Here is a 72,089-nt window from a genome sequence, read left to right on the forward strand (position 1 = left end):
TTGAGCTTGAGTCAGGGGCTAGCTCAGCAGCCCAGATAGCCTTGATTTCGGAAGTTCAGCCAGTTCCTTTACCACCCTGTAGTAAGAGAGAGCGCAAACGCCAGCGTAAAAACAGAAATAAAACAAGGTCTAAAACAACAGCAGCCATGACAAACTTTTTTCCTCTTTTCGCAATAGCTTCTAACAAAAAAGTTCTTAGTGAATGTGACATACCATCACCCTTAGCAAACCCAAACATAATTGATCAAAAAGGGGACCTATCTGAAACCGTCATTCAACGGACTTTGAGCAGTAACCATGATTCAACTAAGTCAGCCATGGGAATAGCGATTGACGACTTCAGTACTGCTAAAGAAAAGCCAAGAGTGAAATTTAACGATCTAAGCGCATCAGAGCCCACATCTGTGGGAATAACAACAGAAGTTTTTAGTATAGCCAAAGAAAAGCCAAGGGCGAACAGTAATGATCTAAGCCTGTTAGAACTTACAGCGACCGCAACTAACCCTAAACCAGTACCTGCTTCAATTTTACCCCGGTCAGACCATGCCATGACTAGTTCAAACCTAACAAAAACAATTTACAATCACAATCCACTTTTGCCTACTAATAGACAGTCCTTGAGGAAGGACCATCAACACCAGCCTCTACAGGAGCAGGATCTTGACGCAGGCCTGACCCTTAATAACATCAACAAGTTAACTCAAAGCTTATGCAGTAAAAAGGACAAATGCGACTCTAATCTTTCTCATATTATACTAGCCCCAGACTATAAATCAAAAGGTAGGCAAGACATTCTCAACAGATCTAATATAATTAAATTAGTGGATGGTACTCCGGGGTTTGCAGGCTTGGTTACGGACGACATAGATTACATCGTATTCCTTCCCCCAAGAGGCACACAACCATCTGAGGTAACACTGGTAGCATTCAAGTCGGCCTATTGGGCAAGGGTATTTCTGGACCACAAGGCTATCCTGCGGGATTGGGGCATTCGAGTTTATCCATATTCCACCCCAGGGTACCCCCCATCTTTATTAAACCAGCAAACGCCACCCAAAAGAGCCGGAACCCTACAATTCGAGCCCCGCCCCAGACCTTTCTCGATTCTAAAAAATGCGTCAGGATCTGAAGCATGTGACAACCCGACTTCAAATGTGGTCTTTAACGATGACTCTCATCAAGGCTGGAGTTGGCTCCCAGCTATCTTATCATCAAAAAGAACAGAATGACCTCAAGGTACAGAGCCTATTGGTCAAACTCTTACACCTTCGGAAAACACAAGCACTCAAGCATTCCCATCGGCAAAGGGGCACATCCCACAAGTAGATTCCATCTTCTTAATTTGCTCCTGGAACATCAGCGGTCTTCAACAGAAAGTTAGGAACCCAGAAACTTATTCTTTTATTTGTAAGCATGCTGTAATAGCTCTGCAGGAAACTTGGGCTTCACAAGGCCACCCCGTCACTGGTTATATCGATCTATGGAAACCAGCACTGAGGGACAGCAGGTATGGTCACTCAAAAGGTGGCATGTCAATATATATATCAATTAACCTAAAAGGCCCAATAACACAATTAAAATTGGATGAAGACTGGCTGCTTGGGGTTAAAATCAATTCTTGGCGGGAACAACGCTCACTCATTCTTCTAAACGTGTATATCAACCCAAATACACGCACAAAAAAATCACATCTGGTACGACTAACGGAAATTATGAGCGACTTAGCCGTGGAGCACCCACACTCGGACTGTATTGTTACTGGGGATTTCAATACCAATCTATTTCAGGGGCAACTAACAGAAATTGAGGGGCCCTTTCTATTCTCCTTAAATGAGGCAGAGGCACAAACTAAACCGGCGAATCAAGCCTACAGTGCTCTGGGACACCTCTGTGCGATGCGTTTTTATAGCGCAGGCTACTTGGTCATAAATGGAAGATCGGAGAGTGATACGCCCCCCAATTGGACTTGGACAAATGGAAACAAACGTTCCTATCTGGACTATTCCATCTGTAATTCAGCTCTGCTCCAATGCTTGTTCAGCTTTTGCATTCACCCACGAACAGAAAGTGATCATCGGCCTCAGGTCATAGCTTTCAAAACAAACCCGGTGAAGCATAAACCTGTACCTTCAACCAGTAGGGGAATATACTCCGAAAACCTCAAACGCCTCAGATGGAGCGATGACATTAGTCCGCAGATCCTTCAAGTAAGCATGGAGCTGATAAGAGGTGGATTTGACCAGAAAGCTTCCCCGATAGTGACATGGACGATGCTCTGCGCTCACCTGATTAACCTTTTTCCAAAAAAACACCAACTCTCAAGTAGATCTCTCCTGCGCCAGTTCACGCTTTCACACCAGTCGAAGCAACTTAAGAAAGCTAGAAACAATGCCTTACGACTGCTGGTAAAAACTCCAGGGAACAGCGAATGCTTAAAACGGTACCAAGTAGCCCAAAGTCATTCAGGTTGGCAACCACTAAAGATAAACGGACACATGATAACCAATTTTGGTGTAAGTTAGTGTGTGAGAGTAAGAGCCGAAACTCACGAAAATTCTGGGCCCTAATCAATCAGTCAAATTCAAGCACACTGAGCCTTGGATCTGCTAACATCCAAGAAACAGACTGGGTCACCTTCCTTACTGACCATTTTAGTCACTCGGAATGCTTGGGAGCAACAGGAGAGAATCCCGTAAGTGAGAAAGTATCAGATCATAACAACAAGCAGAACAATCTTATAGAGTGCTCATACACCGATAACGACGATCTCCAGATGTCACAAGAAAGGGTCGCCACGGCTGTGTCAAAAGCTAGATCAGATGGAGCTCCAGGTCCAAATGGCCTCCCACAGAACTTGTTTAAATCTGACGTGGCCCTCTGGTCAGGCCCATTGTCAAATCTCTTTAACTTTGCTCTGAGAACTGCAACAATCCCAGACTCATGGCGGGGTGCAATAATTCAACCTATCTATAAATCTGGTTCCCGTGCCTCCCCCAAAAATTATAGACTTATTGCACTCCTGGACATTGAGGCGAAACATTATGCGGGTCTCCTGCTGGAGGAGTTGAGGGCATGGGCAAAGGCACACAAATTGATACCAATTAACCAAACAGGTTTCATTGCAAATTCCGGGACAATGACCAATCTATTAGCATTGTCAACTATCGTCGATAAAGCACTCTCTACATCCAGATCGGTGTTTTGTTGCTTTGTTGACTTCAAAGCAGCGTTTGATAGGGTTCCGAGGGCCGCTCTATGGGAAAAGCTGATGAAATGGGGGATCCCTGACAAACTTTTGGAGGCAATTGTACAACTCTACTCCAGAACTTGGGTTAGGGTGAAGTTGGGGTCCGGCACGCATCTCTCCCGGAAAATTTCGACATCAAGAGGTGTGAAGCAGGGATGCGTGCTGGCCCCCATGCTTTTCAATCTGTTTATAGCGGATTTGTCAACCTCATTGGACGATACTAATAGTCACGCCCCAAAGGTAGGAGGAATGGCTTTAAGCAACCTCTTATATGCCAACGACCTGGTTCTTTTTAGCCTCACTAGGGTCGGGCTGCAAAGGCTTCTTGATAAACTGTACACCTACACGTCCATGAACCAACTAGAGGTTAATTTAAAGAAAACACAAGTAGTCCCATTTGGTCGGAAACGGCGCATTGTTGGAGGTTGGTCATATAATAACACAAGCCTCGTTGTAGGTCACTCGTACAAGTACCTAGGTGTCCATTTGGACTCTAGAGGTAACCTTACTAAACATCGTAACGAGCTCACAGTCAAAGCCATAACCCTTGCTGTATCACTAGCTAAAGTCTCGAAAAATATCTCTGGCCCAACTCTTTTACCACTCTTAGAAGTTCTGAGAGCAAAAATCGGCCCTTCTCTATCATATGGTATAGAGATATTCAGGGGCAAGCTGACTACTGCCTTAAACCAACATACAAGCAAAATCTATAAAAAGGTACTCCACTTGCCAAACTCCGCATCTCCAGCTCAGGTAAGACCTGAGCTGGGGATATTGAATTATGATGCTTCTAACATTGGTACATATCTGAATCTCTGCCACAAACTGCGACAAGCAGACTTAGGCACACTAGAATCTTTGGTCTGGTTGGAAATTACCCAGAAAAACCCTGGCGGTACGTTTGGTTGTCTTTTCAAGGATTACATTTGTCAAATGTCGGCGAGCGAGCTATGGGTCCTCAACCCCAGCCGGGCAGCATTCAAAACTGCCATCAAAAAATTTGTGAGGATGAGTTCTCTCATAATGGATAAGGCCCTCTTCACCAAACGCAGTCATGCTTGGGCTCTTGTAAATTCTTACAGACGGCTAGCCCCTGCATCTTATCTGTCTTGCACATATTCACTGTACTTAAAATGCAGCTTTATGGCAATCAGGATGGGTGACTGGCGCTTTTTGCAAGATCTGCCCCCCTGGCGACGTATGGCTGAAAATGTTATCTGCAGAGGGTGCGGCAAGACAGCCGAAACCCTGCTACATGTAGTTTGTCTCTGCCCAGCTTTTAACTCGCAACACAGGTGTAAACTTAAAGTAGAGTGGAATAGGATGGGTGTTCGGACATGCAGGCAAGCCATTATTGTGGCTCTGAACCCTGAAAACAAAGACTTAAACCTGGGTTTAATAACTTTTATTCAACAAGTATATCGTAACTTTACGCAAAACAGGATTTGTTAACAAAAATTTTAGAGAAGAAGAAATGAAACGTTTATCATGCTCTGCAAAGTGATAGATCAATACATCTAATCCTATTCCACAGAACACTGCCTTGTTTTAATACTTATGTTGTATTTTTATAGCCAGTGTAACATATAACAGTGTATTGTATTTTAAAACAGTTGGTTTCTTTTTAACTGTGAATCTTGTAAACTCTTTTAAAGATATGTGTTATATCTAAATAAAGATTATTATTATTATAAATTAAACTAATGCATAGAGACTAATCGTTTTAATTACAAGAATTACAGATGCTGGTGTTATCCTAGTATAACAGGCCACTGAGGATGAAATCTATATTTGTATCTTAAAACACAAATGGAAATTTTGCATGTGATGAGTGATATTGAAAACTTCCAAACTTCTATGTCCTAATATTGAATATTTGATACAAAGTTTGCTTGTGTTCCCATTCAAATTAAACTTTAAAAGAAACCATAAATGGGAACATTATCTCTTAGTTTTCTTCCAGCTTTTTCTCACCTGTGATGAGGTTGTCCACTAGTGTGGTTGGCATGCAGAAGATGCCCACCAGTAGGTCACTGACGGCAAGGTTGAGGATAAACATGTTGGTGACTGTTCTCATCTGTCTGTTCTTTAGCACGATGAAGCACACCAGCATGTTCCCGATCATGCACATGAGAAAGATGAAGATGTAGGCAAGGATAAACATGGCTGCCACAGGTGTGGCATGCTGGTAGTAGAAGGAATAGGTAAAGTTCTTAAATATGGCATGGCTCACATTCTTGGTACCAGGAAAGCTGAGATTGTAGAAAGATTTTGCGGAACCTGGAGAATGAAAGAGAAACCACATATTTGCTCTGAGTATCCTTTTCAATGCTAATTCAGTATGGAGAAGAAGAAGCTGATGTTTTTTAGTAACACAATACATTAACAATACAGTTTTTTGTTGTTTTAATTTCATCTTTAATTTTCTTTCAATTTTCCAAAAACCATGGAAAATAATCAATATACTTTATTGTAAAGTAAAAGAAATTCAATAGTATACTACAACAAAAACATCACAAAATAAAAAATCAAAGAACTCTAGATTATGATATTTAGTACAAGATAGCAAACAGAATCATAGCATAATTAGTTACATTGAGAGATCTCATATAATTCTTAAGCATAGCTTTACAATAAAACAACAAAATGCCACAATTGCTCAACACACAATTGACCATTATGAACTAATGGGGTAACCCAAAATACGTCAAAGGACCATGGGTACAGTTTATCAAGAAAAACAAGAGGTCCCAACATAGCCCCTTCAGTTGCTCTTGTGGGTAGCGACAAAAGGGGACTTGACTCTAGAAATTAATTGGCTGAGTCACTACCAAAATCTTTCACAAAATTATTCACACGGGAGAGAACAAGACATCCATAAAATGACACCAGGGAAAAAGACACAGTTAGCTGTATTTTAAAGGCAAAATCTTTTTTATGTAAATTATTTTTATGGAAAAGCATAATCAATAGGATATTCCCAATTACATCAGTATGCGGTTGCTCTAGAAAAGGGTGTAAGGAGAAAGTGCTTGTATGCAAAGTGAGTGAGAGAAAATCAAAGAGAAAAAGTAGGAAAACATAGTATTATCATTTCATATATTAGACACTGACTGGACAATGAAAAAAAAGTGTGCTTCGGCCTGTCTACACAGTAATTAGTGATCTATTCTTCCTTATTTGTTACACAGACTGATGCTGGAAAAACACAATGCATCATTGAAATACTGAGAAGACCAGTACAGGCTATGAGATGAGTGTCTCTCTTGTGAGAATAATTTTGTGAAAGATTTTGGTAGTGACTGAGCCAATTATTTTCAAGTGTCATGTCCCCTTTTGTCTCTACCCACAAGAGCAACTGAAGGGGCTACGTCCGGACCTCTTGTTTTTCACATCACATAATTGAAGCATTCAAAAGATGGTTCGTAAGTGCACCAATTGCAATTGATATTTTCCCTGTAGGTCTTTTCTAAAGTTAAGATATGCCCAATTTCTAAGTTTATGCTATAATGGAAGCAGATTACAGCAATAGACTCACATATTAAAGAATAGGATAAAAATAAGATTTTAGTTGCTTGCTTATGTAGTCAGTCAAACGAAAGAACTGCATAATGTGGGGCGCTAGGTGGCGCACGAGCGTAATGGCCACCACTCTGTGAGGCTCCCGCAGTCCGGTTCCATAATCCGTCAATAATCCTATTCCCAATGCAGTGAAATACTGGAAAACACAGGTGGTATGCCACTTAACCATCCAGGCATTCAGCGGTGAGAGGATCGATGACGGGGGAGCCGTCTGGCACTCGGAATCGTGGAGAGAAGGTGAGCCTGGGGTGGCGGCTGCGGCTCCTGGAACTGTTGAGCGGCCCACGAGGGCTGACGAGATCCCACGAGACGGACAGGCCTACATGTGGCGGTGGTGAAGGGGATCGCACAGTGACAGTCTCCCGCGGCAAGACATCTGTTACTGGCTGCCACCGCTAACCGCCATATCACTCAAGTAAGAGCAGCGAGCCACTGTGGGGCCGGGCTTCAGGCAGTAGACATAAATGTGACTGGGAGGGGGAGCTGTGGAGACGCGCACTGCACGGAAGGACGCGGTGCGCCCTCCTCGTATAACACTGAGGACCGAGCGCGGGAGCGGCTAAGGGGCCCACGCACGAACACTCCCCATACTAAATCACCCGGCGCTCGATCATCTATACAGCTACACAGATCTTCAGCGAAGCCAGCGCGAGACATGAGCTAGGGGAGGAGATCACTGGTACGAAGTGCAGCAAAAATTAGACAGGACGGGGCAACGATCCCGTTGTGGAAGAGCTTTTAGGTACTGCCCCAGGCTGCCCACATGTGCACCATACTTGAAAACAAACTCAAACTGTACTTCAAGGTTGTCGGCAGAGGGCATAAATAAATAAGTTGGAAGCGTGCACTGTAATAAGCGCATTGTGGGGCTGCTGGTAAATACCACTCCTTGGCCAATAGCAAGTGGGAAACAGGCCTGTAAAACATGGACTGAAAGGCGACAATTTTGCTAAGTGCCCGAACTGTGCCATAGCAAGCAATCGCTTCCTCCCCTCATCCTCCCCCCTGCAAACACATACATTCAATTTGCGCAATCTGGGAATACGTCCTCAGCAAGGCCCTCATATCACAGCTACGGAACAAGGGTGAGCAGATCTGCACATTGCTGAAGGGGAGTGGAAGTTGAGGTGCTGGGCACAACCTAATTACTTCATAACGCAGGCATAGTGCCCAACCCAGTGCAGATAGACACCAATAAAGACAGAGCCACAATGGGGGAACCAGATGCCCGCCAACCGCGCTTGACATTCGAAGGTAAGAAGTCCAGGAGACAGCAGTTAACGGAACTGGACAATGCAGCAGAAATACCGCAGCAGGAACACCAACAATCATCGGGAGAGGACTTACGCTCCATTCTATTGGAAGTGCGGCAAGGGTTTGCAACCATCGCGGACACAATGGACACGATGAGCACCCTAATGGATGCGATAGCCCGCAAGATAGAAGGGCACGAAACGCGCCTAAAGGAAGCAGAACAATGCATTTCAGATGTTGAGGATACCACAGCCCAGGTACAAAAAACAATGGCGCAAATGGATACGTTGCTCAAGGTCATAGCGGCCAAGAATGAGGACATAGAAACGTGAAGCAGATGAAACAACATACGCGTTTTGGGTATACCAGAGAGTACAAATACGGGCAAGATGGAAGAATATATTGAGAAGTTGCTGGTGGCAGTGGTGGGGGCTGAACAACTGTCTCCCCATTTAAGAGTGGAAAGGGCCCATCGTTCCCTCGGGGTGCGGCCGCCCCCTGGTAGCACACCCAGACCCATAATTGCCCATCTGTTAAATTATAGAGACAGGGATACTGCACTAAGCGTGGTCAGGGAGAAAAAACAGCTGACCTATGATGGACTATGATTCAACATGTATCCTGACTTCACGCTGCTTGTGCAGGAAGAACGCCACAAGTTCCTGGCAGTGAAACAAAAACTAAGGCAAGCCCAGATCGACTATGCCCTATTATACCCAGCTCGCCTTCACATCACCCATCAGGGAACCCAAACTTTTTTAACAAAGCCTCAACAAGTCGAAGATTTTCTGAAGCAACTTAAAAAACCAAGAAGGCATACAGGGACGCCGGACGGATACCCCCGATCTCATTCACCGGAAATAAATAGAATGCCGCAGATGACCGCCAGCAGTCACTGACAAGACATGTCTCATGCCTGACTGACACGGTCACGATCGATGGATACTTCAACATGACCATGAGATGAGATATAGTACACAGGAGAAAGGACACTCGAGTGACTTAGCATATTCTGAAGGGAGTACACAATCACTCAGAAGCCGGACACCCTCGAAATCCACCCAGGGACTAGCAACTCGCTATACCACACCTGGACTGATAAGAGGTATTCGTGGGTCACCCAGATGCATCCCCCAGTTGGGAGATCCCCCCTATTGCTTTTCGTAATGTTTTTGCTTCTTCCAAGTCACTTCTCAAGTTCAAAATGGGAAGATATGGACCTAGTTGTTATGATGAAGGAGCAAATGGGTGTTTGGGAGGGGGGAGGGTTAGCTATGACTGACATGTTTGGGATGTTTCAGTGGGAGATTAACATTCACAGTGAAACAATTGCACAATTTGCTGGTGGTAATCCTGTCTCTTTTTGTACAAGAATGTCAATGTATGCGTATACTCACTTAACTAGTCAGATGGTAACACATTGGAGCAATGACACAGGAGGATAGAACCATACTGAGAGTGATGTCGTGGAATGTCAGGGGTCTCGGAGACCCAAGGAAGCGTAGACAAGTCCTGGCCTATCTGGATCGACAGCAGATACACGTAGCTTTGCTGCAAGAAACACATATTAATCCAAAAGCTTTAAACACCTTCGCCAGCAAATGGGCCAGCTGCCGTCTGTTTTCATCCTATTCATCTTATGCTCGTGGCACTGCAATTCTGTTTAAAAAACAAACTCCTTTTGAAATGGCGGGGGTGATAGTGGATCCACAGGGTCGCTTTGTCATTACATGGGGGCGGCTTGGCAGGGAATCAGTTATGTTTGCGAATTGTTATGGGCCTAATACGGACAGCCCTGAATTCTTCACTAATATATGGGGAAAAATACTGAACATCGGCTCCACTCATATTATTTGGGGCGGTGACTTCAATGTCGCCTTGAACCCACCCCAGGACAGATCTAATGTGGCTACACATCATTACACCAACGCACAGGAAGCGCTGCGAGGTATCATTGAAGAAGGTGGACTGATAGATAGCTGGAGGTACACGAACCCACAGAAACAGGAAGGCACACACTTTACGTCCCATAGAGGGACATGGGCACGGATAGACTATTGCCTGCTTTCTAAGGGATTAGGTCCAGCCATATGCAATGTGTCGCACTTAGCTCGGACGTTTTCAGATCATTGTCCTCTGGGCTATGATAGACCCAGGTCGAGCTGGAGACTGCAGCCCACAGCCTTGTTGGATGTAGTCTTTCAGGAAGAACTAGGAGAGGAAATCAAGGACTTTTTTATCAGGAACAAAGGGACAGTGGATAGCGTTGAAGTGATATGGGAGGCTTTTAAAGTAACGATAAGAGGCTTTTGTATGTCTTAAAGTTTTGGGGTGTTGAAAGACTTACAGAACACATTACACAAATTAGAATGAGAATTACAAGAGCTGGAGAGGCAAATGGAGAGAGGAGAAACAGGGCAAGTGCAAACAGAGTTCCGGGAGAAATTATCTGACTATGAAGACATGGCACTCAGAGAATCAAAATTCAGGGGCCGGTACTGGGTAGCCCGCAGATACGGGGAAGGAGAGAGGCCGGGTAGGGCGCTTGCTGAAGTGACACGATGCCTACTCTTTAACGCTTACATTTTAGAGATACAAGGAACTGGGGAATCACCGCAGCGGGACACACTGACCATCTTAGACACGTTCATCGTACATTACAGGACATTATATACATCCCAGAGACAAGGAGCTACAGAATTAGATGATTTTATGGGAGATATAGCGCTTGGATGGCTCAGTGATGCATAAAGGGAATTCCGATTAAATTAGAGATGCCATTATGCAATTAAAGAACGGCAAGGCTCCAGGCTCTGATGGCCTACCGGCAGAATTTTATAAAAGCTACATCGACATCATGGCACCGGTGTTAAAAGAGGTATACGAAGAATCCCTAGAGGTAGGCATACCTACCCCCTCGATGAGGGAAGCAATAGTTACATCACTGTTGAAGCCCAGAAAACCCCCTGAGTCCTGCGACTCATATCATCTGTTATAACTGATAACTTGCGACACAAAAATCTTAGCAAAAACATTGGCTAATCGATTAACTCTATTAATGGACAAGCTAATACTTCCCGACCAATCAGGGTTTGTACCGGGCAGGAACACGTCCCACAACCTCAGAACCTTATTCTCCCTAATTCAGACAGTAGCCCCTGAGTTCCCACTCGCCGCAGTATTTCTAGATGCCACCAAGGCGTTTGATTGAGTGGAATGGGATTATCTGTTTGGGGTCTTACAGAGAATGGGCTTCCCGTTTCTGTATCTGTCCTGGATTAAATTGCTGTACCACCACCCTACCGCTAAGATTTTGATTAATGGGCACCTATCCCAGCCGATAACAATCTCGAGTGGCACCCGTCAGGGGTGTCCATTATTCCCACTATTGTTTGCCATAGCTGTAGAACCTTTAGCTTCCAGATTACGTCAGGTCCGCAAAGACAAGGCATTCCGCTGTTGCCTGCGCCAAATATTAATCTCACTATATGCGGATGATATGACGCTATACATCAGAGACCCCATACAAAACATGAACCCTATTCTGCGAGAATATATTAGATTCTGCAGGTTGTCAGGCATTAATATTAACTGTGGGGAAATCACAAGTTTTTCCTCTTACACCGGCAGTACCTAGATTTCCACTTGATTTCCCACTGGACTGGTGCGACACCGACCTACGATATCTCAGAATACAGATCAGTAGAGACAAATAATAAAAACAAAAATGCAAAATTATGGTACGGCTATCACACGGCTTACCGCCAACATTACACGCTGGATCTCATTACCGCTTTCGTTAGCGGGGAGGGCTTCCCTCATAAAGATGATTATACTTCCGCAATTTCTTTATCTGTTTCTTAATATCCCATACCATCCCGGACGGCATTTTTTTCAGACATTACGTTCTGAATTGATCAGATTATTTTGGGGAGGGAAACAACCAAGACTTAAATGGTCAACTTTAACGCGACCATATGATCAAGGGGGCTTTGATGTTCCTGACTTCGAACTTTATTTGTTAAGCGCACAGGCGCACTACGCCTACTATTGGATACATCCCCCTCGGTACATGCCACAAATAGCTGTAGAGGACTGGCTGGCAGACCCAATACCACTGAATGGCTTGATATATGGACCTATGCGCATACGCACGAAACCACCCACTGCTATCACAGGCACGGTTGATGCGTGGAACCAGATAACGTCTTTGTTGGCCTTGCCTGTCCTTTACTCCCCTCGACTCCCACTGACATATCACCCTAATCTATCTTTGCTGCAAGAAAAGGGATTTTTGGGGCTATGCCAACAAGCTCACATTCACACGTGGGGAGATCTGTTTAACACTGGGAAGTTCCGCACTCTAGAGCAATTTTTACAGAATATACAATATACACCATTGGACGTATTCCTTTATGTACGTCTAAGACAGGGAATACGATCAATTCTTCCGTATTTCCTGCAAGAACCATTAAGTCTCATCCCGTTGCACCACATGCTGGGATCCACTGATGGAAAACATCTAGTATCAGCATTATACACCAATATACGATCATACAGGGAAGGAATCAATAGCCCGTCTCGTGTGCAATGGGGGGAAAATCGAGGGCGAGAGGTAACCGACGACCAGTGGAAATACTGCTGTCTACAAATAGCACAGATCTCAGCAAGTTGTAGGCTGCGAGTGATACATTATAAATACCTGCATCGCTTATACTATACACCGATAAAGAAATTCTAATTCAAGTTAGCAGAAACTGATAGATGTGAGCGATGCAAACAATCAGGAGCGCAGTTCTTACATCTAGCGTGGGAATGCCCGAAAATACAAGAGTACTGGGAACAGGTGTTAGTGGCACTCGAAAAGATGACTGACAGAGTAATAGAAAGAGACCCTTTGCTTACACTCCTAGGATACACGGCACAGATTCCCAACGCTCATAGGAAATTCCTTGCGATATCATTGTTATTAGCCAAACGGAGAGTGGCATGTCGATGGGGAAGGGGCCGAGCCCCGAAATTCAAAGAATGGTTGACAGACCTAACACATTGACAAGAACAGACTACCATCTATGCTGAGACAGTACCACATACCTCCAAGCCCAAAGATATATGGAAACCTCTCCAGGGGTACCTACTATCACAAAACTCCGCAGACACCCCTTCTACTCCAATTACAACTACATAAACAACGTCGGGTGCGCTTCATTAGTTGCTCTGTCATCAATAATACCGGCCCACCAAGACTGCCAGATCTGACGGCCGCATATGTACCGAATGTTGTCAACAGAAGATCAGACTGCCTATCCCTAGTCTTTCATAACTGGCAAATCCCTCCTGGTCCACGTATAACACTACATTTCTCTGTATCCTGTATACTCTCTGTCATTACTGTATGATTAGAAGGATTGTTTCATCAAATATGTTGTAATTATGGTACTTGGCTGAAGAGACTATTGTGGCTATATTGTGATACACTGTACACTGCATTGTTACACATTGTCATGCTATATGTTAAAACTCCAAATAAAGTTTAAAAAAAAAAGAACTGCATAATGTTGTTTTAGGTGACTTTTAAATTTGCATCGTAGACGAGTGGAAAAATAAATCAGTAACTTTCTTCATTGATGGGTGTAAATTAATATTCCGTTCTTATGAAAGACTTCAGTAAAAGAACAATCTTGGAAAATGTAACAAATTACATCATACATGATAAATTCCAACATTACTGTTTAGATCAATTCCCTAGGTTGTCTAAATTGTATATTATTCTAATGAGTAAGGCACTATTGGAAGTAGTTATCAATGCCAGCTTCTTCCAATAATAGAACTACCTTTCAATGTGACCTCAAGCTCCACTATCGAGCATTGTCACTTTTTTAACAATTTCCAAAGAAGTTGTTTTCTTATATCCTTAAACACTGAATCCCCCATGTGTATAGTTAGGTCTATACTGTGCCACCTGGGTTTTATTTACTTTACCGCCCCATGAATTATTTGAGACTGTAATATTCCTTCTGTCGAGTTCCCATAAAGTCTGCATTGTACCACGCTTAGTTTGGATTTTACAATCATTTAGGGATCTTTTGGCTCAGAACTCAAAATACGATGATGTCCGGATGTTAAGTATGGTCAAGTGAACCTCCACCCAGGTAAAATTTCATGGATCTTCTTCAGTCTCTTCTTTTGTAACTGCTTCCCCATGACATCAGAGCATTATTTGTGTGCTCTGTAATACTGGCTCAGTGGAGGGAATAAAATTGTGGACTTGCATTCTAAGAACATTAGCACAAGTAATGTTTTAGGGAAAACTGTTTTACCAAGATTTCAACACACCATTGATAATCCTATAACACAAGAGTACACCCTCTTTGATAGGTCAGAAATCGAAGGATAGTGAAGGCACTCACCATTTTATATAATGAATATTTGTCTCTTAAAGAGAGCAACCATTCCTTATATGACTGAGCAGCTAGTAGGGGTTTAAAGTCTCCATCACTCTCGGAGTTGAATCAGTGTGACATTTTCACGGCAGACAACTGTCAAGAGAAAGTGTTCTTTTTCACAGTCCACTTTCTAGATTTAGCTATCTTGGAGCACCTTACGTAATGGCTACATGCACATTCTAGGAAAACCATGTGCCTCCACCTCAACTGATCTACTAGAGACCAAACAAGTGGAAACTGCTATTCTTTACTTCGGATGGAGCGTGTTGCCTACTTTTTGTTAGAATTAGCAGGATGCATTTTATTTTCAGTGCTCTGTGTAATTGGCTTCCAAACCAAAGATGATAACTCCTATTATTTTGTTATGCATGAGGGCAAGTATTGCTGTACATAGTGATTATATTCCGGTACATTGTGGTTAGAGATGCCTGAGCAGACCCTAGATAGATGAGTGGAGGTAGAAGATGTTTACATATTTACACATACACTAGAATATGGCACTTAGAGAAGAATAGAAGCTAGGGTTCAACCCAGGCAGGCGACGTTGGTTCATTATCAGTATAATATATGTTTTTTTGTCTGAGGCATATGAGGGAGAGGACTAGTCTCAGTTCAAGACGGTGCTTAATTTGAGCTGGTGGTTGCCGGTGGGACCCACCAGCATACATCTTTGGGGACCAGCACTTAATTTTCCTCACCAGACATTTACAGAGGGAAAACACACACAATGTGGGAAGAAGGAGAAAAGAAAAACAGAAACTGTCACAATCAAACCATCATAGATAAAGAACAAACTCACTAGAATGTTGTTCACGGACATTGACAAAGTGGTTTCTGCTGTACAATAAACAAGAACAACATTGTAACGGAATCCTGCAGCAAAGGTCTGATTTCACCCATATTGAATAATAGAAGCTTGATGAGCCACCTTCAAGTGGGAGGAGAAGGGTATGCTCTGTAAGGGTGGCAAAAAAACTCTAAATGCAGCTGATCCTCCCTGATATTTATTATACTTAACGCTGAAGGTAACCTTAGCTTTTGTGGGGAATTTAGGAAAGTTCATCGAATTTTGACCTGTAATCCCTACCCTTTCCAAAAGCAGACATGCTGAGAATCTATTAGGAAAAGACAAACATATTGATACCATTGACTTGATCAAACAGAGCTGGCAGATTCTACTATGGAATCAGACCACCATAGCACATTTGTCTTTGTTCAACTATTGTGCATGTTTCAGTTAAAGGTGTTACAGTTTGAATCTTAGAAGAGCGTATGGACACCATCCTGTGAAAAACTTTTTTTTAACTTTAGGGAGGAATAATTGACCATGAACCCCAGCATTATCTGCTCAGACTTCACTTCTCACTTTTACTTATCTTTGGTTCTTGTTTGGGAGCTTAGTACTGCCCATAAGTTCTGCACTCCTGCCCATGAATCATATTATTACCCACTGGAGAAGGAATGGTTTCCCATGAAGTGATAGTGGAATCCCTACAATACTATCTGATTATGCATTTGTTTATGCTTTATACAACCATGTTTTAATGGCTTTTGGTTCACAAAATCCGAATCCTAGCATTCTCAGGTAGTTCTATTCTTCGTTGCCTTTAGTATCCTCCCCTTGCGAGGTAGCAGGTCATTTCCAAGGTAACACCAAATTCCACTCCAGGTTCTCCTCATCTTATTTGAATGAGATAAGAGAATAAGTGCTGTATATCTAGAAGGTCAGAGATTACTGGTTTAGCAATATTTACCGGTAGACCAACTGGATGACATTTATCAAGTGAGTAGATGCTTGTCAGCGTGGGTGCTCGGGACAGGCCGTGGACTGTAACCCAGTGTTTGGTGGCGTCATCATGGTGTAAGGCCGATGGTATAGATGCCAGACAGCAGTGTGAAGGTGGGTGAGAAGCACATTGGGCTGGTGTGTGATTTTACTCTGATCAGATACGGGTACCAGGGTTTTAGGGGGATGGGGCAGAGTGTGGAGGAGCCTTTTTGGACTGGGTAGACAAAAACATCTCACACTGGAATGTGGATAAGAAGGAGAAAATAGGGTGATCACAAGAGAGAGGGCAAATAGTGGGCAAGAACAAGACTGGGCCAACTTAGAAGGGTGAGGTTCAGAGCTCAAGACAGGGAGTCAATTGCCGAAAGGAGGATTAGGAGAGAACATCTGAGTGTGGTGGTAAAAAGTACAGGAAAGATGTCAGTACCAGATGAAAGATTACTGGGTCCCTCTTTTAGGGAAAAATGAAGTGTTTGCCTTAGTGCAGTGTTTCCCAAACTGGGGTCCGTGGACCCCCAGGGGTCCGTGACACATTCCCAGGGGGTCCCCAGGCAGCAGTTTTAAAAGCACTCCAAAATTCCTTGTAGAATTAGCAGTTTTTGAGAAACAATAAAAGTGTCAAGATAACACCAGTGATTAGTGTACCTGCTGTAGAGAGATGAGAGTTTTGTCCAGTGGCAGGTTTGACTTATCTAATGTAGCACAGAGGGTTAATATGCCTGCTGCAAAGAACGCGTACCATGCATTTTAAAAAGCAGTATTTTATGTGCATAGGTCAGTGGATTACTTCTTTTGTCACAGAGCTTCTTTTGTTACTCTTCAGCTCATAAGAGAAAATCATAATCTAGCACAGTGACCTATAAACTGTCATCAAAGAGCTGCTTCACACCGCATGGTACAAGTTAGTAACTTATGTTTTTTCCCAGTCTTTCTTTATCCTGATGCCGCTAAAGGGGTTTATTTGGGTGGATATACATTTTTATTGTTAAAGTCAATGCTAATCACTGTGTTAGGTTCTGAATCCTGGGTTTGTGCTTTTCCAGACCAAGCACTCTTTAAAAATGCCTACCAGTATGATTGACATGTTAATCCTACACCTTATAGTCCCCTTTGCCTTATGTAACATTTTCTCTACTCTGATTTACAAGTATGATTCATTGTCTCTATATGTGTGTGATGTAAAGTGCTCTGACATCCTACAATGGTATGAGAGATGCTAAAAAACAAATGAAATACATGTGACAGATGTGCTATGGAGAAATGAGAGACACTGTTGAAGGGTGACAATAAGGGAATCATCGAAGAACCCCAACAAAGATTGTTGTATCCTGGTGCATAGTAAGGTCATCATTTACTATTCGTTAAAAGCTAATACAATTCAATATATAATGATAAATGTGTTGTAGAATGCACCATTGTATCCTAAATTTTCTTGGGGGGAGAGCCCCCCAAAGCCCCCTTTGTAGTGGTCAGCCTCACTCACTGCACTTGGTGTGCACTGTATGGGGACTGGCCTAAAAACATTTGCCTGGGCTGATTTGGGTTTCCACTCTGGCCCTGGCAGGAGCAGGAGCCTTGTACTGCGAAATAAAAGTAACCATTTAAAAGGTAATCACAGAGATGCAGCACCAACCTTCCCATTAAAATATTGCATTTTTTGCAAACTCTTTCAATATAAAATACTAAAATCCTTAGTAATTTGAGTATTTGTTTTGTGTGCACAAGTGTGTTTATTTTATTCGAATTATTCTTTTAATGTTTGAAATTTAAATTGTACAAATTGCTGGGGGGTCCCCTGCTTCCAGTGGTGAGTCAATGGGGGTCCTCAGGAGTCAAAAGTTTGGGAACCACTGCCTTAGTGGAACTGTTCTGCTTCCCTGCAATCCTCAAGAGTATAGTACATCACCTAAACAAATGGCAATGTTTTAGGCACCAATGCAGGAATCAATATGTCTTTCAAAGGGTCTACATTTACTACTGATATTATAGTACAAGTAACCACATGATGAAAAGAGTTTCTTAAGGGGGTTAAGAACTACAGGCCTATTACCTGTCTACCACTCCCTGCAAAAATCTTAGAAAAGGCTATGAATGAAAATCTGATGGACTTTCTGGTGGCTCGAGACCATCAGTACCCATCGCAACATGGTTTCAGGCCGCAGCACTGTAAAGACTCAGCCTTAGTTACTGATTCTGAAGAGATTCAAATGCAGGTGGACAAGGGAGGGAGGGCTGCACTGATCCTGCTGGACCTTCCAGCCATGTTTGACACGGTTAACCATCAAGTGCCAGTCAACTGGCTAGAGAGGATGGGATCAAGGGAGCAGCTCTGCCCTTATGCATCTCCTTTCTATCCAAACAGAGAACAAACTGCTGCGCTTGGAGGGCACACCTCTAATTCTTTTTCTCTTCCTTGCTGGGTGCCCATGGATCATCGCTATCCCCAGTACTATTTAACATCTATGTCACCCCCCTGGCAAACCTTATCTGAGCACATGGTTTTTCTGCAATATCCTACACCAACGATACGCAGATAGTCATATCAGTGATATTGACGTTTTGGCCCAAGAATTTTACAATTGTCTGGCACACATTGCAATCTAAATGCGAGAAAACTATCTTAAGCTAAACACTGAGGAAACTGAGTTGATACTCCTGGAAGTGACATCTCTTTTTGGAATGATTCTTGGTGGCCTGCAAAAAACAGTAATGGTAATGGTTGCCCTGGTTCTGTCTAAGATAGACTATTGCAATGCTTTCTACTTGGGAATTCACAAACGTATTCAATCAAAGCTACAATCTCTGCAGAATGTGGCAGCCCATTTGTTTGTAAAAATCCCCAAATTCATTTCCATTTTGAAGAGTATTGAGGACCTCCACTGGCTGCCTTTTGATGAAAGGGTAAAATGTAAGGCTTTGTATATAGTACACAAAGCACTGCATGGAATTGGCCCTCTCTACTTTCAGAAGACCTTTGCATGGCATGTCCCAGAACGTGACACAAGATCATCTGCCTCTAAATTATAGGCCATTCCTAAAATAAGGAAGGCTAATTGAGGTGGCAGAAGTTTTTCCTACCTAGCTTGCAAGCTTTGGTATTCTATGTACTTCTCATTGAGATCTCAAATGAACAAGGTTCATGTTAGGAAATCTTTGAAGAATTGGCTCTTTGTCTACAGCATTAGTTAAGCCTATTTCATTTGCCAGCTCAGTTACACTACGCTAGCACAAATACGTTTTGGCACTTGTGCGCTCTAGAAAAATCTTACTTACTTTGCAATGCAGCATGTAAAGACGCAACAGATGTGTTGTCAGCCAATTTTAGGTCTTGCCTAGGCAGCGCTTGCACTATCTCTTCGAGACGTGTTGGGCTCAGAATATGGCCTTTAAGCTCCGCCATTTCCCACCCATGTTTTCAATTGTCTCCCTTGACTGTATTTTGCTTTTTTTTCTTTGGTTAATTTGTTCATTAGTCCCGCCACAGTCCCTCATTTTCGACTTTTGTTACCTCCTCTAAGCACTGTCCCTGTTACATGTAATGTTGCCCTGTCTGTTTTATTTACAATTTCGGAGCACTATTTTGTTAATCTCTTTTTTATACATGCTGTTGCAGGACTTCCCCGACCTCATTTTAAGAGCACTGCTTTTCAGCATGCTTGTTTTCCTTTCTGCCCTCTCATCGCCGCAGTGCACGACACTGCTTGTTTTCTTTTATGTTGGCACACTGTTTGTTCATTTGCAGCCTGCACAAATGATTTTTGAATGTTCTATTTTTTTAGTCAGGTCTATGTGTATTTTTTATTTAGAAGCATGTTACTGTTCGGACCATGCCTAAGGTTTGTATTTTGTTTCCGCCTTGCAGCCTGCACACATTATTTTTTAATGTTCTTTTTTCGTCAGTGCTGTTACCAGTGCACTTACCAGTGGGACCATATAATAATAATAATAATAATACAGCATTTTGTAGAGCGCGAACAGCTACCTCACAAGGAGGTGTCCCAGCGCTGAAGACCGCTGGGGAACCCGTCCTGGCTTTCCCTGTGAGATGGTCCCTTTCTGGGCATCTCCAAGGTGAAACCAGGCATCCACAGCATCTGTGGGGGGCCGTTGTAGAGATGAGGCAAGCTTAATGCCCAGAGTTGCCGAGTGTGTTCCTGGTTAGAGTAGGTACCGAGGCGAGAATTATCGAGTCCGTTTTGACCCTGGTCCACGACCCTGCCACATCGGGAATTGAACCCTGGTCCCTGGCCGAATCTCTATTTACGGGTCTGCCACCTCTAACCAGTGAGCCACACCTCTCCACATTCATTGCATTTCGTAATGTGCTTGGTCTTCGAAACATAAACAAAAACATTCCAATTTTGTCTGGTAAAATAACTTCATGCACTGAGCAACCTCATAAAAAACTATTTCTTGGGGCATATTTCAGGTGATCCATTTAGAAATGCAAAGGAGGTGTGTAGTAAGCGCGATTGATATTTAGTTAAAAAAAAGATATTTAAAATTTACTTGGAGGCCTGTTTAACATGCAGTGATTATGCGACGGTAACTATGTATCTAGTTTCGTATCAAAGGGGAAAACACCTCATAGAACAGCAGATGCCATTTTATTGCAGCCTTTTTTTGCCCTTATCTGCAGTTCATTGCAAAGTGTTTACACCACGTGCAAGTTGTTTAATGAGTCCTCCAGGAAGGAGACAGCCCTGTCAAGATAAGGATCAGGATTCCAACACTATAGACCTGATTGTGAGTCTGGCAGTCCGAGGACTGCCGGACTCGCGTGGGTGCAGTGGTGGCATTCCAGCCATTGCCGCACCGGTGGTCCGACCACCCTATAAGGATTTTTCAGTCAGACTGCCATTGCACCACCTGCAGGCACCGCCAAGCATATTAACCCCTTCCATGCGGCGCGAATTCCGCCGCAGTGCTGACCGTTTCTTGCGCGGGCGGGCTCATGACGGAACGGTTCCGTCATGAGCACAGCTCAACCGACGCTCATGACGGAACCGTTCCGTCATGAGCATGGAAGGGGTTAAGGCTTTCCTCACCACCAGCTGTTTCATGGAGGTTCTTACTCCATGTAACTGCTGGAGTGCGGAAAGAAAGGGGCCCTACAGGGCCCCCTTTTGCTCCTGTGTATGGGGGTGCATGCAGGATGCACATGTTGTGCACCCCTGTAGTTTTGCACCCTCTGTTCCTGCACAGGAATGAATTCATGACATGTGCATTCATTTCTGTGCAGGAACGTGCACTGGTGGTACCATGGCGGTGTTGTTTAAGTGAGCCTTTAAACAGCACTGTCATGGGACCGCCATGCTGCCACTAGACCACAACATCTCTTGGTTCTTGGCAGAGCGGGGGCACGGCGGTGGCGTGCCGCCCACTCCCACACCCCCAAAGTCATAATGAGGCCCTATTTCGGTTTCTCAGACTGTTTTGCCACATGGTGTAATGAGAAGAAAATAACCAGTACTTTTAAAGCTGTGCTTCGTTTTCGCAACATAAATAAAAACATTCCAATTTGGTCTATGCAGCGGACCCTTTATTTTCAGCTTACATTTACGGCTGCTTTTTGTTGAACATTTTCTGCTTTGGTGAACTTTTCATTTATTTGCAAGCTGTGCCAATTATTTCTCACAATCAGGGCTACGTTTATTTCATGAGTGCTGCCCTTTGTTTTTATAGACTAAAGTTCATTAAATTGTTTGTACACAATCACTGTCCTTCTATTATACATAACGTTGCTTTCTTTATGTGCATGTTACCACTGGGACCCGTTCTTAAGTTTGTATTTTGTTTCACTGGGCCCCTTAGGATTATGAGTCCTGGTGCCACCACACCTCCTGCACCTATGGAAGCATCTTCCCTGTTTGCATCAATGAATCCAAATAATGCATAAAATCTAGGAGTCTATTCTTGAACATAACGTTATCAGATAAAGACCCACATCTCTGAAACATGTTCAACAACCATAAACCTATGTCATCCTGTTTGCCACTCATTGACATTGCTTAGCTGTTGACATTGTTTAACTCTTGCCCCAATGTGGCTTATGGGCTTCCATGCGGTTCAACCCGAAGAGGGCACACGCTTTAAATTTGCTTCTGTGCCCTCAAAGGCAAGGAAACAGAAAGTATCTCCAAACAATGATCTCACATCTAATCTGTCAACTTTGTAACTGGCCCTGGTACACTAAACCAATCTACTTATGTCCAGAGCTCCGATTGGATTAATAGTGTGCTGCACATCTCTACAGATGAATATCTGATCTCCTATCCTATGTTCCACTTCAGTCACTTTTTTCTCCTTTCCTTTTTATTGCAACACATACGTGCACTCCCTGGTCACCTGAGTGACGATATTCGGGGCACCGGGCTCTTAATTGAACATTTGATGCTATTTGCTTGCAGAAGTTTGAAGTCATGTGACTGGTTTGGTGTGTGAGTTGACCCTAGGCTTCTGGATGTAATTATTCACTTCACAGGTAGTGATCAAAAATAGAATTTGTAACCCATATTTGACAAATCTTGTATTTTTAGTCATGCTAGTCAGATAGTGGTGTACCGACCTGATTAAACTGTGCTTCTAATAGGAAAATCTTTAGTTATGGCAGAGTATGATAGGAAGGGGTGCTTAATTTGAGTATGTGTTTTACAATGTTTATTTATTTCTGTGCTGAAGAAGTAGCATGTAAATGAAGATGTTTTGCCCACTAACTGCTGAGGTAACCTCTCCCCAGCATCAGACAGTTCCTTAACCTTCCAGGGGTAAAGTCAAAAGATTCCAGTAGTGGGGATTGACCTGGGACAGCAAAGGGCTGCTGAGCTGAACCGGTAAATAGACAACCAAACTCATAGTCTGAAAATGTAAGGGTAACACCTTCAAATCGGATATCCCTGTTGGCATTATTGTTTTTTTACCGTTGACCTCCCTTTGAATACTTCTCCTTGGCGTGCACAAAAGATCCCTGGAGCACAGCTTCACAGATGTGTTTCACTGTCTATAGCAGCAAAGTACAACCTAGTCGTTCAACGAGTCCATTGTTTACCCTCCTATACCTCTTTCTACTTATGCTTCTCGCATGATTCCTTGGCAGACTTTTCTCCTGGAGCAATGACGATTTTGTTGTATATTTTTTTTAAAAGGGGACTCTGTGTGTAATCTGCTTGACTTCTGGTCAATTATCCCATAAACTTTAGGAGTAAGGCCACGAAAAACACCCCCCCATGTTGGATACTTCTAAGTTTTTCCCATATTTTATTATTCATATATTTGGGTGTGCGTATGTCACATTCTTGATTGTGATAATTCCAAAACTGCTGACCCATTATGAAGCTTGTTTTCATCAGTCTGCAATCTTCTCATCCTTTCATTGTTATTAATTCTTTTTTACAAGTTTAAACATTACATATGTTTTCGGTATCATTCCAGAAGCAGCAGTTTACTTCATTTACTTTTTGCAATAAAAAAAACTATAGGGCTCATTACGATGGCGGTGGCGATCGTTCTGCCATCGTGCAGAGAATTACCCACCGCCATATTAGGATAGCGGTGGGTATCGCGGCGGACGCAAAGTCCGTCCGCTGCTTTTTCGCCAGTGGCAATCGGAACGATTGCCTGCCGGGTGGAGCTAAGTCAATATGATGGCATTGCGGGCCCCCTCTGTGGGAAGGGGGGGTGCACTGGAGGAGTACCCATGGTACACCCCTGCAGTTCCCTGCACCAAGTGGCAGGCACCACGTGGTGCCTGCCACGTGGTGCAGGGAAATGCTGTGCATGCTCTTTTACCATTGCGGACGGTGCTGCAGCCAGCAGCACCGTCCACAATGGTAAAAGGCCAGGATGCGCCCGCCAGTATGGGGGGTGCATCCTAATTGAACTGGTGGGACTGCCGCACATCTGGCTGGCAGTCCCATCACCGTTCCAGTCCGCCCGCTATCATATTGTCATTAGATAATAAACACATTATATGTTTGCACTTCTACTGTATTTTTTTGTTACCTAACATAGAAAATTACATTTTAAATAGACATATGAAAATAACATTATCATTTACAATACTAATAGCTCAAACTTTCACAAACGCGAGACCGATTGCATTGCAAATGCTTGTTTGGCAGCAGTTTGTCATAGTGATTGTCTTACGGCTTGACCATTGTTTTTAACGGCATAAATAGTATTTTAATCTCCGAGTTGAAAATAGGAAAATCACCTAAAGCCAATATTTTTGCCCTTACAAGTACATACTTAAACAGTAATTCTAAGGAGTAAGCTCTATAAAATGTGTTCTAGGGCTGATAATTAAAGTTACAAAGACAGAAAGGCCATGTTGAAAATGAATGCAAAGGATTTTATTTAAAGTTCTATTAAAATATCTTGTCCGGGCCTTGCCAGGAACTTACAAAGTGTACCAATGGTGGTATTTTCTCTGGGAAGGTGACAAAGCATGACAGCACTGAGCTTCGTCAGATGTGCTGGGGTTGTATTTAGATGTGTTGTGCTGCAGTTCTCTGTTGTGCACAATGTTTGAATATTATCTAATGAGCTACACTGAGCTGCATTCGGCCGGTTCAGGTAAGACCGGTGGGGCCGTGAGGCGGGTTACCCCAACCCCCGGGTCATGGCCTTTTTTTTTTTTTTTTTATTCTTTAGGAGGGGGCTGCGTTGCCCCCCTCCTCAGGCCACTTATGGCCCCGGGGACACCATCCGCCGGGGCCGGCCTTTGTTTTTTATTATTTAAAAAAATATATATATTTATAGAAAAACCTAGGACATGCTGGACAAACCGTATGTACCTATCATCATAACAATTTGTGTGATATTCATTAAAAGGAGACTATGCATAGAATGAATCCACATGGAATGTATTTACACCGCTAGTGAAGCTCTGACGTGTCTGACGCCCTACCGTGCCTAATCCCGGCGCCCCCGCTGGTGGGTACTCTCCAAGTAGACACCTTTGTCGTTTATTTATACAAACATGAGTAGCTATTGAAGGGCACATTTAATATACACGCAAGCCATTCAAAGGGGATTCGACAAAAATTCGCCCAAACTATGCAAGAAACCCCCCTCACGGTTAATAAAACACACATCCGCCGCCGGATTTGTAATACTTTTTATTTTACTCTCTGGAAAGGAGACGAACCTCACTTGAGAGTCACAGCATGCTCCTGGCTGAGCCCAATGCTGTGTTACACCCACCAGTGCCCACCGAGTGCCTCACACCTCTGTGTTGTATTCCACCAGCTAGTGCGTATGCTATGACACTCTCTAACCCATGTGCACTGTAACAGGACCCCGTGAATATGTCATGCCACACTTGCCTTCGCACGGGTTATATTGCCCAATCTAACGTGCCTTCCTCGATGCCTATGTTATAACGCACAGCGCTATTCCATACATATTTCAATCTGGGATCCATATCTTTGTCACAGTGCATATGCAACGTTACACTCCCCAGCACATATTTTATATTACAACTTTAGAGACTAGTTAGGTTACACAACACTGCCCTGTGCATATTACAATCCAAGGCGCATATTGCATAGCACGCGGTAGTGCCTGTGCTATCTCGCTCTCTCCAATGAATCTGTCATTGCGCACAATGTATTGCATATTATATTTCACGCCCCGGTTCATTTTATATCACACTTTTTGGTGCATAGTTTATACCATATACTATATCTAGTTTTCATTTTCAATCGTGCTCTCAGGACTATGTTCTATGTAACACTGCGTCCACCTACCCTTTTCACGGGCATTATATTTTGCAATGGGGGTGGAGGGTCAGGGGGTGTTTCTGCCAAGTGAGTCCGGAGTCACAGTCACAAACGTCCTCTTCTTCATGAATAAAAGTGAGATTATGCTGCATACTTGTTCATATTTTAAGTAGTTCGTACAGACACACATTTTAAAAACAATAAAGTTCCAAATACCCATCTTCTCTGAACAGTTAGCCTGCTGCCCCATCCACCTCCTCTCTATCCTCTGTTGTCTGAATCCATGGACTAGCCTCCTCCCTCCTGCCATGCATGGTCTGATGTGCTGCCACTGCCCTCCATTTAGCATGATGTACCAGTCCACTCCTCCTGCCCTCCATTGCCCAATTCTATGGCCCATCATTGACCTCCTGCTTAGCCTCTGTGCTTAGCTTGCTGCCCCTATTCTCCTTCCCCCTGCCCTCCGATGTCTTTGTGCATGCCCCTGCTCCATCCTTTTTGCCCACCATATTCCATGGACCTGGAACTCCTATCTGCTCTGAGTGTTCAGTTGAGCTGCCACTCTCCTCCCACCTACCTAGCATTGTCAGATGACTATAACCTGTCCCTGCCACCTCCACACTGCCTGTCCACATGCCATGCCCCTATCCCCTTCCTCCTGTCCTCCATGGTCCATTTTACTGCCACACCCTTCTGCCCTTCTGTAGCACAAATATCACCCAGATGTAGCCCAAGTATAGCCCAATGACAGAATGTCCCAGAGTATTCTAACGAACAACTAGAGCGCTAACAGTCTTACTTATGACAAAAGTATGGCACACCTGAAGCCATCTTGATTGGAATGAAGTGGTAACACTTAAAACATTTAATTTACAAAGGAACAAAATGAGGGGGTTCATTTTGCCATAGAAATTATGATTAGTGCTGCAGAAAGAAAAATTAGGGCACATTTTGACTTCTCAAATCCTCTTCTATTTCATGAAAAAATTCTGACATGCAGACTAAAACATGCACTTTGAATACCAGCAGCAGACTTCCCTGGTGAGCAGTGGCTTTACTACAGTGATCTAATGAGCAACTAGGGTGCTAACATTCTGAATTTATGGCAAATGTGTGACACATCTGAATGCCTTCTTGATGGAACCAAAATAAAAAACTGAAAGTATTTCCTACTGAGAAGACTGCAGTAAATGAGGAAATTATGAAACTTCATAACAAATAAATCTCCCAAGATGGCCACCAGAGACAAAAGAGCCCAAATGCTGCCCAAATAACACCCAGATGTAGCCCAAGTATAGCCCAATGACAGAATGTCCCAGAGTGTTCTAACGAACAACTAGAGCGCTAACAGTCTTACTTATGACAAAAGTATGGCACACCTGAAGCCATCTTGATTGGAATAAACTGGTAACACTTAAAAAATTTAATTTAAAAAGGAACACAATGACGGGGTTCATTTTGCCATAGAAATTATGATTAGTGCTGAAGAAATAAAAATTAGGGCATATTTGAATGACTTCTCAAATCCTCTTCTATTTCATTAAAAAATTCTGATATACAGACTGAAACATGCACTTTTAATACCAGCAGCAGACTTCCGTGGTGAGCAGTAGCTTTACTACAGTGATCTAATGAGCAACTAGAGTGCTAACATTCAGAATTTATGGCAAATGTGTGACATATCTGAATACCTTCTTGATGGAATCAAAGTAAAGAACTAAAAGCATTTCCTACTGAGGAGACTGCAGTAAATGAGGAAATTAGGAAACTTCATAACAAATGAATCTCCCAAGATGGCCACCAGAGACAAAAGAGCCCAAATGCAGCACAAATATCACCCAGATGTAGCCCACATGTAGCCCAATGACAGAAGTGCGCAAAACACTTATTTTTTGTGTATTTGCAGTTTTATATAGTGCAGACTTGCCAGGTATTGGAGTGCTTTACATGAGCATTGGTTACATCACACAAGATCAAATTCATTTTGGTTGTAGACATGGGGAGATTAAGTGATTTGACCAGAATCACAGAATGTTGAGCTGAAGCAGAAACTCCAACCTGGTTCCCCATTTTCAAAGTCTGCAGCTCTGGAAGTAACACCGCATCCTCTCCTCTAAGCCCAACATTTAATCAAGTGGTCAACTGGATAAAAAATCATAAAGATTACAAATAATTTAAAAGTTCTTTGTCGCTATTTGAAAACTCAGAAAATATGTCCTCATTTTAGTTTTTTAGAGCACTAACCATAATTTTGATGCAAATAAGACCCTCTCGTATATGTAATTTCTAAAGGAAATGCTCTAGGTATTACAGTTTTGATTACATCAAGATGACATCAGGCGTTCCACACTTTTGTAATAAATATAGAATGTTAGCAATCTAGTTATTCATTGGGATACTGTTGAGAGGCAGAGGCCAGGGGCACGGACTCTGAAAATTGAAGGCAGGTAGGAGAGTGCAGAGGCAACAATTAGACCACACTGGGCAGGCAGGAAGGGCAGTGGCAGCACAACAGACTATGGAGGGCAGTGGAAAGGGGGGCAGGGGCAACAAACCAACAATACAGGACTGTCAAGAGTGACTGTGGCAATATAATAGACCATTGTGGGCAGAAGGAAGAGGCAGTGGTAGTACAACCATACATACCAACAGACCCGTTTCAGCCAGGAAACGTCCAATGTTTTTATGCTCAAATGGGCTTTATTTGATCTGTCTCCTGTCTACAATCTCCTCTTTTTCAATGTAACTCAAAGGGGAAAATCAATACCCCAGTTTTTTTCAAAATCTCCCTCTTACCAAGTTCAAAATGTTCGCAAGTATGGTACATTGGATCATGGTAGGCAGGAGGAATTGGGGTACGGACATGGACTCGGATAACAAAGGACAGGAGGGACATGGAGAGGTGCACCAAACTGACCCTACAGGGCAGGCATCAGAGTTTGCAGCAGGACAATACACCACACACGGCATTCGGGATGGGAGTGCAGCACAACAATCCATAGAAAGCAATAGGGAGGGGACAGGACCATGCACATGGACAACAGAGAACAGAGGGGAAAGAGGCAATGGTAGCTAGCTGACCATAATGGACAGACAGGAGAGAAAGCTGCAGCATAACAGACCATAAAGGGCAGGAGGGACAGATCAGGGGCATTACAATGGAACAGACAAGCCAGGAGGGAGGGAATAGGGGTCTGCACATGGAAACAGAGGGCTGGGGGCAAGGGGGCAGGGCAGGAGCAGCAAGATGACCATGGAGGTCAGGCAGAATGGGCACTAGAAACAAAACACACCATGGAGAGCAACAGAAAGACTATGATGGCCTACACACAGACCATGGAGGAAAGGTGGGAGGGGGTCAGGGGCAGCTAGCTGACCCCACAGGGAAGGTGGGAGGGGTCATGGCAGCACAGAAGACCATGCATGGCAAGCGGGAGGGTTAGTGGCAGCACAAGGGCTATGATGGGCAATAAGGAGGGTGCAGGGGCATGCACAAAAGACCATGGAGGATAGAAGGGAGGGTCAGGACCTGGGCACAGAAAAGAGAGTTCAGGGGAAGGGGCCTCACAATAGACCGCGGAGGGCAGGCAGGAAGAGCAGTTGCAGCACAACAGACCAGGGAGGGCAGAAGGGTGTGGCAGTAAAATGGACCATGGAGGACAGGAGGAAGGGGATAGGGGCATGTCATGTGGACTGGCAGGGTGGAGGTGGCAGGGACAGGTTACAGTCTTCTGACAATGCTAGGCAGGTGGGAGGGGAGTGGCAGCTCAACAGAACACTCAGAGTAGATAGGAGTGGCAGGTCCATGGAACATGGTGGGCAAAAAAGATGGAGCAGGGGCATGCACAAAGACATTGGAGGGCAGGGGGAAGGAGAATAGGGGCAGCAAGCTAAGCACAGCGGCTAAGCAGGAGGTCAATGATGGGCCATAGAATTGGGCAATGGAGGGCAGGAGGAGTGGACTGGTACATCATGCTAAATGGAGGGCAGTGGCAGCACATCAGACCATGCATGGCAGGAGGGAGGAGGTTAGTCCATGGATTCAGACAACAGAGGATAGGGAGGAGGTGGATGGGGCAGCAAGCTAACTGACTAAGAGAAGTTGGGTATTAGGAATTTTATTGTTTTTAAAATGTGTGTCTGTGCGAACTACTTAAAATATGAACAAGTATGCAGCATAATCTCACTTTTATTCATGAAGAAGAGGACGTTTGTGACTGTGACTCCGGACTCACTTGGCAGAAACACCCCCTGACCCTCCACCCCCCATTGCAAAATATAATGCCCGTGAAAAGGGTAGGTGGACGCAGTGTTACATAGAACATAGTCCTGAGAGCACGATTGAAAATGAAAACTAGATATAGTATATGGTATAAACTATGCACCAAAAAGTGTGATATAAGATGAACCGGGGCGTGAAATATAATATGCACTACATTGTGCGCAATGACAGATTCATTGGAGAGCCGAGATAGCACAGGCACTAGCGCGTGCTATGCGATATGCGCCTTGGAGTGCAATATGAACAGGGCAGTGTTGTGTAACCTAACTAGTCTCTAAAGTTTTAATATAAAATATGTGCTGGGGAGTGTAACGTTGCATATGCACTGTGACAAAGATATGGATCCAAGATTGTAATATGTATGGCATAGCGCTGTGCGTTATAACATAGGCATCGAGGAATGCACGTTAGATGGGGCAATATAACCCGTGCGAAGGCAAGTGTGGCATGACATATTCACGGGGTGGTGTTACAGTGCACATGGGCTAGAGAGTGTCATAGCATATGCACTACCTGGTGGAATACAACACAGAGGTGTGTGGCACTCGGCGGGCACTGGTGGGTGTAACACAGCATTGGGCTCAGCCAGGAGCACGCTTTGACTCTCAAGTGAGGTTCGTCTCCTTTCCAGAGAGTAAAATAAAAAGTATTACACATCCGGCGGTGGATGTGTGTTTTATTAACCATGAGGGGGGGTTTCTTGCATAGTTTGGTCAAATTTTTGTCAAATCCCCTTTGAATGGCTTGGTGTGCGTGTGTTATTAAATGTGCCCGTCAATAGCTACCCATGTTTGTATAAATAAACGACAAGGGTGTCTACTTGGAGAGTACCCACCGGCGGGGGCACCGGGATTAGGCACGGTAGGGCGTCAGACACGTCAGAGGTTCACTAGCGGTGTAAATACATTCCACGTGGATTCATTGTATGCATAGTCGCCTTTTAATGAATATCACGCAAATCGTCATGGTGATAGGTACATACGGTTTGTCCAGCATGTCCTAGGTGTTTCTATAAATATATATTTTTTTTAAATAATAAAAAACAAAGGCCGGCCCCTGGGGATGGGGTCCTCGGCGCCATAAGTGGCCTGAGGAGGGGAGCAATGCAGCCCCCCTCCTAAAGGATTAAAAAAAAAAAAAAAGCATGACCGACCCAGGGGTTGGGGTCCCCGGGGCTGATTAAGGCCTTGGGAGGGGGTCCACGCGGCCCCCTTCCAAATTTATTTTTTTCAACAAAAAATATTAGGGTGCAGGCCCTGGGGGATGGGGTCCCCAGGGCCAATAAATTAGAAAAAGAAGGGGGGCCACACAGCCCTCCTTCTTTAAAAAATATAAATAAAAGGCATGCATCGCACTGGAGGCCACGTCCCCTCCTTGCAGCACTCTGCAAACGCACCCCCTGGCCAGTTGTAAGTTGGGGAATTAATTCCCCTTCAATACAGAGGGTCCCTGAGGGCCAACTAGCCCAACAGGTATCTCCAGTATGCGCCAGGGAGCTGCGTTGCAGACAGGTGTTCTGAGGCCACGCTCCTTTTTACTAGGGGTGGGCGGAATTTGCGTAATCGCGTTACGCAAATCTCCGCGAAACGGTAAAAAATCTCCGCGAACACGCAGAAATTCCGCGAACACGCGGAATTGCTTGTTCGCGATACTTTTTGCCTGTTGCGATCGCTGTTTGCGTGCTCGGGGTGAAATATCTCGCGAACACGCATATTGAGAACGCGAACAAGCAAAAAATTTTGCGAAGTCGCGGAACGCAGATTTTTGGGCAATTTCGCGCTCTCCGCGGAACGCGAAATTACCCAAATTCCGCAAATTCCGCGAACGGAACGAAATTTACCGCCCAGGCCTACTTTTTACACCTCTATGCAACGCAGCTCTGTGACGCTTACTGGAGGTACCTAGTGGGCTAGTTTGACCCTGGGGACCCTTAGGATTCAAGGGGACTTAATCTCTCAACTTAGAACGGCCACAGGGCGCGTTTACACAGTGGTGAAGGGAGGAGACGGGGCCTGAGGTGATGTGTGCAAACACGCCCTGTGGCGCTTTTTAAGTTGGGGAAATAATTCCCTTTCAATCCTGAGGGACCCTGGGTGTCAACTAGCCCACCAGGTGCTTGCAGTAAGCGCCACTGCTCTGAGTTGCAGAGAGGTGGTGCAGGCCATGCCCCTTTTTACACCTCACAGCAATGGCGCTTACTGGACGTACCTAGTTGGCTATTTTGCCCCTAGGGACCCTCAGGATTCAAGGGGACTTAATCTCCCAACTTAAAACGGCCACAGGGCATGTTTACACAGTGGGGAAGGGAGGGGACGGGGCCTGAGGTGACGTGTGCAAACACGCCCTATGGCGCGTTTTAAGTTGGGGAAATAATTCCCCTTCAATCCTGAGGGCCCCTGGGGGCTAACTAGCCCACCAGGAGCTTCCAGTAAGCGCCACTGAGCTGCGTTGCAGAGAGGTGGTCCAGGCCGTGCCACTTTTTACACCTCTCTGCAACGCAGCTCTGTGGCGCTTACTGGAGGTACCTAGTGGGCTAGTTGGACCCTAGGGACCCTCAGGATTCAAATGAACTTAATCTCCCAACTAAAAACGGCCACAGGGCGTGTTTACACAGTGGTGAAGGGAGGGGACGGGGCCTGAGTTAACGTGTGCAAACACGCCCTGTGGCACGTTTTAAGTTGGGGAAATAATTCCCCTTCAATCCTGAGGAACCCTGGGGGCCAACTAGCCCACCAGGTGCTTCCAGTAAGCGCCACTGCGCTGCGTTGCAGAGAGGTGGTCTAGGCCGTGCTCCTTTTTACATCTCTCTGCAACGCAGCTCTGTGGCGCTTACTGGAGGTACCTAGTGGTCTAGTTGGACCCTTGGGACCCTCAGGATTCAAGGGGACTTAATCTCCCAACTTAAAACGGCCACAGGGCGTGTTTACACAGTGGGGAAGGGAGGGGACGGGGCCTGAGGTGACTTGTGCAAACACGCCATGTGGCGCGTTTTAAGAGGTAGTTTTAATCCCCTGCCCTATTATATACTAGGGGCTTACAGAGGAGGTCATGCTAATCAGAGGGGGACCCCAACGCATAGTGTTCCCTAGTGTATGTAGGTGTTTTCACTGTATTCTGAGTGTCTTTTAACATAGCACTGGCTCTAGGACCGGTTAGTCAGACTCAGTTACCACCAGTATCTGTCTGAAAAAGTTGAGGGTACAGGATGATTTTGCAACAAGGCTTCTTTCTGCTCTTCTGTTTGTTCTTTCTGCACGTTATCCTTCTTCCTGCACTTTTCTTCGTCTTTGAGGACTTCTGTTACTTCTTTCTGCATTTCTTCTTTTTCTTACTGTGCGTTTTTTCTTCTTTCTTCACATATCCTATCTCTGTAGGCATAGTTAGAAATTAGCATTTAAAAAACCTTTGAAATTCAGTGAAAAAACCATAGGTTTCGGGGGCGTTATAGTTAGCTGGACTTTTCACTCGTACAAAACCATTGAAATTCCCCGTTATAGTTAGTTCAGCTAACTATAACTCGCGCGCCCGCAATGCACTGCTGATGATGTCACATATTACATCACTCATGACATGGTCAGTGACATCACTCATGACATCACTGATGACATCTCAAATAACATCACTGATGACATCATCCTTGTGATAGAGTGGCAGACCTCCTCTCCCCCTAATATAACCTTTGATACACACATTCAAAAATAGAAACTAACATTTTCAAAACAATGGACATACCAATACCAGTTACAACAACCTATTCAGTAATTCTAAGATCCACATACACATCCACTCATTCACCAACAGTCCTATACAGTCACTCATACATGTACTCACTCATCATATGTACTCGTACACCTATACATCCTGTTACACAGCGCCACTCATCCATAGAGTTACTCACACACATAGTCACTCATGCTAATAAAGAATCAAACCTCCATTTACTTGCATATACAGTTATACACACACCACCACACTTACTTCTACAGAAATTTACACATACTTGGTCTTTTAAACAATCCCTTATAGAAACACATACTTATTCATACAGGAACTCTTCCAATCTCTCACTCTCACATATACTCACTTATATACACCAATAGTCACATATACTAGTTTAAAACATATGTAGTTACTCATAAAGACACTATTGAGACAGTCATTCACTCACTAACACACCCATGCACACACTCATCCACCCATTCAGTCCTGCACACATGCTGTCTTCAACACATACAAACAGTGAGTCACTCATTCATGCACCTATGCACTATGTAATACCCCCCACTGAACCATACAGACACTGATACAGATATTTACATATTTAAACATTACTCACTAAGCCATATTTTCACTAAGAAACACTTAATCAGTCAGTTACACAATCAATTTTTCAAAAACAAATCATCCATTTGGACACTTATATACCCATTTATTATTCTATCGGCCTTGAGATATACATATATAAAACATATGTAATTTTCAGAAAAACACACATTCACTGGATGATGTCATGAGTGATGTCATGAGTGATGTCACTGACCATGTCATGAGTGATGTAATATGTGAGGTCATCAGCAGTGCATTGCGGGCGCGCGAGTTATAGTTAGCTGAACTAACTATAACGGGGGAATTTCAATGGTTTTGTACGAGTGAAAAGATCAGCTAACTATAACGCCCCTGAAACCTATGGTTTTTTCAGTGAAGTTCTAAGGTTTTTTGAATGCTAATTCCTAACTATAACGTGCCTGAAACCTATGGTTTTTTCAGTGAATATATATATATATATATATATATATATATATATTCACTTAAAAAACCATAGGTTTCACACATGTTATAGTTAGCTGGGCATTTTCCTCGTAAAAAAACAATGAAATTCCCCTATTATAGTTAGTGCAGGCAACTATAACTCACGCGACCGTAATCCGCTGATGATGACATCAGATATTACATCACTGATGACATATGTGTCTTTCTGAAAAAAAAAATATATATATGTATAGCTAAAAAAAAAAGGAAGAAGACATGGCTATATAAATGTGTAAATACAGTGATGTAATATCTGACGTCATCATCAGCGGATTACGGTCGCGTGAGTTATAGTTGCCTGCACTAACTATAACAGGGGAATTTCATTGTTTTTTTATGAGGAAAATGCCCAGCTAACTATAACATGTGTGAAACCTATGGTTTTTTAAGTGAATATATATATATATATATATCTATATGTGATCAAGTCCCCAAGGAGGGATGAAACGCGGAATGGCTGCCGTTTGTCTGTGAAATTCTGTGAATAAATCAAACGAGTATTGAATAAGAATCCTGCGGTCCGTGCTCTTTCTACTCTGCTTGTGGGAACTACGAGATAGAAGAGTGCTCTCAGATGAATATATATTCACTGAAAAAACCATAGGTTTCAGGGGCGTTATAGTTAGCTGGACATTTCCCTCTTACAAAACCCTAGAAATTCCCCTGTTACAGTTAGTTCAGCTAACTATAACTCGCGCCCCCGCAATGCACTGCTCAATAGGCCTTTCCCTATATATATTAAACATATTAAAACTGTTCAGACTCAATGGATGACGTCATCAGTGATGTCATCAGTGATGTCATTTGAGATGTCATCAGAGATGTCATCAGTGATGTCACTGACCATGTCATGAGTGATGTAATATGCGACGTCATCAGCAGTGCATTGCGGGGGTGCGAGTTATAGTTAGCTGAACTAACTATAACAGGGGAATTGCTAGGGTTTTGTACGAGGGAAATGTCCAGCTAACTATAACGCCCCTGAAACCTATGTTTTTTTCAGTGAATATATATATATATACACACACACACATATATATATATACATATATACACATATTTACACATATACACACACATATATAATATATAAGAACCAAAATCCTGGCTCCCCAAGTTCTCCGCGAGAAAACAGGAGCGGACCATAACGCATTCCTCAAGGTGAATTTTATTGCAGATTAATTAAATTAAAACAGCACCCATTGTGCACAGACTAGTGTCCAGCCTGATGCGTTTCAACCACGTAGCAGCAGTCTTGTTCATATATATATATATATATATATATATATACTGAGAATTTGACACACAATAATAATTTCTTCCAGCTTTGTTGTTTAATAGATCTTTTATTCCTTCCACTCGAAGATTCATTCAGTACAGCATACAGCCTTCAAAACAGCAAACAGCCCACTTTATGTCACTTGTTATAGTTTTCCAATGTTTATATTGATAGTTGGCTAATGTAGAGTCCCCTTGATGAGGGTCCTTATCAAGGGGACTCTACATTGGCCAACTATCAATGTGAACTATCAATATGAACATTGGAAAACTATTACAACTGACATGAAGTATCGCACAATAAAGCGCACGAGAGACTTATGTACAATGAAGAAGAAAGAGGCCAATTGAAATTTACTACAAAAGACCAGGAAGACCATAAGATATAAATATAAAAGCCCTGAAGCGCAGTGAGGCGTGAAACACGTGTTGGCTATTTGCTGTTTTGAAGTCTGTATGCTGTACTAAATGAAGCTTCCAGAGGAAGGAATAAACACATTATTAATCAGCAAGGCAGGAAGAAATTATTATGTGTCAAATTCTCAGTATTTGTTGATAAGAAATACTGTACTAGTGGGGACCAGTATCTGAGATACCAAGCACCGTGCAAGAATCCTGATACCCAAAAAACTGTTTTATTTATATATATATATATATATATATACATATATATATATATATATATATATATATATATATATATTGTCGCTCCAATTTCTCTTACTTTTTGAAGAAATTACCGCACTCACGGGGGACATTGAAGTCGTTCTTTATTAACGGCTTACAGCAAACAAAACAGACGCGTTTCGGCGATAGCCTTCTTCGGTGTCAATAACACATCAGAAGGGGCATGTTTAAAAACGTAATCGTGGAGCATGGAAATCAAGAAGGGACCAACTTTGCAATTCATAGCATGGGTGCCATTTTGTAACGGTACATTTCATATATAAATATATGCACAAAATCGTTGAGTCTACAATACTTTAGTCTATATGACATGATATCCTTTAGACCAACATTGGATTTCAAAATATACCATTGGGTAGGCGACGCCTCTAAGCACATAAAGCCGTGTATCGGCATACAGGTAAATACTTAAGAAGCAATTTCCTCTCAGCCGCCCCTAGGCACTTATATACATATGCAAATCACGCCGTGTATCGGCTTACGTCCCCTCTTGTTACTCTGATGTCAATGACACATTAGTTTCAATCAATTACGATCACATGATTACAAGTTTTCAGAAATCAACAGGTTGCAGGAAAATAATACATAATTCAGAAATCGAGTGTAGCCCAAATTTATCTGCATGAAGCTCTTGTCTACTATAGGCCTATGTGGACTATCAGTTCCTCCCCACTGTTCAATCCTTTCGGGTACTTCGTCCCTAGATCTATAATATACCGTGACTCTAATCTCCTTAATCTGCGTATTCTGTTACCACCCCTAATGTTCACAGGAACCTGATCAAGGCCAAAATACTGTAGTTGATTCCTGTCACTTTGGTGACATTCTGCGAAATGACGTGCCACAGGATATGCAGCATCTTTTTTGTCAATGGCTCTCAAATGTTCTAGGATCCTGATTTTAAGTGGATGTATAGTACTGCCTATATAGCGCAACCCACAGGGACACACCAGACAGTATATAGCAAAGGGAGTGGTACAGGTCAAAAATTTGGTTATGTTCCGTGATCTTACTATATCAGGTATATTGTATGACAGAACTCTTCTGCTATTTGAGCAGGCTTTGCATCGGTTACAGGGAAAGAACCCCTTCATTTCTTTTAAAGTACTCCTTCGTTCTGGAATTCTTTCTAGGTGGCTCTTTACCAGCATGTCTCGTAGTGACCTAGCCTTCTTAAAGGTTACCAGAGGATAGGCTGGAATGTCCTCACCAATGACACTGTCGGTTTTTACGATATGCCAGTTTTTTCTCAGCATACGTTTCAGATGATTTGCCTCTGAGGAGTAGGGGGTAACCATCCGGAATTTCCCCTTGCCAACATCCTCACCCTGTATGGGTTTCTCCATCAGAAGTTTATCTCTGGGGATCTTTCTTACCTTCTGCAAGGTTTTTTCAAGGGTCTGAGATTTATACCCTCTCACTGCAAATCTGGCTACGCAGTCCGAGGCGGCCGCCTCGAAATCACTTTCCCTAGTGCTGTTCCTTTTCAATCTAAGTAATTCCCCATATGGGATACTTTGGATAAGTTTGGGTGGATGATTACTGGTAGCATACAGGGTTGAGTTGCCTGCAGTGGTTTTACGGTATAGTGCAGTGTGTAATCTTCCTCCATCAATAAACACTCGGAGGTCCAGATAGTCCGCTGCCACCGGACTCACTGTGCCTGAGAAGTGTAAATTGAGATTGTTGTCATTCAGGATATCAATGTAGCTGTGTGCTGATTCCATTGTCCCCTGCCACACAATAAATAAATCATCGATATACCTATACCATTCCACCACTTTACCACCATTTTGTCCGGTAGAGGTTCTGGGCACCTGCTCCTCCCACCAGCCCACAAATAAATTTGCATAGCTGGGTGCGAAGCAGGTGCCCATCGCCGTACCCGATCTTTGTCTGTAATATTGGTTTTCAAAAAGGAAAAAATTATTCTCCAGACAAAACTCCAAACATTCTATCAACATTTCGTTATGTTCCACATATCGCAGTTGACGCTTTTCTAGGTAAGTTTTCGCAGCCCTGATGCCATGTTTATGCTCTATGCATGTGTACAAACTAGTTATGTCCAAAACCATTAGCAGATAGGTTGAGTCCCACTTCATCATAGTTAGTTTGTTAAAAAAATCCTTAGTGTCTTTGATGTATGACTGGAGTTGCATTACATGGACGGATAAAAAATGGTTAATGAACATAGATAAATGTTCTGTCAAACTATTCAAAGAGGACACTATAGGTCTGCCTGGCGGATCCAAATTGTCATGAAGGTTGCAGCAGTGGATATCAGAGTGCGTCTCTTCAGGTGCTCAGGTGGGAACCTTGGAGCTTTGATATATATATATATATATTACCTACTGGTGGTCGTCACACAGCCCCCCCACAGCCCCGGGGACCACCACCTCCCTGGGGCTCTTAATTTAATTTTAAAACATGTGTGGGGGTGCCAATCCCCCACACATGGCCCGGGGACCACCACCTCCCCGGAGCTTTTCAAATTTAATGCGGGGGGCAGGCGGCTCTCCCCCGCAGCCCCAGGGAACGCCACCTCCCCGGGGCTCAGTTTAAAAAAAATAAACAAATGTGAGGGAAGGGCACGAGCCCCCCCGCACACCCCTGGGTCCACCACCTCCCCGGGGCACTGTGTATTTAGATTTGGGGGTCCGTTACGTACCTCCAAGACCTGGGGACCACCACCTCCCCAGGGCTTCAAGCATGTTGGAGGGTGTGCCACACAGCCCCCCTCCTGGAGTCCTCGATGGCTCTGGGGCTGCCACCCCCCAGGGCTGGCTCCTGCAGTGTCCTGGGGTGCCCACCCCCGGGACACTGCTGTGTGCTATGGTATGGCCATGTCTGAACTGGGGTGGTGGAGTAAGCTAAAGAATGATGATGGATTAAACCCAGATCAGTTGACTGGGGGTGAGTGTTTGACTTGCTCAAACGCTCTGTACTTCATCCCCTTTGGTATCGCTGTGTGCTATGGCAGGGCGGGAGCCTTGTGCCTCCCGCCCTGCCATAGCAAACTCTGCTTTGCTTCATTGAAGCGAAAGCAGGGAAACCTGCTCTTGCTTCAATGAAGCAAAGCAGGATTGCTTTTCTACAAGGGGAGCTGCATGTTAGCGGAGCTGCATGTTAGCAGCTCCCCTTGTGGAAAAGTAATGCTGGCTCCCGCAGGAGGCAGAGAGCCGGCAGGACCGTGGGGGCATTGGGGCTCCCCCCACAGTCCCCAACGGAGCAGCCAGGCCCTGGGGGATGGGGTCCCCGGGGCCAGAAGTGGCCCGGGAGGGGGGCCACATGGCCCCCCTCCCCAATAATAAAAATTAAAAAAGGAATGGCCGGTCCCGGGGATGGGGTCCCCGGGGACATAATTGGCCTTAGGAGGGGGCCATGCGGCCCCCGTCCAAATATAAGTTAAAAAAAGTTTAATTCTGCCCATGTCCCAGGGGGATGGGGTCCCCGGGGCCGAAATTAGCCTCGGGGGGGGCCACGCAACCCCCTTCCCCATTAATTTTTTTTTTTTAAGAAAAAGGGGTGAGGCCCTGGGGGATAGGGTCCCCAGGGCCCCAAAAAAGTAAAAAAAAGGGGGGCCCCCTTGTACAATAGAAAAAGCTGGCATCTCGCCACGCCCCCTTTCTCCACCACACTGCAAACACACCCCCTGGTGCGTTGTTAGTTGGGGAATTAATTCCCCTTGAATACTGAGGGTTCCTGGGGACCAACAAGCCCACCAGGTACCTCCAGTTTACGCCACAGAACTGTATTGCAGAGGGGTGGTCTGAGGCCACACCCCTTTTACACCTCTCTGCAACGCAGCTCTGTGGCACTTACTGGAGGGCTCGTTGGCCCCCAGGGACCCTCAAGATTCAAGGGGACTTAATTCCCCAATTTACAACGCGCCAGGGCGCGCGTTTGCACAGTGGTGCAAAAGCGTCCCCTGGCGCATTGTAAATTGGGGGATTAAGTCCCCTTCAATCCTGGAGGGCCCTGTGGGCCAACTAGCCCATCAGGTATCTCCAGTAAGTGCCACAGAGCAGCGTTGCAGAGAGGTGGTCCGAGGCCACACCCCTTTTTACACTTCTCTGCAATGCAGCTCTGTGGGGGTTACTGGAGGTACCTGGTGGACTAGTTTGCCCCCAGGGACCATCAGGATTCACGGGGAATTAATCCCCCAACTTACAACGCACCAGGGCGCGCGTTTGCATGGTGGTGCACGGAGGGGGCGGGCCTGGCATAAGAAGTGTGCAAACATGCCCCCTGGTGCATTGTAAATTGGGAGATTAAGTTCCCTTGAATTCTGAGGGTCCCTGGGGGCCAACTAGCCCACCAGGTACCTCCAGAAAAGCGCCACAGAGCTGCATTGCAGAGTGGTGGTCGGAGGCCACGCCCCTTTTTACACCACTCTGCCAACACTGCTTCTGGTGCACTGCTGGTGGGGCGATGCGGTCCTCTTGTGTCCTGAGGACCTCAGGACACAAGTGGACTTCATCGTCCGAGCAGCAGTGCGCCAGAAGCCGCATTTGCAGTGTGGTGTAAAAAGGGGCATGGCCTAGGAACACCCATCTGCAACGCAGCTCTGTGGCACTTACTGAGGTCCCTGGTGGCCTATTTGGCCACCAGGGACCTTCAGGATTCAAGGGAACTTAATAGGGATGTTATAGTTAGAAATTAGCATTTATAAAACCTTAGAAATTAACTAAAAAAAACTAAAAAAAACATAGGATTGAGGCACATTATAATTAGAAATTTTCATTAAAAAAAATTCACTGAAAAAACCATAGGTTTCAGGAACGTTATAGTTAGAAATTAGCATTCAAAAAACCTTAGAAATTCACTGAAAAAAGCATAGGTTTCACATGTACAAAACTAGAGAAATTCCGCAGTTATAGTTAGTTCAGCTAACTATAACTCGCACCTCCACAATGCACTGCTGATGACGTCACATATTATATCATTCATGACATGGTCAGTTACATCACTGATGACATCACTGATGATATCTCAAAAACATCACTAATGACATTACTGATGACATCATCCACGTGAAAATCTGATGCACCTCCTCACACTCTAATATAACCTTTGATACACCCACTGTAAAATACAGACTAACATTTTCGAAACCATCGACCAGTTACTACATATGCACTCACTGATTCCTAGGTCTACACACACATCCACTCATTCACCCATACAATCACTAATACATGCAGTCACTCATCAATACAACACTATCATATGTACTCATACACCTATACAGACACTCACACACTGCCACTCATCCATGGAGTTACTCACACACCTAGTCAGTCATGCAAAGAATCAATCACACTACCCTTTTCTTACCTATACAGTTATACACACACCACCTCACTTATTTATACAGATACTAACGCATACTTACTCTCTTATACAATCACTGATACAGGAACACACTCATCCATACAGCCACTCTCACAATCACTGACTCTCATGTATAGTCATTTATATACTCCAACTCTCACATACACTCCCTTTTACATATGTAGTTACTTGGACATGTACCACTCACACATCTATGCACAGAGTCACACACCTCCCACCCACCCACACACATACTCAGTCTCCCATACAAATACTCAGGCAACCAATCAACAACCCATATAGACAATCATGTAGCTACTGACCAACCCATGCAGCAGCTTACACAACAACAGACAGACTGATAAACCATTCACACAGTTTAGTCACTAACACATGCATTCAGTAAGACACATTTAATCACTCACTTATACAGTCAGTCACAAACCTACTAAATACTCCATCCAGATACTTATACACACACTCATTCTTCAATACACCTTGGCATATATATAGAACATATTTAAACTTTACAGAAACACACAGTCACTGGATGATGTCATCAGTGATGTCATTTGAGATGTCATCAGTGATGTCACTGACCATGTCATGAATGATGTACTATGTGACGTCATCAGCAGTGCATTGTGGGGCGCGAGTAACTATAACGGTGGAATTTCTCTGGTTTTGTACGAGTGAAATGTCCAACTAACTATAACGTCCCTGAAACCTATGTTTTTTTCAGTGAAAAAATATATATATATATTCACAGAAAAAATCATAGGTTTCAGGCACGTTATAGTTAGAAATTAGCATTTAAAAAACCTTAGAAATTCACTGAAAAAAAACATAGGTTTCAGGCACGTTATAGTTAGAAATTAGCATTTAAAAAGACCACAGCACCACACTCCCTTCGATCAGTGAGGCATATTACGATATGCAAGGCCGCCAACACGTAGTCCCACTAGCCCTCTTTAACACAACCCGATCCCACATGTGTAACTGTGTCCTGAGTCCTGAATAGCAGTCACCCCAAGTCTGTGGCAGCGACCACAGCACCACACTCCCTTTGATCAATGAGGGGTATTTCCATATGCAACTACAGACTCCAGTAGGCAACTAACTATCACAGTCCTACACCCTACATATTATCCTTTTAGTATCCTCGCTTCAATAATTTGTTTTTATATCAGTTATAGCTTTACTACAATGACCAAATTAATCTTCAAATGCAAACTAACATGGAATAGCAGTCTACACTACAGGCAGTACAGCTCGCAATTCCAATTTTAAATGCTAATTTCTAACAAGATTGTACTCAGAAAATACAGCACTTCGTCAATGTATTCTATACTTATTTCATCTTTTCATCATACGCCTACACTGCACTCAGTAGGGCTCACAATGAAAATTATTTCTTTATTCATTAACTACAGAGTCCACTAGGCAAGTAACTATTACAGGCCTCAAAACTACATAATATCCTTTTAGTATCCTTTCTTCTTGAACATTTTTGATATCAGTTATAGCTTTAGTACAATGACCAAATTCATTTTCAAGTACAGATGAACACTCAGCAGTCTACACTGCGGGCAGCAGACCTCACAATTTGAATTTTGGACACGTGGTGCCAACTAACACTGTCCAACACAAGCCGATCCCACATGTGTAACTGTGTCCTGAGTCCTGAATGGCAGTGACCCCAAATCCATGGCAGCGACCACAACATCAGACTCCCTTCGATCAGTGAGGCATATTTCGATATGCAAGGCCGGCGACACGTAGTCCCACTAACCCTCTTTAACACAAGCCAATCCCACATGTGTAACTGTGTCCTGAGTCCTGAATGGCAGTGACCCCAAGTCCGTGGCAGTGACCACAGCACCAGACTCCCTCTCATCAGTGAGGCATACTTCCATCTGTAAGGACAACAGCACGTGGTGCCACTAACCCTGTTCAACACAAACGGATCCCACATGTGTAACTGTGTCCTGAGTCCTGAATGTCAGTGACCCAAACTTCGTAACAGCGACCACAGCACCACACTTCCTTCGATTAGTGAGGGGTATTTGCATATAGAAGGCCAGCGACACGTGGTGCCACTGAACCTCCACTACTCAAGCCGGTGGGGCCACCAGCGTATGCATGTGGCTGTGGGCCCTTGCTCACCGCTACCTTTGGCCTACACTACGGTCAGCATGCCTCACAATTCAGATAGAGTCCTGATTCCACATGACGCAGTCCAGTAGCCAAGACACACTGCTCCCAGTGCGGCCCGTCCACACCAAGCATCATCACAGGCTCATACAGTCTCAATACATGTGTAACTGTGTCCTGAGTCCTGAATGGCAGTGACCCCAAGTCCGTGGCACCGACCACAGCACCACACTCCCTTTGATCAGTGACGCATATTTCGATATGCAAGGCCGGCGACACGTAGTCCCACTAACCCTCTTTAACACAAGCCGATCCCACATGTGTAACTGTGTCCTGAGTCCTGAATGGCAGTGACCCCAACTTCGTGGCAGTGACCACAGCACCAGACTCCCTTCAGTCTTATTTGTTGTTCTTTTCTTTAAATACATTTTTTTATATGTACATGGCTAAGATTCTTCTTTGTCCAACCGCACAGGGACACTTCCAGGCCCAAGAAGGTTGTTGGGGGTATGATGGTAATGTGGGAAGAGGGTGCGTTACCTGCTGATGTGGGGAGAGGCAGCGCCAAAGGGGTATCTATCATAGAAAGAACTCAGATATGTTTCACAAATGACTCGGATAAATGCCAGCTGACGGACTGAATCACAAAATGGTTTTTCAATGCGTATGTAGTGTGAGTTATAAACAGTTCGCACCCAGGCTCTCAGAGGGCTAGCTGCGGCCCGTCCGCTCGACTCACAGACGCAGTACTATGAGCCGTCTGCATTATTGTAGCTATCCCTGCCCTGTTCCCTCGTACGCCACGCCACGCCACTACGATTACGTTCCGATGTTGGCCCCACATAGCTACCTGTCGCGGGCGTACTCGCTGTTGGTGTGCAGGTCAGTGGTCTAGTTCTCAACATCTCATGGCCACTCCCTCAGGGCAGGTTTGCACACACACCACACCCATCCGGCATATGCATCACAGGCCATGTGACTACGCAAATATAATATATCGACAACGTCACATGCTTTATTGCCGGTGCTGACTAGATGGCGGACGCTCCACGTGTCTCAACCATAAAGAGTCTTTGAAAAGTTGCGCAGAAGGTTAGTCGCACCCTGATCTGTATAGCCATCAGGGGCCTACCACCCCCTTGGCATGGACTTCAGATGCACAGGGTTAGTGCCACCCGAAGCTCATATGGCCATCAGGGGCCTACCACGACGTGGCATGAACTTAACTTCCACAGCGTTAGCGGCCCCAAAAGCTGATGTGGTCTCCGCCATTGATGACTCAGGACTCAGCGACATGTGTGAGACCTGCCGGGCCGTGGAGAAGATGATGTGGTCTCCGCCATTTATTACTCAGGACTCAGAGACATATCTGGGATGACTTTTGACTGGCACGTGGAGTGCCCACTGCTGCACACTTCGGTGGCACCAGGTAATTATTTGCTCATGGATGCGCAGAGGCGGCAGTCTCTCTCTCTTCCTTCTTTACCTTCTATCTCTCTAACTCTCTCTCTTCCTTCTCCCTTTCTCACTCCCTTTCTTTCTTTCCCTCTCTTTTTCTCTCTGGCTTTTTTTCCTTCTCTGTGCCTCTCTCCTTTGATATGCCCATTACACACGTCCTTATTTTGTGCTTTATTTTCCATGCTCTGTCGTCGATATCCATGGTCCCCACAGGAGTGTTCCGCCTTCTTGTTTTCTATTATTTTTGTTACATTTTGTTTATTAGTTTATCATTTATATATATGTTAATAAAAAATACATTTTGCAAATAGTTTTTTGTTTATCGTTTACATATATATTTATAAAAAAATAAAGTTTAAAAAAAAATTAATAACATTTTTGATTGTTCTCTTTACTACTGTGTGACTCGTTCTTGTTCTTATTACTGTTATTTGATGGAGTCCACCATGGTGTTACACTTTGGGGCACTTATCGTGGGAATACTGGTGATGTCTGTAGTTTACACCAACTTCTGAATAGTGTGTTAGATTTATCTCAACTTTACTTCCATTAAAGTGCTGATAATGAAATGCAGACTAGCCGTTCCCGTACAAAAAGACATGAGGTGCACCTTTGCGAATTATTCTAAATACTAAAATCCTGTATTGCATTGCACTGAGGTAGTGACTGCACTTACAGTGTACACACAAAATCAATTAAGAACTCTCATTGTATTTATATTGATTGGGAATAGTGCGTCAAGTGCTGGATCTTGACGAGATACACTGCTCAGTTCGTATATTGTTCTGCACACGAAAAAAATCACATCACAACTTTCACACCAACTGCAATACGAAACAAATTCCGGCGATAAGCCACAATAGCATCAGGTATTTTATACCTGCTTTCTGCTGGTGTTAAGCAGGACGACTACCTGCACCATGAAACTGAACACAGGCAAGGGCCAAACCAGAACACCCACAGGTGCCATAGAATCAATGAGCATGATGCAGGGATGCCCATGAGGGCCACAAGACTCATCGCAACAACTCCAGGACCGCCAACGCCCCCCAAACCCGCATCTCAGCAAGTGTGTCCCTGTGGTCATTGTCTTAGCATGATAGGCACAAGCCCTGCAACATCACAGTGTGCTGTCACCTCAGCGTTGGCAGTGAGCCTGGACATGTAGCTACGCACGCATCGTCCTGCATGCACAACCGGCATGTGCTGGTCTGGAGTACACGGGTCAGTGCAGGGTTGTGCCTATCCGGCAAGGGGAACAGGGTGTCTCGGACATGTCCGTGTACAGGAAGTGCGGTAAGTGTGTCTGTGTTCTGGTGTGGCCTGTCACAAAGGCCGCAGCGCTTGATGTTGTAAAGTGCCATGCACCACCTCCAACGGCACTGTGATGGTGTAGTTTGAATGTAGCGGGACATGCGCGAATAGGCATTACAATGGTGTGCCGGACGAGTGCACATGATACAACAGCGCACCATAGAAAAGGGTGGGGGCTTGTGGGAGGGATAAGCAGCTGTTTGGCAAAGTAGCACACAGTGAACTCGCCCATGTGCCATGTGCTGGGCATCTCATCCATGATAACCACGGTCGCAGACATCCCACAACACCAACGACCGGCCTTTGTACACATCCTGTATGAATGCAGCGTGGTTTTCACTTCTATGCTCGTTCAGTGGTGTTATGTTGGCGGGTTGTGTGACTTGTGCTCCTTGTTGGTGTGTTTCATTTTGGCCATTGTTTGTCTATACTTGTGCTGTACTTAATTGTGCATGTGTGCCATTCTGCCCATCTCCCCCGTCCCCCCACTCCCTGCTTCTTCCTCTTCCTGGTGCCGTTGTGTCTATATTTTTGTTGCTCCACACATAAACACATGTAAATAACAAATTAGAATAGTTCCTTGATTCTTTTAGGTTTCAAAACTTCTCTCTATTGGTTTCTTTTTAATTTTCCACAACACATAGAAGTCAGAAGTGCAACGTATTCTATCAACACACTTTCTAGAACATTCTACAACACGTGCAGGTTAAAAGTTCATCAATTTTTTTAAACTTAACGATATTTTTTTGCAACATTTTCTCGAACATTTAATAGCACATGCAGGTTAAAAGTTCACGATTGTTTTATGTTCGAACAGTGCCTTCCACATGCAAGTAGCAGCTGTGGTTCAGTTGAGCAAATTTTATCCTATGATATGTACTCCATGTTGAAACTGCTTTTTCTTAACCAATCACAAAGATGCTTTTCCACAAAACAAATGTGCACCCTACTTTTAAAAAAGAATGTTTTTCAACTCCCAATCACGTTTCGTTTTGTATGGCAAAAAAAGTACTTCCCCATCTTTAAACCTATCTCTTATTCTACCAAGGAACTGCATGAGCTACAGACATCTTTCTATACCTTCCAACCATACCTTCAAAATGCTAGTGTGGATCGTAGGACATAGCTATATTTTCAGGTGCAAGAGGTATGCAGAACACAGACGTATTGACTTAGACCTAGGTTTACAAAATGTGGACATTAAATGGTTTACACAGAGAAGATTGAAGTTGCACCAATTGCTACCTTTGGTTAAAACCTCTTTGCATCTTCCACACCCTGACCTCATGATTGTGCATTGTGGTGGAAATGACCTAGGGACATTGACTGGGGTAGGTTTGGAAATGCTTATGAAGGACACCTTTGGACACCTCAGCTCAGCACCATGTGACTCTGGGCAATAGCTCACTTAGTAGCTCACATAATTTCCACGCCGGCCTCGAGGGCCTTCAGACCCATAGGGGTGAGTAGTTTTACAAATACTGTATTGATTTACGCGCACATTTACCTTCGCACTCCCTGTATAACATCCCCTAAGCACCATACACAAGTTACAATGTTCAAAACAAAAGTTCCTCTGAGTAGGTATAACCACATGCTGACACTACTTGACAGATGTGGCACAGCGGCCAGAGCACATGACTTCACAGCATATGACACACAGTTTGGACTCACGCTTTCATCCCCGACTCCGGCAGCACCTCAGGTTAGCACCATGAGACTCTAGACAATACCTCACATATTTTCCGTACCCCAGGACTTTCAAACCAGTAAGAGCCAGTAGTTCGTCCTAGTAGGTATAAACACATGCTGACACTACTTCTACAGGTGTGCTGCAGTGGCCAGGGCACATGACTTAACACCATAAGACACACAGTTTAAGCTCACGCTTTCATCCCCGACTCCCGCAGCAGCTCACCTTAGCAGCATCAGACTACCCAGCACTTTCAGACCAGTAGGTATGAGTAGTTTGCTTCGCACCCCCTCTATAGCACACCCTAAACACCCCACAGAGATTACAGTGCTCCTACCCTCCTCTTTCCCACATTTTTCACCCTTTTTCCCCCTTACTCGCTTCAACGGAATCACAAAATAGCGGCCAACACTTCCTAGTTGCAAACGCTCGCAGCGCTCGCAGCCAATCAGCAGCAAGCTTGTGCTCGTAAAGCCTCAGCCAATCAGATGGCAGAATTCCCAAATATCGATATCTGTAAATTTCGATATTTCTCAAAAATTACTGAATGGCTTTACACCAAATCAACAAAAGCGTGCTTTCTAGACCAAGACCCTTCTCCCTGCCAAATATAGGGTAATTCCGGCCACCCGTTCGACCGGTAGCCTTGTCTAAAGTTTCCTATGGAAATTAACATTGAAAAAACACGTTTTGGGACCCCACTTTTTTCTCGGCCCCCCCTTGACAAATCACCCCCAAACTTTCAACATAGGCGCTGATCTCAACAAAGAATTAGTTTAGAAAATTTCACGAAGATTCATCAATCGGCACCAAAGTTATTGCAAATAGAATGTTGCCATTTTCCTATAGTAACTAGGTCCTAACTATAACTACCTACTGGCGACCGCCTTTAGGTAATATGTATATACATATATATATGTAGGTAGTTATAGTTAGGATCAAAACTTCCATAGGAAAAGCGTTTTCGGTTTTGCCAATATCTTTGGCGCTGCAAGTTCACCACCCCGTTCACATTTGGGTACCATGTCAAGTACAACAAACTTCAGTAGATTAGTATTTTTTGCATAATGAGTTTTAAAGTGGCGTCACATTTAGAAAGGCCTGTTCCTTACAAGATCGCTTATGTCATGCTCTGTTGCATACTGATAAGCCAAAGAATACCATTAAGGGTTTTTATACATGCAATCAATGCAAGGCGTGCAAGTTCAGCAGTAACTGTAAATCTATTAAATTGTCTGCTGACCAACAACCATTTCTAATTGAAAAACATTTGACCTGCAACTCAGAATATGTTATCCATGCCCTAACGTGTCCGTGTAAATTGGCCTATATAGGCAGTACTATCCACAGAGCCAAAAAACGAGTTTTGGAATATATGCGGGCTGTACGGAATTTGGACAAGCATTACCCAGTGGCACGCCACTTTAAAACTCATCATGCACAAAATCCTAATCTATTGAAGTTTGTTGTACTTGACATGGTACCCAAACGTGAAGGGGGTGGTGATCAAGTTATGGAGTTGAGGAGAGTGGAGTCTAAAATGATAATTAAATGTAATACTCTCCATCCCAATGGATTGAATATGGATGAAGAGATGGCGGTACACTTGGGGTGAAACTGTGTTTTTACTGCATTACCTCTTTTTCTTCTACAGCATAGGCAAATGCCTTTTTTAACGTTGTGTGTTGTATAGTATCAATTTTTTAATGAATACTTTGTTTTCTTTTCTCTTTTGTGTGTTACAGATGGAAAAGTGTGAAGAAGCAGAAGAGCTGATTTATCTTTATTCTGCGGCTTTTTTGTTGTCCATGTCCATAGAGAATACTTTTTAACTTTACCCACTGGGGCTGCATTTCTAATATATACTATGTCTTTGTTCTGATAGATTGAAAGTGCCGTTTTAGGCTGTGTATTTGTAATACGAATGCCCACAGGGGCAGAATTGTAGCTACCGTAACAGTAACTAACAACATAGATGTGTTTTCCTTATCTAGGTTACATCAGTCCACAAGGGAAATATTGTTTGTTGCTGTTTATTTGCCGGTTTCACTAAAGGTATACGTTATTTGATAATAACACTTGCCGATGCAAACTTTGCCCACTAGGGCTTTGATAATAATCAGGTGTTTCATGCTATATTTATGTGGCCATGAGTATATGTGAGTTTTTTCAAAATTTTATTGACAATGCAGAATTGACAGTCAACAGGGTACAAGCGCTGATAAAGTTGTTGAAGAATAAAAGGATGTTTATTGGACACGTGTTCATTAGGACCTAATATAGGTCATTTAATAATGCCACAATTATGAAATGCATAATCACTGCTATTCACTTTTCACTTTATAAGTTGAAGAGAATATCGCAAAGTATTTCCTTTATGTTTATGTGAACACACTGTCACTTTAAAAAGGGCAGGAAGTAAGGATTTGCCTAACCTGTGACCAAGGAGTGCTTGAACTCCGAAATGCGTTGGGTTTTCTAATTTGGTTGCCGTGTGTGGATTATCAAATATACGCTTTTCAAATAGAGTACCGGTTCTGTGCTTTTCTTCGTACTGAAAGAGTTGTGAAGAGGGTAACAGTTGTGTTGGGATATTAGAGGTTCGCTACCTCGCCGGATACTCCTCATTCCTATAGGCTCAAGCTAACGTGACTTTTCCTGTGATCAAGATCGCGGAGGCGATCGAAACGCGTCTGAGGCAGACACTTGTCTGATTCGATTTGATGAATTAAAAAAGGAATCATGGCACTTTGAAACCGCTTGTGGTTTAATTTCTGGGCAAACAACGATAGTGCGGTCTGTACCTGTTCTAGATTCCCTCTGTGGTATTGGAGAGTCAGGACTTTGTTCTTCTCTCTCTCTCTCTCTCTCTCTCTCTCTCTCTCTCTCTCTCTCTCTCTCTCCTATACCCAGGCAGCCAGTGAGTCGCTAAGTAGATTTAGATCAAGAGGATATACTAGTGATCTCCTAAATGATACTGCCCTAAAAGTACAGGCAATTGAGAGACAGTCTTTATTGGGCTCAAAAGAATCTAAAAAGACTCCGGCAGCAGAAAAAATGGAAAGCCCTCGACTTATTTTAGGTTTTTCCACACAAGCTAGAACCATTAGGGGACTAGTAGAAAAGAATTGGAAAATACTGCAGACCGACAATGTTATTGGTAAAACTATCTCTGAACAACCTGAGGTAACTAGTACGCAGTCACTTTTCCGATAGTACCCACAAAAAAACTGTGGCTGGCTTCTACCCGTGCCTTTCATGTAAGGCATGCAAGAACAGCAAAAAGGTTAAAGAATGTATGGTTCCCGGCAGAAGGGGAATGTGCACTATCAATAGGTTCATGAACTGTAATACGAACTTTGTCGTTTACTGTTTGACATGCCCGTGTGGTCTCCAATACGTTGGAAGTACCATTCATCCAGCCAAGAAACGAGTGTTGGAGCACACACGGGCAATCACAAACCGGGACACTAATTACCCGGTAGCGAGGCATTTCGCTGAAAAACATGAATCTCGCAGCGATAAGCTAAATTATTTCTGCCTAGACCATGTCCCCGTTACTGAAAGAGGAGGAGACAGGGTCAAAGAGTTGCGTCAATTGGAGGCACGCTTTATTGTTGAACTCCAGACACGCACTCCTGGGGGTCTTAATATGGAGGAAGAACTGTGGTCCTTTATTGGCTAAATCAAAGTCCAACCCTAGGTGACATTTTGGACGCAATTGGATTCAGAAAAGCAACAGCAAATTGGTAATTTAAGCAGTATGTGGTGTGCATATATATTTATTGCATTTAACATTCATCTATGCATTACTTGCCCACATGTTGTTATATAAAGTATTCTGCAATGATGCACTTTTACCCAACGTTAAACTACTACTAGACAATAGCCCATTTGAGGGCTTTATTTTACCTATATAGGCAAAGTTTATTGTCAGCATGATTCTATGGCAATGTACCAAATTATATTGACCTTAGATGGAGTTTTCCTAAATTCTTATATGCCAGATGATGGAGTAACATTTATAATGAATTTTTTGCAATTGATCATGACAATATATGCGATTGAATGGATTGATTTTTCCCTCCTTTTAGGCAATTCGCAATGTACGCACATTCGTTTCGCATGCTCCACATGTCTAGGGGGTCGAATGTTTTTTTATGCACCCACAAAGCTGCCATGGTTTGATGAATTACCCTGTTAATTTTGCCATGATCCTTTCTGTTAAATTAACTAGGTTAAAATGGCCGACACCATAACGATTGATTTTCTGTAACCTATATGATTAGTCCTCTGTCGGTTTTGCTCACTTTCCTTCTTGTCCAATGAAGACATTTATTATTTATATGTGGCTTTTTCAATGCATCAACTGACACTGACGAAGGCCAGGGTGCCGGAACGCGTGTGTCAGCTTTCCACGGAGAGTGACTAATAAAGATTTCTTGGAAAACGAGCTTGGAGTGCGCTTCACGTTATCTTTGGAGACGTGGTGTTTTGGATATATATATATATATATATATATATATATATATATATATATATTCACTGAAAAAACCATAGGTTTCAAGGGGCGTTATAGTTAGCTGGACTTTTCACTCGTACAAAACCATTGAAATTCCCCCGTTATAGTTAGTTCAGCTAACTATAACTCGCGCACCCGCAATGCACTGCTGATGACGTCACATATTACATCACTCATGACATGGTCAGTGACATCACTCATGATATCACTGATGACATCTCAAATGACATCACTGATGACATCATCCAGTGAATGTGTGTTTTTCTGAAAAAAATTACATATGTTTTATATATGTATATCTCAAGGTCGATGGAAGAATAAATGGGTTTATAAGTGTCTAAATGGAGGATTTGTTTTTGAAAAATTGATTGTATAATTGACTGATTAAGTGTATCTTAGTAAATACATGGCTTAGTGAGTAATGTTGAAATAAGTAAATATCTGTATAAGTCTCTCACTTTGTGTATAAGTGGCTGCATGAGTTGGTGAGTAGCTACATGAGTGTCTATATAGGTTATTAGTTGGTTTTTTTGAGTATCTGTCTGAGTGTCTGTATGGTTCGGTGGGGGGTATTACGTAGTGCATAGGTGCATGAATGAGTGACTCACTGTTTGTATGTATTGAAGACAGCATGTGTGCAGGACTGTATGGGTGGATGAGTGTGTGCATGGGGGTGTTAGTGAGTGAATGACTGTCTCAATAGTGTCTTTATGAGTAACTACATATGTTTTAAACTAGTGTATGTGACTATTGGTGTATATAAGTGAGTATATGTGAGAGTGAGAGATTGGAAGAGTTCCTGTATGAATAAGTATGTGTTTCTATAAGTGATTGTTTAAAAGACTAAGTATGTGTAAGTTTCTGTAGAAGTAAGTGTGGTGGTGTGTGTATAACTGTATATGCAAGTAAATGGATGTTTGATTCTTTATTAGCATGAGTGACTATGTGTGTGAGTAACTCTATGGATGAGCGGCGTTGTGTAACAGGATGTATAGGTGTATGAGTACATATGATAAGTGAGTACATGTATGAGTGAATGTATAGGACTGTTGGTGAAGGAGTGGATGTGTATGTGGATCTTAGAATAACTGAATAGGTTGTTGTAACTGGTATTGGTATGTCCATTGTTTTGAAAATGTTAGTTTCTATTTTTGAATGAGTGTATCAAAGGTTATATTAGGAGGAGAGGAGGTCTGCCACTCTATCACAAGGATGATGTCATCAGTGATGTCATTTGAGATGTCATCAGTGATGTCATGAATGATGTCACTGACCATGTCATGAGTGATGTAATATGTGACGTCATCAGCAGTGTATTGCGGGCGCGCAAGTTATAGTTAGCTGAACTAACTATAACGGGGGAATTTCAATGGTTTTGTACGAGTGAAAAGTCCAGCTAACTATAACGCCCCTGAAACCTATGGTTTTTTCAGTGAATTTCAAAGGTTTTTTAAATGCTAATTTCTAACTATGCCTACAGAGATAGGACATGTGAAGAAAGAAGAAAAAACGCACAGAATGAAAAAAAAGAAATGCAGAAAGAAGCAACAGAAGTCCTCAAAGACGAAGAAAAGTTCAGGAAGAAGGATAACGTGCAGAAAGAACAAACAGAAGAGCAGAAAGAAGCCTTGTTGCAAAATCATCCTGTACCCTCAACTTTTTCAGACGGATACTGGTGGTAACTGAGTCTAACTAACCAGTCCTAGAGCCAGTGCTATGTTAAAAGACACTCGGAATACAGTGAAAACACCTACATACACAAGGGAACACTATGCGTTGGGGTCCCCCTGTGATTAGCATGACCTCCTCTGTAAGCCCCTAGTATATAATAGGGCAGGGAATTAAAACTACTCTTAAAACGCGCCACAGGGCGTGTTTGCATACGTCACCTCAGGCCCCGTCCCCTCCCTTCCCCACTCTGTGAACATGCCCTGTGGCCGTTTTAAGTTGGGAGATTAAGTCCCCTTGAATCCTGAGAGTCCCTAGGGGCAAAATAGCCCACTAGGTACATCCAGTAAGCGCCACTGCGGAGAGGTGTAAAAAGGGGCACGGCCTGCACCACCTCTCTGCAACGCAGAGCAGTGGCACTTACTGGAAGCACCTGGTGGGCTCGTTGATCCCCAGGGTCCCTCAGGATTAAAAGGGAATTATTTCCCCAAATTAAAACGTGCCACAGGGCGTGTTTGCACACGTCACCTCAGGCCCCGTCCCCTCCCTTCACCACTGTGTAAACGCGCCCTGTGGCTATTCTAAGTTGAGAGATTAAGTCCCCTTGAATCCTAAGGGTCCCTAGGGTCAAACTAGCCCACTAGGTACCTCCAGTAAGCGCCACATAGCTGCGTTGCATAGAGGTGTAAAAAGGGGCGTGTCCTCAGAACACCACATACTGGAGATACCTGTTGGGCTAGTTGGCCCTCAGGGACCCTCAGTATTGAAGGGGAATTAATTCCCCAACTTACAACTGGGCAGGGGGCGCGTTTGCAGAGTGCTGCAAGGAGGGGGCATGGCCTCCGGCGCGATGCCGGTCTTTTATTTTTTATTTTTTTTTAAGAAGGAGGGCTGTGTGGCCCCCTTTCTTTTTCTAATTTATTGGCCCTGGGGACCCCATCCCGCAGGGCCTGCACCCTAATTTTTTTGGTTGAAAAAAATAAATTTGGAAGGGGGCCCGTGGCCCCCCTCCCAAGGCCTTGATCGGCCCCGGTGACCCCAACCCCCGGGTCATGGACTTTTTTTTTTTATTCTTTAGGAGGGGGGCTGCGTTGCCCCCCTCCTCAGGCCACTTATGGCCCCAGGGACCCCATCCCCCGGGGCCGACCTTTGTTTTTTATTTACTGTTTTCAGTACAGCAAGCCACTCTAACGAGCATTTGCCCCTAAAACTGGCTCCTACTTAAGGAAAATAATAGATTTATTGGTCACAGACCGCACACCCACTCAGGGGAGATTGACACTCACTGCTAGGACTACGCATCCCACAATGCCTATGTCCAATGTGGTAACGCCCACTAGAGGGCCACAGAGTAAATAAAATGTTGTTTTCACTCATGCAACGAGTCAAGTGCTGTTTGCGATTTCTGGCCCCGAAGAAGAAGCGTCAAGCTTTGAAACGCGTTGGCCCGATTTGTTTCTGGGATTGGGAGCAGATGGAGTGATAATACGCCGGATGGCAGGCAAGCTGTGAGTGCCTCTGAAATCCGCTTTGGGCGTTTGTTGGTTCATATATATATATATATATATATATATATATATATATATATATATATATATACAGTCACCACTGCGTACTTACAGTAAGGTCAGCTGTTTTTATGTTGTTAATAACTTTGGCCCAGTTTGATGAATCTCCACAAAACTTTACAAAAAGGTGCCACTTTTTTATTACTTTGTGACTAGAAAGTTTCAAGGTGATCGATCAAGTGGGGGTACAGGAAAAAAAGGGAGGTCCCAAAAATGCTAAATCTCCATGCATTTTTTATAGACTTCTTGAGGCAGAGCTAGAGTAAAAATTGGTGAGCGTAATTGCACCAAATTTGGCAGGAAGCTAGATCTTGGCCTGCAGATTGTACTGTTTGTGATTTGGCGTACTCCCATTCAGTAGTTTTGAAGAAATTAAGATTTAAATATACCTGTATGTCTGGACCTTTGGTTCCAATTTAAAAATAGTGCGTTCTAATTGGCCCAGGAAGCCTTATTTCTCTCTGGCCAATTCATTCCTGTGGGAGTGAGCACTCTGACTGCCTTCCAGCAACATCAGAAAGATGTTGCTGGCAGCCATTGCAGGACTTGAGAATTCAGTCCCCTCTCAAGACGTTTGAAAAAAATATATAAGGGGGCAAGGTAGGGATACCCTGTCACCTAGCTCCCATGGGTGGGAGGGATCAGAGAGACCCCCGATGGCCTAAAATTCAAAAATAAATATATATTTTTTTGCTATCCCGTTTGACTCACGCTGGACTCCTGCAGGATCGTAAAAACAAAAAACAAAATGATGGCTCTGGGCCTACCCGTGATTTGAAAGGCCCTGGGGATGCCATCATTTGGGGCTGATTTATTCAATTAAATGGGAGGGGGGACACAAGCCCTCCCCCGGGCCCAAAACGTCCAAAACAGGATAATTCCCCAGGGCCGATAAACTTTTTGAAAAGGGAGGGGCGGCCCTCCTCCCTAAGCCTTCTATGGCCCCAGGGAACACAACCTCCAGAGCTGGCTCACATACTGTGTTTCAGGGAGCCCATGCCCAAGACGCAGTAGTTTCTGTGCCCACAACGACATAGGTAGTTAAACCTGTATTTGCACCCGCCTGGCTGGAGAATTTAAACTCCTGCCAAATGAGAGCAAACTTAAAGTCTGCTCTCAGTGGGCTGAGCTTTAAAACTGCATCCACCAGCTACGAGCAGCCTTTTGATCTGTTTCCCTGCCTGCAGTGATGCGGTCAGGGAAACAGATGAACAGATTGCTAGTGGCCGGAGGGCTGCTCCTTCCACCCTGGAGCAATACTGGCTCCTGCAGCATGCGGGAGCTGACTGGAGCAGCAGGGGCCCTGGGGCTCCCTCCACGGGCCACAATGTTGTACATGGTGGGTGCCCTGAGAGGGCACCAGGAAACTCACCTTGAAATAATGTGGGCCCCGGGCATGGAGTCCTCAGGGCCATGATAGGCTCGGGGAGGGCCATGGGCCCCCTCATCTTTAAAAAAAAACCAGCCCTGGGAGCTGATGTCCCCACAGTCTAATAAGGCTTAAGAGGGGGGGCCACATGGTCCCCTCCCCTTTAAGGTTCAGTGGACCCTGGGGGATGGGGATGCCACGGCTTAATGAGGCTCGGGAAGGGGCCATGTGGTCTCCCGTCTCCTTTAAGAAACAAAAACAGCCCTGGGGTATGGGGTCTCTAGGGTCTAATAAGTCTTGGGAGGGGGGTCATATTGGCCCCCTCCCCTTTAAAATACTTAGGCCCTTGGGGGATCGGGTCACCAGGGTCTTGTGAGTATCAGAGAGGGGGGGCTACGCAACCACCCTCCAGTTTAAAAAAAAAGGTCCTACGTGATGAGGTTCCCAGGGCCTAATAAGGCTCGGAGATGGGGTCTATCCTTTAAAATATATAGGACCATGGACTGGTGGGATCCCCAGGGTCAAATGAGGCTTGGAGAGAGGACCACATGCCCCCCCTTTTAAAAACTATGGCCCCAGGGGATGAGCTCCTTATGGCTTAATGAGTCTTGGGATAACGGGGGCCACCTCCCCCCTCTCCCTTAAAATACATAAGGCTGTGGGGGACCCCCTCCCGAGGCCTAACGAGCCTCGAGCAGGGGGGTAAAACTGCCCCCTCCCCTTTTTTCTTATATTTTACCCCAGGAATGGAATCCCCTTGCCTATTAATGCTTGGGAAGGAGGGCTGTATGCCCCCTCCCCTTAGATTTTGGCCCTGGTGATGGGGTCCCTGAAGCCCATTAAGGCTCTGGGATTGGGCCAGCACACCCTCATCTCCTGTTTAATAGTATTTGGCCCCAAGGGATGGGATCCCGGCTGCATGCCCCACTCCCCTTAATATACATTTCTTGGCCCCAGGTGATAGGTTCCCGAGGGCCCGAATGGCAATCCTACGCAGTGCACGTGGGTTTACAGCCTACTTACGGTTTGGCCACAGGGCCTGGTGGCAGGCCAAGCCATGTGATCAACCCCCCACTGTGCATGGCCAAAGGCTGACCACAGCATGCGGTTGGCGGCCTGTGGGGAGGTGGAAGCAGGGCCTGGCTGCAACACAGGCCCTGTGGCTAACCCCACAACATGCACCAGCAAAGGCAATATGTGGTATGGGGTTGGCTGCCTCTGGATGTCTGCTTTGGCGTGTGGGATGCAGGACCTGGCTGCAGACCAGACTCTACGACTAACTCCACGTGCAGTACACAGTACGATAAAAGGCCCTGTGCAGCATGAGGTTGGCTGCCTGTAGGGTTGTTGGCTGCCTCTGGGTGGGTTGACTGCCTGTGGGGGGGATTTGCTACAGGGCCTAGCTGAAGGCCATGTGCTGCACATCATCCCTTTCACCAGGAGGTGCCAGCAGTGACTCAAAAAGGAGGAGGAGGAAGCCAGCAACCATGCAGCACTTTAAAAAGCATTGACTATTCCTGCTGTGTGGGACACTTTCACCAGGGGACTTCAAGTCCCATACTCCCTTGCACCCGGAGGCAATAGCATTGACTTGAGAGGGAGGAGGAGGCCAACACCCCTGCAGGACTACAAAGCAAATCAACTATTCCTGCTGTACAGGACATGCCTGGGCAAAGCCTGGGCCAAGAGCAGGCCCATTCTGTAGCTTACAGTGCCAGGAAGAGGCAGGGCCCAACCTCTTAATTCTGCTATGAGTCAAGGATTAGGACCAGACTTTTTTCAATGTAAGGTAGTTAGTTTCCACTCTCCCAATTTCTCTAAACATATATTTCGTTTTGATTTCAAATCAAGAATAACTTTATTTCGGTTGCAAGAGCCATAAAAAGATTTGTAGCATCAGAAAATAAAATACATACATTTAAAACCACATTAAAACCTAAGACTAATCATAAAATTCCAGCTATATCATATTATTCTTTGTATAAAAGTCAATTTAGGCAGCAACCTGTTACCCTACTGATCTTTATGCAGTTTTACTCATAGTGCTTCCTGATCGCAATAGAACCCCTTTTATAATTAACCACTGCAATGCAAATTTCAGCACTTTCCAATGACTGTATAAAGTTAAAACCATCAATATACGAACAAGGGCGAATATTCCTTAATAATGGCAACAAAAATCTAGTTCTCACCAATTTATACAATGCGTAAAATAATACAAAGTGTATAGTACTTTGACTGTCATTGTGATTTACTTTGTTCTTGTGTTCATCATTCGTAAGCAGCCTCTTCAGCTATGACGCCATGTGGGTGTTTGTTGGTGTGACTGTTTTAAAAATAGATCTCCTCATAGAAGAGTTTGAGTCTATTCTAAAAAACAAAGAGTTGATTTCGGTTGTTAAGACTGGCCAGAAGGCTGCGTATGATATGTTTAGAATGAAAAAGATGGGGAAAAGTGGCGACAACTGGAATAAAGGAGGAACTTTTTAGACCACTGCCAGGCTTAGTGCTCCTGTTGAAACTGTGGAATCTGACAGACCATTTTTGATTTTGAATGTACCGCTCTCCCCTACAATTACTATTCTCCCTAATGTTCCTTGTCACACTTATTTTGCACCATTGGATTTGCCCCTGCCCCCAACTAATTCCTGTGGGTGTTACCAATCAGACCCTTTCTCAAGCCACTAATACCAGTGTCATAGTTTCAGCAGAGGGCAGCGTAGAAGGTTATGGCTTTAGTAATCTATGTTGGGATTTGCAAGAATAGAAAACTCTAGTGGGAGGCTTATTGTACGAAATGATGATACTGTGAAGTTGAAGTTTAACTGCAACCTAAATTGTAATTGTGGGGTTTGAAATACCTCTTTCGGGAACCCTAGTCTAATTGATGACCACCCTGAGTTAGGCAAGTCTTTTATGACCACCGCTCTTACATTGCATCCTCACACTGTGGCCCTAACTCCCCCTTTGGCTAGCTTAGTTCATGTGTATATAGTTAGAGCAAACCTGAGCTTGTTGCCATCTAGGAGGGCTCCACATATAAACCAACACCATGATAATATCAATCCCGACATCAACAGTAACAGACTTTCACTGCTGCTGAAACTAGTGTGGCACCATGGTGGACGATCGATTGGCCAGTCTTTGGCCTTGGGAGGCTTGGTCCAACTTATCACCCCACTTAAATCATATTATACTATACCTAAAGGTTTGTTCACCCCCCCTAAAGGTGCCTAGTGGATTTAGTAAGGTAGTCTATATGACCCTGGTTCCCAAACTTACCCTGGTGCACATCAGGATGCCAAATCCTTAGTCAATAAGGTCATTCACTGGCATAACTGCTTATCAGTGATGCTATCTGATATTGTTCATGCCAACGTTGCCTTCTGGGCTCCTCACAGATGAATTATATATCTGCTATGATGAAGGACAAGTCATTGGTTAATGGGCTCATCAGCTCAGAGTTGTGCACTGGCCTCATGGCTTGGCCTCTTCCCACCGCCATTAGATTAAGGTTACACCATCCATACCTAAATATTTTGGGTCTCATTGTAACCCCTCGGGTAACTCAATAGATGCTGGAACAGTGGAGATGAGTGCCAGGATCTGGTGCAATTGTTAGTGCATGCCTTCAGGTAACATGATCAGGCAATTCCTTTTTGGGGGCTGGGGGTTTGGCTTCTGAGTGCCTTAGGGCGATGAAAGGGGCAAGAAGTCATATTGCTAATGTGGAATTATGTGCAATTGATAGCATGGACCTCCAGGTAATGTGACCAAGTGTTGTTCACTCCAGGGTGCCGGGAGTAGGGAGACTGGCTCCGGAGCATTTCAGAGTGACCGAAGGTGTAAACCGAGTTGGTCACTACCAGGAGAAGTGTGCGACTAAAGTTGCATTGAACCAAGAGAGTAAAACTCCCAAAAACTGTTTTACTGTGATGTCATGGAAATTGGCTAGCAGTAACTTCAAACCTTGTGATGCTGAATGGTTACTTAAGTTGGGGACTTTCACGTATGTAAATAAAAAAAAATGTGGGCCCTGAATAAGGTGTTGCTTGGATTTACTTCCTGCAATGTAGAGGCCATATCATCCTGGAAATCTGGTTGTGCCTCCGGAGTGTTATTGGTCTTAATCAAGAACTCTGACCCCTGTTCCTATTTACTGTTAAATGTGGATCCTTTTGATCTGTTGGGGGTTTGCCTGAAGTTTTTCTCAGGGTTGAATGTGGTAATTTTTTAAAGGATCTGTAGATTCCCCAGTTTTAGAGCTTTTAGATGGTCTTCTTTTGACTGGTGACTTCAATGTCACCTTTGAGCCCTTAGTTTGTATTAATTCCTTGACTGAGTTGGAGGGTGAGCAGTGGAATATTCAGACGCTAGCTGGTAAACCATTAAGGTTTCCTCCTAATATTGCGCTTCAGCTAACTTCAGTTGTAACGGGGAGTGTTTTAAGACTCTATAATGGACATACGTATTCTGATCCTGAGATGGCATCCACCTTTAAAATGGGGGCGTACAGGAGTAACCTTGTTTATGTCCTTGTGGATTTAAATCTATGGCCAGGGACTTCAAGCCCCATCATCTCTTTCACCTGGACATGAAAGTTGACAATCACTAGGCCTGGGTGGAAAATCAGGCTACGCTCGCGGAGTGTGCGTAGTTTGCGCAACTAAGCGAATCGCACATAGCACAGTGCAAAAACACCGAGCGTAGCAGACATTTTTTGTTCGCTCGCGGTCCTCAACGTCAAGTTGGTGACTACGAGCGAGCAAAATCAACATCCCGGCGAGACTTTTTCCTTGTTCGCGATCGCCACATCAAGTTGACTATCGCGAGCGTGGAAAATAAACCTCCCGGCGAGATTCTCAACGCGGGGAGGTCAGGTCACATATGCATGCGACTGCTCATGATGAGAAACTACCAGTTCGCGTTGAGAAAGCTGCCGCTCGAGTACAAATCTACTCGAGCAGCAGAAAACGACCGCTTGCACTGTGCATGATGCCGTTCTCAATGATTGCACAATGCGGACAAGCATCCGGCACTGTGCAATCATTGCGAACAGCATTTCCCTACCTCACTACGCAGTTCGCGTAGCTACGCGTAGCATGCGTAGTGCAAAGTGTACTTCGCGTAGTTACGCGTAGCGCGACTACGCGAACTACGCCCAGGATTAACAATCACACTAATTGCGATAATAATTTTTTGATTGCCTCTTTTATAGAGTGTGCATTTAGCTCCCCGGTTGCTCCGCATTACACTGAGGTGCCTCTTACCCTGCTAGCTAGATGGGTCACATGGCCCCAAGTCTTGTCTAATCCAAACCTGTTATCTGAAATTTATTATTAGTTAGCTGAATATTTGGCCGAGTTTGTCGGGTACCCTGGGGATGAAATCCCCATTATGGAGATTCATGCCAAGTTGTTTTCCAAATTGTGGGAGCTTTTCTATAAAAAGGATATGCACAATCAGCTCCCTTGAAATCAAAAGAAAAACCATGGTTTAATAATGAATGAGTGCAATCTAAGCAAGCACTGCAGCTGACTGTCCAATTGCACTTACACTCTGAAAATACCAAAGGCTATTAGCCAGTATAAATTGACACTTGAGAAGATGAGGAGATCCTGGGAAGATAAGAATTGCCATGATTTAGTATTTGCTGCCAGTGCTAATAATAACAAAGCATTTTGGCATATATTGTCCCATGAAAGTCTGGATAGGACTAATACCATCTCTCACCATATCCAACCAGACAAATGGGTTTTACATTTTCCATCTTTGTACACCAAGGCTGATACTGCTAACTTTCCCTCAGTCTCCTGTTCCTCGGGTATTACTACTTTTTTCACTCTTAATAAAACTACAACCCGTTCTGCTACCTTTAGATTGTCTGATACTACAGGCGGTATTGACCACCTCAAGTCAGCTAAGGCACCAGGTCCAGATAAGATCCCGGGCGACCTTTTGACATTCGAGCCTATAGCCTGATCCAGTTATGTTTACCTCTTATCTAATGCCATTTCAGGCGACAGTGAAATCCTCGATACCTGGAGGGGAGCGGAAATCGTTCCCAATCTAGAAGAATGGCGCCAGTGGTGATCCTTCCAACTATCGCCCCATCAGCCTTATTGGTAATTTACAAAAGATCTTTGCCAGATGGGTCCTCGACAAAATGTTAGAATGTTAAAATGTTAGAATGGGTGAATGAACTTCACATACTGTCCCCCCTGCAAGCAGGTTTTACACAAAGATCAGTACTTTTGATCAGGTATTTAGATGTGCCTCATAGTTTTGGAAATATGTGTTGCTTAATAAACAAAATCTTTATGTGGATTTCGTAGGTTTATGCTCAACATTTGATCTTGTCCTGCGGGACAAACTTCGGAGTGTCCTTGGTGAAATGAGCGTTCTATCTGAATTGTTTAATCTTATTGCACAACTCCATGTAGGTAATTATGCACAAGTAAGTTGGGATGATAAAGGTGAACTCACCAATCGCATCCCAATAAATAAAGGCATCCACCAGGGTTGCTTTTTAGCTCCCACATTATTCGCTTTATATGTTAATGATGTGGCTACCTACCTTTTAGATTGTATGAATGACACCCCCACTCTGGATGGCTCAAATTTCACTTGTCGCTGACCATTCGCTACTCAGCTCTAAGAAACCTGTGGGTTTCCAAAATCCGGTAGCTCGATTTAGTAAGTTCTGCAATTCGAGAGGGCTAGAGTTGAATGCAGCAAAAAACAAGAATATCGTTTTTAGGGCCAGATCACCCAGAAAGTGTACTATGAGGAAGGGGACAATTGTGCGGAAATGTGTTTATAGCTTTGATTATTTGGGGATAAATTGTCCACTAGATTTGTCTGTGGACCCCAAATTAATAAGAGTTTTTAACTCATTGAACATAGGTCTAAAACCACCGCATGAATGCACTATAGAACCAGCTTGCATTAAATTTCCCCAGCTCTGGAAACATACATAGCTAACGCACAGAATGCTGCTTTTTATGTAGCTCATTTGTGGGGTTTTGAAGATATGCAGAAATGAGCTATTGCTGAAAACAACTTTGTAAGATCCCTCCTCTCAGTTCAAGTAAGTACACCCATAGTGCCTTTATTCTTTGAATTGGGGTCAAAAGAATATCTCATCTAGCAAAACTGAAGCTCCTCATTAAGTTGTTAAGGCTGTGGGATTTTCCTAAATTAACTGTCTATAGGGATTGAGTGAGTGAATTAATGAGTTTAGCAAACTCACATAAGGTTCATTGGCTAAAGTATGTATCCAGCTGGCTCATTAACTTGGGCCCCATAGAGAAGTGGGATAATCCAACAACCATCATAAAGACTGATATTGAAGCACTAAAGTCCTATATTTGGATGTTTAGCTATGATCATTATATTTTAAATCCGGATAATGGGCATTGAACCAACTAATACTTTGATTTTAAGCTTGTACCACACTTTGAATCATTTTTAGATAACATTATGCCCCCCTTGCTAAATGTTTGTATGTAAGATTTCAAGTCAGGAATATACCACGTGAAGCTCTTATGATGAAGCGGCGGAAAGGATTGCCTTTCAGTATCTACCAGCCTTGTGGTATAAGTCACGAAACCAAGGAGCATATATTGCTCTGTTGCATGGTGTATCGAGAGGCCAGATGTAAATGGATTTGCCCTGTGTGCCTGAATTTAGGGACCAAGAAATATTCTGTAGGTGTCAGTGTATTGAAAACAAATACTTCTAATCATATACTTTTTGCAGTTAGCCAATTTCTGTTAAGTGTGTGGTATAATAGGGGCAAGATTTTTGCCTTATCTGTAGATATTCCTCATGGCACTATGCCGGGCTTGAAACTCGCTTAAATTGCTAGCAGGTTTTTAAAAGATTCTTTTAAATGTTAATTCGAGATATTGCTAACCGATCCTTTGTTATCACCATTGCATTAACAAACTATGTGCTTTATCACTAAATATGTATTTTAGCATCCTTCTTTAAATATCATGAAGTACATTTTTTAGAGTTAGCATGTTTACGTACTTATAGTTATGGTAATGCACTTAAGTATCTGGAGAGCTCCAATTGGACTATTGATTAATTAACTTGCATTTGCACTCTTATCCACTTTGTACTTTATATTTAGTCAGTCGTATATCACATTGGTGTTTCCCATTCACATAACTATTGAATCATGTTTAATCCTGCTATTGTGTGGAAAATATAAGTGTGTGTATATATATATATATATATATATATATATATATATATATATATATATATATATATATATATATATATATATATATATATATATATATATTACTTACCTACTGGCGGTTGCCAGTAGGTAGTTATAGTTAGGACCAAGTTTCCATAGGAAGAGCATTTTTTGTTTTGCTTATAACTTTGCGTCGTTTGATGAATCTTCATGAAAATTTTCAAACAAATTCTTTGTTTATATCAGCTCCTATGCTGAAAGTTTGGGGTGATTCATCTAGTGGGGGCAGAGAAAAAAGGGGGGTCCCAAAACGTGTTTTCTCCATGCAATTTCCATAGGAAAATTTAGACAATGCTACAGGTCGAACGGGTGAACGGAATTACCCCAAATTTGGCAGGGAGATTTGGTGTAAATCCGTTCAGTAGTTTTGGAGAAATATCGAAATTTACAGATATCGATATTTGGGAATTCTGCCATCTGATTGACTAAGGCGTTACGAGCACGAGCTTGCTGCTTATTGGATGCAAGCGGTGTGAGCGGCTGCAACTAGGAAGTGTTGGCAGCCATTTTGTGATTCTGTTGAAGCGAGTAAGGGGAAAAAAGAGTGAAAAAAGTAGGAAAGAGGAGGGTAGGAGCACTGTAACCTCTCTGGGGTGTTTAGGGTGTGCTATACAGGGGTGCGAAGTGAACTACTCATCCCTACTGGTCTGAAAGTGCGGGGTACGGAAATTATGTGAGGTATTGCCTAGAGTGTCATGCTGCTAAATTGAGCTGCTGCTGGGCTCGGGGATGAAAGCGTGAGTCCAAAGTGCATGCCAAAATCCATGCATGCCATAAAAGGGCATCACCATGACACTCCTGGTCGTGGGCCAACAGGGGGTGCACACACCCGTCGTAATCCATGTCAGCTACCCACACATTGGAGAGGCACTCGTCTAGGCCTGGGCTAAATTTCCGTTCCGCTCGCGGAAATTGCGATAATTTGAAATTTTCGCGTTCCGCGGAGAGCGCGAAAATGTCAAAATTTCCGCATTCCGCAGCTTAGCGATAATTTGGTTCTTGCTCGCTCTGTACAATAATACATTTTCGCGCGCGCGCGATCGCCTTACCTGAATCCCCGCTCGCCGACAAGTTTTCCCGATCCGGTCGCGTTCTCCACGAGATGTTGGATTGTTGACAGCCATTTGCGCTGTCTCGCGACAGTTCGCGCCTGCAGTAAAGTCATGCGTCGCGCGATCACGTCTTTCTTCTCGCGATCATGCACCGCGAGAAGAGTGAAAACAAGATGGCCACGCCCGCGAGCAACCGCATGGGTAAGTTGGCGAGCCACAACCACGCAGAAAATACCGCGAACGGGCGGGAAAAAAACTTCTGCATCTTCGCGATATTTCCGCGTGTTTGCGGAGATTTTTAACATGTTCGCGATAATTTGCGAAAGTCGCTTTCGCAAATTCCGCCCAACCCTACACTTGTCCATGCACCACTCGGATAGGCATGTGCGACATTGCAATGCAGGTTGAACGCTGGTGACGTCCGCAATGTGGAAGCTCAGCCGGTAAGTGATCCGCAGCACTGCCAAAGGCAGTGCACCCAGGACATGCAGCAGACGTGCAAGGTATAGGTGGACGTGAATGGAGTCGACCATGTGTTCGGGATGCCCTGCTATGCGTCAGTGGCTCTGCTTGTAGCTGCACTGGCTTGCCGTGTGCCAGTCTTGTGGATGAAATGGCCTAGCTTGGTGCAATGAGCCGGGTCTGTGTGCAATGGGTGCAGGGCAGGGTTTTGGTGGGAGTACGTGTAAAGGTCATTTCACGCATGCTAACTACGACGAAGAACTTTTGAGTGTGGGATGTGCACTCATTCTCAAATCGGGCAGTGTGTAGTGTGGGAGATGGATGCAAATATTATAGTATCTGTCAGAGGGGGCTGGCCACTTGCAAGTTCCTTCTCGGAGCAGCAGATGTGTTAGCACAAGATAGCTCAGACAAAGAACCTTTGATCCTTACAGTAACTTCTCCAGCTGCATTCATACAGGATGTGTTCAAAGGCCGGTCATGGGTGTTGTGGGATGTCTGCGACCCTGGTCATCATGGATGAGATGCCCAGCCCGTGGCACATGGGCGGGTTCACTGTGTGTTATGCTGCCAAACAGCTGCTCCTCCCTCCCACGAGCCCCCACACTTTTGTGCGCTGTGCTGTTGTATCCCGTGCACTCCTACGGCACACCATTGTAATGCCTATTCTCGCATGTCCTGCGGCATTCCAATCACACCGTGACACTGCCGTTTGGAGGTGGTGCATGCCACTTTACAACATCGACTGCTGTGGCCCTTGTGGTAGCCACACCAGAACACAGAGACACACTTACCGCACTTCTTACACATGGACATGTGTGAGACACCCCGTTCCCTTTGCCGCTTGTGCATGCAGGAGGATGCGTGCGTAGCTACATCTCCAGGCTCACTGCCAACACTGAGGTGACATGGTAACGTTCGGTGAAGACAGCACACTGTGATGTTGCAGGGCCCGTGCCTATCATGCTAACACAATGACCACATGGACACACTTGCTCAGATGGGGGTTCGAGGGGTGTTGGCAGTCCTGGGGTTGTTGCGATGAGTGTTATGGCCCTCATGGGTATCCGTGTATCATGCTCATTGACTCTATGGTACCTGTGGGTGTTCAGGTGTGGCTCTTGGCTGTGTTCCCTTTCATGCTGCAGGTAGTCATCCTGCTTAACACCAGCAGAAAGCAGGTGTAAAATCTCTGGTGCTAATGCGGCTTATCGCCGGAATTTGTTTTGCATCGCAGTTTTTGCCTTTCGTTGTGAAAGTTTTGATATGGGTTTTTCGTGGACAGAAATATAAATGATCTGGGCAGTGTATCCCATCAAGATCCAGCACTTGACCCACTATTCCCAACCAATATAAATACAATCAGATTTCTTCATTGATTTTGTGTGTACACTGTAAATGCACCCACTACCACAGTGCAATTCAATACAGGATTTTAGTATTTAGAATAAATCGCAAAGGTGCACCTCGTGTGTTTTTGCACGGGAACGCCGACTCTGCATCTGATTATCAGCACTTTAATGCAACTACAGTTGAGATAAATCTAACACACTATTCAGAAGCTGGTGCAAACTGCAGACATCACCAGTTTTCCCGCGATAACTGCCCCAAAATTTAACACCATGGTGGACACCACCAAGTAACAGTAATAAGAATGAGAAAGAGTCACACAGCACTTAAGTAACAACCAAAAACTTTATTGATTTTTTTTAAACTTTATTTTGTAAACATATATATAAAGGGTAAACTAAATTTAACAAAATGAACACAAAACAACAAGGCGGAAGACTCCTGTCGGGACCATGAATGTCGACGACACAGCCTGGAAAATAAAGCACAAAATAAGGACGTGTGTAATGCGCATATCAAAGGAGTGAGACACAGAGAAGGAAATAAAAGCCAGAGAGAAAAAGAGAGGGAAGGAAAGAAAGGGAGTGATAAAGTGAGAAGGGAGATAGAGAAAAAGAAGGAAATGAAGGAAAAGAGTGAGAGAGAGTGAAGAGAGGGAAGTGAGAGAGAGAGAGAGAGAGAGATACTGCGCGCCCCAACACATCCATGACCAAATAATTACCTGCTGCCACCGGAGTGTCTACCATTGGGCACTCCACGTGCCCGTCAAAGCTCCACGGCCTTGCAGATCTCACAGATGTCGCTGAGTCCTGAGTCATGAATGGCGGAGACCACATCGGCTTCTCCGCGGCCCGGCATATCTCACACTTTTTGTTGAGTCCTGAGTCATCAATGGCGGAGACCACATCAGCTTTTGGTGACGCTAACACTGTGCAACGCAAGTGAGTGCCATGTGGTGGCAGGCCACTGATGGCTATACAACTTAGGGTGCGACTAACCCTGTGCAACTCAAGTCCATGCCACGTGGTGGTAGGCCCCTGACGGCCATACAGCTCAGGGTGGTACTAACCCTGTGCAACTCAAGTCCGCGCCACGTGGTGGTAGGCCCCTGACGGCCATACATCTCAGGGTGGTACTAACCCTCTGCGCAACTTCTCATGGACTCTTTATGATTGAGACCTGTGGAGCATCCGCCATCCAGTCACCACCGGCAATAAAGGATGTGACGTTGTCAATGCATTATATTTGCATGGTCACATGGCCTGTGACGCATTTGCCGGATGGGTGTGGTGTGTGTGCAAACCTGCCCTCAGGGAGTGACCGTAACATGTTGACAACTAGACCACTGACCTGCACACCAACAGTGAGTACGCCTGCGACAGGTAGATATGTGGGGATGTGAAAACGTGTTTCTCAATGGATTTTCCGTAGGAAACTTTAGACAAGGCTACAGGTCAAACTGCTGAACGGAATTACGCCAAATTTGGTAGGGAGAAAGGTCATGGTCCAGAAAGCGTGCTTTCTTGCATCGAGTGAAAATATAATAAAAGGTCCCAGCGGCAATTTAATATATCGGAGCTCTGTCTGTGCAAGATAACCCTTTCACACTCCCTCTTTCCAACATCACCACTTCGCAGCTATGCCGTTAGAAGCAAGTCCGTCGGCTTGCAGCACTCTACCTTTGCGAGCTAGTACGTTGCAGTGCCTGTACCTCTGCGAGCTACTACGCTGCTGTTTCTTTGGGAGCAGACTGCTCGTAGTACTTCATCTGTGAGTCGACCGGACGGGCCGCAGTTGTCCCTCTGTGAGTCTGGGTGCGAACTGTTCATAAGTCACACTATATAAGCATTGAAAAGCCATTTTATGATTCAGTCCGACAGCTGGCATCTGTCCGAGGCATTTCTGAAAACATACCAGAGTTCTTTCTGTGACAGATACCCCTTTCACGCTGCCTCTCCCCACATCAGCAGGTAACGCACCCTCTTCCCACATTACCAACATACCCCCAACAACCTTCTTGGGCCCATAATTGTCCCTGTGAGGTTGGACAAACAAGAATCTTAGTCATGTACAGATTTACATATAAAACATTTTATTTAAACAAAACAACAACAAATAAAACTGAAGGGAGTCTGGTACTGTGGTCGCTGCCACAAAGTTGGGGTCACTGCCATTCAGGACTCAGGACACAGTTCCACATGTGAGATCGACTTGTATTGAACAAGGTTAGTGGCACCACGTGTCGCGCCTTATGTTGTACAGGGTTAGTGGCACCACGTGTAGTCGACCTTGCATATGGAAATATGCCTAACTGATCAAAGGGAGTCTGGTGCTGTGGTTGCTGCCACGGACTTGGGGTCAATGCCATTCAGGACACAGGACACAGTTCCACATGTGGGATCGGCTTGTATTGAACAGGGTTAGTGGCTCCATGTGTCGCGCCTTGTGTTGCACAGGGTTAGTGGCACCACGTGTCGCCGGCCTTGCATATGGAAATATGCCTGACTGATCAAAGGGAGTCTGGTGCTGAGGTCGCTGCCACGAAGTTGGGCTCACTGCCATACAGGACTCAGGACACAGTTCCACATGTGGGATCGGCCTGTGTTGAATAGTGTTAGTGGCACCACGTGTCGCGGCTTGTGTTGAACAGGGTTAGTGGCACCACGTGTAAAAAATTCAAATTGCGCGCTCTTTTGCCCACAGTGTAAACTGTTATTGAGTGTTTGTTTGCACTTGAAGATGAATTTGGTGATTGTACTAAAGCTATAACTGAT

Source organism: Triturus cristatus, chromosome 1_2 (assembly GCF_964204655.1).
Source record: "Triturus cristatus chromosome 1_2, aTriCri1.1, whole genome shotgun sequence".
Lineage (NCBI taxonomy): Eukaryota > Metazoa > Chordata > Amphibia > Caudata > Salamandridae > Triturus > Triturus cristatus.